The sequence below is a fragment of the Cibotium barometz genome, chromosome 18, assembly GCF_041138505.1.
Source record: "Cibotium barometz isolate CiBa-2024 chromosome 18, ASM4113850v1, whole genome shotgun sequence".
Classification (NCBI taxonomy): domain Eukaryota; kingdom Viridiplantae; phylum Streptophyta; class Polypodiopsida; order Cyatheales; family Cibotiaceae; genus Cibotium; species Cibotium barometz.
The window spans coordinates 14,197,916-14,270,004 of record NC_141063.1 but is presented as its reverse complement, the minus strand read 5'-3'; the positions used below and the strand labels follow the sequence as shown (position 1 = coordinate 14,270,004).

The 72,089-nt window shown below is 41.8% G+C and overlaps 1 protein-coding gene across 8 annotated transcripts; it reads left to right on the top strand.

The window, feature by feature from the left end:
- The first annotated feature begins 15,995 nt into the window (after nucleotides 1-15,995).
- LOC147628975 (single-stranded DNA-binding protein WHY1, chloroplastic-like) lies at nucleotides 15,996-43,907 on the top strand. Of its 8 annotated transcripts, XM_086812165.1 has the most exons (10): nucleotides 16,035-16,157; nucleotides 16,245-16,348; nucleotides 17,279-17,432; nucleotides 17,544-17,786; nucleotides 18,826-18,914; nucleotides 19,034-19,126; nucleotides 19,472-19,566; nucleotides 42,634-42,707; nucleotides 42,806-42,894; nucleotides 43,013-43,907. In XM_086812165.1, the coding sequence occupies exons 4-10, from the start codon at nucleotides 17,681-17,683 to the stop codon at nucleotides 43,118-43,120; spliced, it is 654 nt and encodes a 217-aa protein (XP_086668291.1). In that variant the 5' UTR covers nucleotides 16,035-16,157; nucleotides 16,245-16,348; nucleotides 17,279-17,432; nucleotides 17,544-17,680; the 3' UTR covers nucleotides 43,121-43,907. The 8 variants fall into 8 exon arrangements, with proteins under 8 accessions (XP_086668288.1, XP_086668287.1, XP_086668286.1 ...); XM_086812166.1 differs by having other exon boundaries at nucleotides 16,040-16,143; nucleotides 17,183-17,786; XM_086812163.1 differs by having other exon boundaries at nucleotides 16,094-16,143; nucleotides 16,248-16,348; nucleotides 17,279-17,786.
- Nucleotides 43,908-72,089: the final 28,182 nt, after the last annotated feature.

Genomic DNA, 72,089 nt, shown 5'->3' with positions numbered 1-72,089 from the left:
ATTGATGAGTGTGAGAAGAGCTTTTACGTTATTTTTTTAAAATTTGTGTATTCAAGCTCGTTATTTCGGAGTCTCATACAGTTCGCCAAATACAGTTCGCCAAAGATATCTAGCATTAGACCAATTTCCTAAATTTGGTATGCCCTTATTATTTCTTGAATAATAAACCTTAGCCAATCAAAGGTTAATGTTTCTTTACAAAATCTTATTATCACTAATTATATGTATTTTGAATTTTTAACTTATTCCTTTTTTTTAATCCCATTGGTGGCATTGTAATGTGTAGAGCATTAAGGCATAAGAACATGCACACATTTCATGGTATGATAGGCTATTATATGAAGGATCTTGATAAGCCTCATTATAAAAATGTGTCACATAATATTAGTGCTGAAGATATTTCTATGGGAATAGAAATTTACATATAATATGGTGCAGATGATTTGAAGAACAAAGTTTGTCTTACTCCAACAAACATTTTTTATAGAGCATTGATGTTTTGGAAGTTCTATTTAAAGCATCCTTTAGGCAATAATTTATGCACCACCATTCATAAAATGATCAAGACCAGAAAGTATTACCCATTTTCTAATTGGATAACACCATATCAAGGAAGAGGAATGGAGCTTCAAAAAGTTAATGCTTTATGGAGGACATTGGTATATCCATCCAACACAACAATGAAAGATATCTTTGACATTCTTATTAATAAACAGAATTTTGACGCTTCACATCCAAGATTAGATTGGTTCAAGAATAGATGGAAAAGAAATGAGAATGAAGTTAACGATTTGAGGTATGCCTTTAATGAGGATAAAATAGTAGAGAATTTATATAAGACAAATAAGCAAACAATTGAAATAATGGATGAAGAGCAAACACATAGACCGGGTAAAGAAATAGAAAAAGAGAAAGACATTCCTATTGATATTGAAGGTGATGATAGTGGCAATGAGGAGAACATCCACAAACTAGAATAACCAAATGTGAATCCATATGATTCGTGAAAAATAAAAAATATCTATGGTTTTATTATGGTTGTCGTCTTTCTTAAAGTAGAGTGAATATTTTTTCCCAAATAGTAGAGTGAATATTTTTTCCCAAATAGTAGAGTGAATATGTTTGTTTATAAAAAATATCTATGGTTTTATTATGGTTGTCGTCTTTCTTAAAGTAGAGTGAATATTTTTTCCCAAATAGTAGAGTGAATATGTTTGTTTATGATTTATATAACGTAATTGGAAAGTCTGTTTCTACTTTATATTAATGTGTATTAGCATATAGGATGTACAATTTTGTCAAGAATAGTAGAACAATAGTTTCCCCCACACACACACACGCACACATACCCACATGTCAAATGTCCTCATTCATGAGGAGTTGTACAAACACATCAAATATTAGGATATTAGCACAGTGTTAAAACTACTACATCTTCACAAAGGGATCCACAAGGGCATTCATAGAACCTACCCAAACACATTAATCCTAGTAGACATCATACTAGTGCACACAGCTTGATTAAACACATTAATCATGGTAGATGATATAAAAAAGCGCATCCAAAAAATAAAATATCTTAAAAAGAAATGGGCATCCCCATAGAGGTTATGACTAATATTCCCTCTTGATCGGGTTGCGATTGACCTCAATTGCATGGATGATATGAGTGGATGAGATTAGTGAAAAATTAACTAATATCTTAATGTAGGCATGGATACTCAAAAACCAGCAAATACTCATCAGGTCAATGCCTCAATTTATAGTGTTTATATCCATGATATGCTCCTTGATTTGTGCCACCTCCCCTACATCTGGGGGGACACCTCATCCTTGATTCACTCCACCTCTTTTGCTTGATTATCTCAACCTCTTCACTTTTCCCAGAATATCTCCACACATCCTCTCATGCTACCTTTTATTCTGTCCCAGTAGATACCTCTCACCTTTTCACTGCTACTCACTCATTTATAGACTCTCTTTTATAGCCTCTTGCTAAGGGCTTGTTCCCACACACCCATTCACTTGTATATTTCAACACCCTCTATCTCTCTTTTTCACATAAAGTGAAAAATTTGCATTAGTTATCTAAAATCTAATGGTAACAAAATACTCCTCGACCTTGTTTGACCATGCTTTGGGTGCTTGCTTCAAGCCATACAAGGCTTTACATAACCTGCACATAAAATCTGGGTGTGCATCATAACCTAGAGGTTTGCATCATCTATACTTCTTTCAAATCACCATGACAGAAAGCATTCTCTACATTAATTTGATGTAAAGACTAACCCTCTGTGCAGCCATAGCAATGATAGCTCTCAGGGTTTCCATTCTCGTACCAACTAGGCTGAATGTCCCCTCATATTCAATGCCATAAGCCTAGGTATAACCATTGGCAACCAATCCTACCTTCTTATACCTACTCATTGATCCATCCATGTTATACTTGACCTTGTACATCTAATTACTTTATTTTCTTTAAGCAAAGGCACTAATTCCCATGTTGCATTTACATCCTGCATTTACATCCAATGTTGCCATCTCCTCATCTATGACATTTTCCCATGTTTTTATTTTCAAGTGCTTATTCAAAACAAGTGGGCTCTATCTCCTATATTGCTTTAACCATGTAAGCATAATGATAGACTATACATCTATTCATATCTCAATTTATCAATGGCATATCTAACCCTCGTAGACTTACATACACATAGATCAGTGTGATAGGTGTCCTTAAAATATTATTGGTTCTCCTTACAATAGGAGTAACCATAAATAGAATGCTAAGCTCCTCATCAAGGCTCTACTCAGAGCCACTAGAGTCACTAGAGTCACCATCCACATATGAGTAGCCTGCAAATAGATCATCCACATATTTATGGTTACTCCTTACAATAGGAGTAACCATAAATAGAATGCTAAGCTCCTCATCAAGGCTCTACTCAGAGCCACTAGAGTCACCATCCACATATGAGTAGCCTGCAAATAGATCAGGCACAAAAGATTGATCTATCTTTTCCTTCCCTTTCCATGATACATGTGCATCTACACCTATCCTCAACCTACCTGGCCATGGACTAACACTAGATCCACTGCTAGAAGACTCTCTAGGTCCACTAAGCACCTATGAATTGCTGCTCTACATGTGGGGTAGCATCGTTACTTCTTACATCCACACCTTTTGTTGTTGCCTTCGTTGTGGTGCATACGAGCTACTCATCATCTCATAAAAAAACATACCAGTTGTTGCATATACCAACTACTCATCATCTCATTAAAAACATCTCTACTTTCTCGCATCCAATGACTGGTAGGGTTATAATATCAATACCATTTTTGCTCTAAAGCATAATCAATGAAGATGCATTTGTCTGCCTTTGGATCCAACTTTGTTCTCACTTTATTGGGAACATGCACATATGCAATACATCCAAACGATTTCAAGTAAGACGCGTCTGGTTTTATGCCTATAAACTTCTATTCAAGCATCATGCCAACTAGTGGGGGTCTTGTTCATAATATACACATCAATTGCCACTTCTTCTGCCAAAAAATAATTTAGCATATTCTTTTCAAACATCAAGGCACATGCCACTTCTGCAATGTGCCTATTTTTCCTTTATGTAACACCATTCTGTTATGAAGTGTAAACTGTCTATTGATTCCATGCTTTCTCAAGAAATCACTGAACTCATTGGAAAAATACTCTCCCTCACCATTTGATCTTAGGAATTTTATTTGCATAGGCTTTAACCAAGGCTTTAAATCTTTAAAATTAAGTAAACACCTCACTTTTCTCCTTCATGAAGTAGACCCACACTTTCCTAGTGTGATTCATCAATGAATGTAACATAATACCTATACAACATATAGCTGTTGCAGTCTTGGTCAGACCCCATACATCAAAATGTATAACACCTAATTACCTTGCACTGATGGGCTTTTCATGTGGGAAAGCATGTTTGTCCTACTTACCAAGTTGGCATATTGCACACACCATCAACCTTAAACTTCAGCAAACTTGTAACAATATGTTGGCTGCATAGATTTCACCCCCTCTATATATTCACATGACCAATGCACTTATGCCATATATCAATATCTACAATGAAACCTATCCTATGCATAAACATGGTTGCCTTCACCCCATCAGGGATAGTAATTTTCAAAGTAAATATCCTATCATTTCTATTACCCTTTGCAACCAAGCAGCAGTAATTTTTAAAGTCTTTCACAAAACACCCTTGAGGATTGAACCTCATTGTAGACTTTGCTGAACCGTCTGTCTAATAGAAATCAAATTTTGGAACATGAAGTACATCTACCAAGTACTTCATTTTTACCATCCTACATAGACAATGGCCTTTACCAACATGCACAATGGGGTGTGCAGTATCATCACATGTTTCTACATAACATGGCACCTATGTACCTATAGTTTGTAGCCTTTCTGTCAAATACCTGAGGTTCTCCTTAATGAAAGCTTAAGCTCAAATCGTAGCTTAACTGGAGCTTCAAGGGTAGCAACAATGTGTAGATGTGTGCAGAGAAACGACAACATCAAGGTGTCCATTCAATATGTATTTTTAGAGGTATGGAGTATCTCAATTTTTGGTGCTAAAACCAAGGAGGTTATTTCCCCCCTTTTTCTTCTCCACATTTGTATTATGCATAGATGTCTTCTCCATGTTTGTATTAATCACATAGCTCTATTAACACAAAGATCCTCCATGACTGTCATTTTTTGGTACTTGTGTATTTGTGGTTTTATAGCCTTTCTATTAGATCCTTGAGTAGTTCTCCTTGGTGGAAGCTCAAGGTCAAACCTCAACTCAACCAGAGCTTTAAAGGCAACAACAACAATGTGCAGATATACAACATCAAGCTGTCCGTTCAGTGTGCAGAGGCATGGAGCATCTTGTTTTTTGGTGCTAAAATCAAGGAGGGTATTTCCCCCCTTTTCTTCTCCTTTGAATAAAGGGAAGAATTTTTAAAGTGTTAACACCTTAATACTTTTCTTTGTGTAGGCATTTATTTATGTTGTGACATTTGTGTGATAGCATTCAACTTGGTGAAATTCTTACATTTGTGTGATAGCATTCAACTTGGTGAAATTCTTACATCTTAGTTGTAATGCCCTAATGTTATAAAAGGCCTCCATCCTCCTTTTGTGTGAGTCAAAATTCCTTTGTGTGAATGTTCCAACTCTCTGTGTGAGTGGTTTAAACCTTTGTATGATTCAATCCTTTGTGTAAGTGAGCAAGCCTTTGTGAACATCAAATCAAGCTCCTTGTAATCCTCATTTAGCCCTAGGATGAGCATGTTCGTGTGTATGCACATGACTTGCTGATGCACTTCTACTACCTACATGATGGCCCAAGCCCAAAAGAGGAAATAAATTCTACAAATGAAGCCTAAAGCTTATATAGGCCTTAATATGCGGATTGGCCAAATGTAGGGGCTTGCATGTTTATATGTCACACATGTGACCTTGATATTGTTCATGTTGTCAACAGTGCCCATGATGCTCTACAACTACTCATTAGACTTGCTAATGTGAGTAGTTTGTTGTCTAAACTAGGGAATACGTTGAGATTTATGCATGGCACAGGGATGCACGTGACATCCCCTCTTGCTAAACTCAATGACGGGGTGGAGACTCTGTCATCCTTCTATCCTCCCTAGACTATTTACTTTGACTTGCTACTTTGACTAAACACCGTCCACTTCTGAACTCCATTTCAAGTCTTGATGAAGAATTGAGCATCTGATCCACTATTGTTCCCATGCATGCTATCCCTTTCCCTTAACATAATGGCAGGTCACTTGCCATAACTTATCATGCTTGTTTCTAGGCTTTTGGAACTGATCTTAGAGCTAATCGATGTATTGGTTCTGAGTACATACTCCCAAAGAATGCTTTCCTCTAGCTTTGCCTATTGTGGACCACTCCATTTGCTACCCTGGCTGTATTCTTTGGAAGCATGTACTTAGAACCAGTATACATGTCTGTAAACAAAATGATTGAGGGCACACAGCTATCCAGCCAATGCAACCTTCTCACACTTCATGGCACTCTTAAGGGTCTCTAAAATGTCAAGCTTTTGCTTCTCTTTTTTGCTTCGCCATTTCTCTCTTCTACTATAATGCCTCTCTCCTTTCACTCTAAAAATCTAGATGAACAATAATATGAGCTCTTGATGACATGGTGGATACTCTGTCATCCTTCGATCCTCCATGGACTACTGACTTTGAGTTACTTCTCTGATTGAACACACCGTCCACTTATGAACTCCACTTCAAGTCTTAATGAAGAATTGAGCATTTGTTCCATTATTGTCCCCATGCATGTTATCCCTTTCCCATAACACAACGCAGGTGGGTCACCTGTCGGAACTGATCATGCCAGATGTAGGGGCTATTGGCTATTTATATATCCACGACCTGATAAATTCAGCATTAAATGTTCACATGTGTGACCTTAATATTGTGCATGCTGTCGACAATGCCCATGATGTTGTCGACTACTCATAAGACCATATCCTGGCCTTGCTAGTGCAATAAATGTATTCTAAGCCTAAATATGTTGAGATTTCTACCATGGCACGAGCGTCCACATGATATCCCCTCATGAGATAAACTTGATGATGGGGTGGATACTATGTCATCCTTCTGTCCTCCCTAGACTATTGACTTTAACTTATGACTCTAACTGAAGACCGTCCACTTCTAAACTCGACTTCAAGTCTTGAAAAAGAACTGAGCATCTGTTCCATTGTTGTCCCCACCATGCCTGCTATCCCTTTTCCTTAACACAATGCGGGCGGGTCACTTGTCACAAAACTAATCATGCCTATTGTGCTAAGGCTTTAGAACTGATCCGAGAGCTAATTGATGTACTGGTTCTGAGTACATACTCCCAAAGAATGCTTTCCTCCACATTCACCTGTTGCTGCAAACCACTCCATCTGCTACCCTAGCTACATTCTCATGTGATGGATCTACTTGTTGGGACAATTTACTTAGTGGTTGAGCCTGATGCTCTGATACTACTGTTGCATGCACGGAAGCCTTCTTCTTTTAGCCCTAAACACCTTTCATAGGAACACAAAGATGCAAAACGCAAAGAAGAGATGGAGAGAAGAAAGACATAGCTATATTTTTAGTATATTCATATAGTATAGAAAGGGTACATATTCTTGGCAGCTATATAGGCATGCCAAGAAAAGGTATTCTTGGACTCTAAAAGTCCTAATCTATGATCCAATCTCAAAAGGAATGATATGAACATTTATTGGTGGTGGCTGAGCCTTTATATAGGCCTTGAGACATCAATATATGCGTCAGTATCTATGGAAATAAAATCCATAAATGCTGCCAACAACCAGCCCAGAGTGGTCCTCACACCTGGACGACCATGTCTTGATCGAAAGGGACCCTTCCTAGTGTCTTCTGGTGCCCTGCTCATGCCCTGAATCTTCTATTTATTTGCTGCCTTTCAGAAATTAGCCCTAGGATGAGCATGTCCATGTGCATGCACATGACATCCCCTTCTACTAAACTTGATGATGGGATTCCAACTTCTAAGCTTAGATAACTATCATCATCCCCTCTCTCCACATATGGTCTCCCATACCTGACATCCTTCCCTTCTTGGTAACCTTTTGACTGAAAACATTGCACTGTCTCTAATTCCACTCCAAATCAAATGAAGATATCTACATCCGTTCCACTTTATCTCCTAGCCCTTTATGTCTTGTCCCTAAAACTCTTTCTTTGGTCATCTTTTCCTAAGTATTAAGTCTGGCATTCTCACTCCACCCCTTGGATGATCATCATCCCACTGTTTTCTTGAAAGCCTTTCCTAGTATGCCCCAAGTGGCATCTGACTTACAGGGCTACCATTCCCCTTGGTTCTTGTGGAACACCACCAACCAACCTCCTAGGAACACCACCAACCAACCTCCTAGGAACTTCTTCCATGTCTTGTGTTACTCTCCTTAGACTGTGCACCGTCATCTAGGACACCATAAGCATTGTTAAACCTTAAGCTCTGATACTAATATCACATGCCACTTTAAACTCCTACCCACATCACAGCCCGAGAGCAACACTAAAAAGAAGTCGGATGATTGCGTGTAGCTAAGGACGTGCTGCGGCATCACAATAGAAGATGCCGGTTGTGCGTGGATGATGGATGTTTCTGTGAAGCTATTGAGAGGCATGGTGCTCCGACTAGCTCAAGCGTACATTGCTAGCACATGGAAGAAGAAAGCCATGGTGCTCCTTGGGCTTCTCCATAGGAAAGGATGTCGAGTTCCTCGAATTTACATGTGTGTAGCTGAGGACGTGCTGCTGCATCACAATAGAATAGATAGAGCTGTTGCTATGGCCTCTTAGAGTAACAGAAAAGGGGGACTGTTAAAAGAGGCAAGAGAAAGAAGGGCATGGCATCGATTTTTTGATGCAGCAAACCTAATAGAGATAGAAGCATAAAATCAGGCACGCAGAAGCATAGTTTTATGTTTTTTTTAAACGAGTTGGGCAGAAGCACAATAGCTTGAATATGTCAATAGCTCAAAGCAACAAAAAATGAAGAGGTGAGAGAAGTGCATGGGGGGAAACATTGTTAGCAGTAAGTTGTTCCTTGGTAGAGCGCAAGACAGCAAACAAATGAGAGTAAAGAAACACACAACAGTGGGCGCACATGTGTGGGTTTTGCTGCACCAAATCCAAGTATGGGCAACATGTTGGTCATGAAGAGCCAAGTGTGGACAACAATAAATCGGATTTTGTTAAATCTTAAGACTCAAGGTGCCTAGCTTACGTGGCACCCCCCTTCTAGTTCAAATGTGTTTAACAAACACAAGTGTTTGAACACCTAGAGGCCCAAGCGTCGCCGCCCGCAAGGCTTGAACCCATGCAAGTGTGCTCAGAGGCACACCTTACATGAATCCTTTTCACTTAGATTTGCATAGATATCTCTATCTATCCACCTCCACACACACACACACACACATATCTTCTAATATTATATTAGGTACATGTGTAAGAGAGAGAACACACATACCGATACATACATAGATAAATACACACACACACACACATACCGATACATACATAGATAAATACACACACACACACACACACACACACACACACACACACACACACTTGCACACATGGACACACATGCACACACACAAGCTTGCACATACACATACATGCATACAAGCGCATACATATACACATATATACACTCACATACATAAGTACATGCATGCACACATGTATATGTAGACATAAACGCATACACATTTACATGTGGTACATGCACATACACACACACGTGCACGTGCACGTGCATACACATAGACACAAAGATATACACATGGACATATTCACATGCTCACACACATGTATATGCACACACTCGCACATGGATACACATAAACACAAACATTACACACACTTACACCATACACACACTAGCACATACACATAATCAAGACACTTGCACAATGCATGCATGCATGAAGTCGACATTACACAATCACACACGTGTGTATGTGAGAGAGAGAGTTTCGACATTTGAGAGAGTGTGTGTGCGAGAGAGAGAGAGGGAGATGATCATGTGCATGTGTGGGTGTGGGTGTGTGAGAGAGAGAGAGAGATGATCATGTGCATGTGTGGGTGTGCGCGTGAGAGAGAGAGAGAGAGAGAGAGAGAGAGAGAGAGAGAGAGAGATGATCATGTGCATGTGTGGGTGTGCACTTATTTTTGCGTTGTGGCCGCCGTCCTTCTTCCTTTTCTCTTCACTGCCTGCTCCCCTTTTCGTTTGCGTTGCCGCTCTCTTAGTTATGCGCTGCCAACTTTAAAGCTTTATTTCTTTTATTTTATTTTTTTTCTTTGTTGCTGGCGCAAAACTACCAGCCGTCTCCATTTTCCCTTTCCTTCCCTTACACAAACGGGAAGTCTTTTACCGGCGGCAAAATCTCCCAAACGTGACCACCAATTTGCTTGGTCCTACAATGCTCGTCTTCCTCATTGTCATTCCTATGGCCAACCTCGTATACTACATCACTCCACCTTCAAGTTTGGCCAACATTGCAATGAATCCGTTCCATGCACTCTTCTATCTTACGTTCATGCTCACCGCATTAGCACTCTTCTCAAAGACTTGGATTGAAGTCTAAGGTTCATGAGCATGCAATGTTGCGAAACAATTGAAGGAACTCAGTCATTATATTCCATTTAGGATACATTTCAGTGGGGTAATTTTGTCGTATTGCCATTGTAGGGGTGAGATCACTTTAAAAAATACCCCCTAGAGGTGGCTTGGTCTCACCCTATATTTGTCAAAAAGACAAATATGGCCAGTTGAAATGTATCCTTGGCTGTCATATTCCTATAGTGGTAGCATTTGGTGGCATGTGTATACGTGCCTTGATTATTGTTGCTGACTTTATGGGAGCTGTTGGCTCAGGAAGAGGAATACTTCTGGTAGTCACGATCATATACCAATATTTTGAGACTTTTGAGAAGGAGAGGGCCAGTGAACCTAGCTTCTTTGGGTTCTAACTTGTTCTTGGACCTAGACATAGCTGGACCTAGACACACAAATGTTGTCGAGTCAATGAGGGTTTTTTTTTGGGTGTATTCCCAACGTAGCTCGATTTGGCAGGTTAATGCTTGAGATTCTTTCCATCTTGTAAAATGAATAGAACTTGGGCAAATTCAAAATTCATTGTACACTAGAAAGTTTGATAGACTTCTAGTCATTAACGTTCTCTACCAGACAGACTTCTTTGATACTTCTTCCAAAGGGCTATATCCAAAGTGCTACATCTCTAGCAAATCAAGAACATCAAGAGCTAAATCAAAATTTTTTCTCGAAGGTTACTTCACACATTAAATCAAAGCTTCAAGGATCAAGATTTCACACCTCTTAGATATTTTATTCAACCATCAAGATGACAACTTTTCTCTCAAGCAAGAGGGTAATTCTATACATAAAGGTCTTTATGATGATCCAGGTATGCCTAATAAACCTATTGAAAATTAAGTTTCACCTCGTATGCTTCTTAAATTTTAATAATAATAATAATAATAAAATGATTTGATAAGCATAAAAGTACAAATTAAAGACAAAAAAATAAATAATAACATATGGTAAAATTACAAGAACATCTTATACCTAAGTCTATCATTGACCATGGGACCACCACTACACGCACGGGTAACACTTATGTCAAGTATCTTGTGACTTTCAAGAACCATCCTATTGAAGATGCTAAATGGACGTCAGAAAAGTTTTTCCATTCTTACCAAAATCTTATCCACTCATATCATCCATGCTCACACACGTATATGCACACACTCGCACATGGATACACATAAACACAAACATTACACACACTTACACCATACACACACTAGCACATACACATAATCAAGACACTTGCACAATGCATGCATGCATGAAGTCGACATTACACATAATCAAGACACTTGCACAATGCATGCATGCATGAAGTCGACATTACACAATCACACACGTGTGTATGTGAGAGAGAGAGAGTTTCGACATTTGAGAGAGTGTGTGTGCGAGAGAGAGAGAGAGAGGGAGATGATCATGTGCATGTGTGGGTGTGGGTGTGAGAGAGAGAGAGAGAGAGAGATGATCATGTGCATGTGTGGGTGTGCGCGTGAGAGAGAGAGAGAGAGAGAGAGAGAGAGAGAGATGATCATGTGCATGTGTGGGTGTGCACTTATTTTTGCGCTGTGGCCACCATCCTTCTTCCTTTTCTCTTCACTGCCTGCTCCCCTTTTCGTTTGCGTTGCCGCTCTCTTAGTTATGCGCTGCCAACTTTAAAGCTTTATTTCTTTTATTTTATTTTATTTTTCTTTGTTGCTGGCGCAAAACTACCAGCCGTCTCCATTTTCCCTTTCCTTCCCTTACACAAACGGGAAGTCTTTTACCGACGGCAAAACCTCCCAAACGTGACCACCAATTTGCTTGCTCCTATAATGCTCGTCTTCCTCATTGTCATTCCCATGGCCAACCTCGTATACTACATCACTCCACCTTCAAGTTTGGCCAACATTGCAATGAACCCTTTCCATGCACTCTTCTATCTTACGTTCATGCTCACCGCATTAGCACTCTTCTCAAAGACTTGGATTGAAGTCTAAGGTTCATGAGCATGCAATGTTGTGAAACAATTGAAGGAACTCAGTCATTATATTCCATTTAGGATACATTTCAGTGGGGTAAATTTGTCGTATTGCCATTGTAGGGGTGAGATCACTTTAAAAAATACCCCCTAGAGGTGGCTTGGTCTCACCCTATATTTGTCAAAAAGACAAATATGGCCGGCTGAAATGTATCCTTGGTTGTTATATTCCTATAGTGGTAGCATTTGGTGGCATGTGTATACGTGCCTTGATTATTGTTGCTGACTTTATGGGAGTTGTTGGCTCAGGAAGAGGAATACTTCTGGTAGTCACGATCGTATACCAATATTTTGAGACTTTTGAGAAGGAGAGGGCCAGTGAACCTAGCTTCTTTGGGTTCTAACTTGTTCTTGGACCTAGACATAGCTGGACCTAGACACACAAATGTTGTCGAGTCAATGAGGGTTTTTTTTTTTGGTGTATGCCCAACGTAGCTCGATTTGGTAGGTTAATGCTTGAGATTCTTTCCATCTTGTAAAATGAATAGAACTTGGGCAAATTCAAAATTCATTGTACACTAGAAAGTTTGATAGACTTCTAGTCATTAACGTTCTCTACCAGATAGACTTCTTTGATACTTCTTCCAAAGGGCTATATCCAAAGTGCTACATCTCTAACAAATCAAGAACATCAAGAGCTAAATCAAAATTTTTTCTCGAAGGTTACTTCACACATTAAATCAAAGCTTCAAGGATAAAGATTTCACACCTCTTAGATATTTTATTCAACCATCAGGATGACAACTTTTCTCTCGAGCAAGAGGGTAATTCTATACATAAAGGTCTTTATGATGATCCAGGTATGCCTAATAAACCTATTGAAAATTAAGTTTCACCTCGTATGCTTCTTAAATTTTAATAATAATAATAATAATAAAATGATTTGATAAGCATAAAAGTACAAATTAAAGACAAAAAAATAAATAATAACATATGGTAAAATTACAAGAACATCTTATACCTGAGTCTATCATTGACCATGGGACCACCACTACACGCACGGGTAACACTTATGTCAAGTATCTTGTGACTTTTAAGAACCATCCTATTGAAGATGCTAAATGGACGTCAGAAAAGTTTTTCCATTCTTACCAAAATCTTATCCACTCATATCATCCATGCAATTGAGGTCAATTGCAACCCGATCAAGAGGGAATGTTAGTCATAACCTCTATGGGGATGCCCATTTTGTTTTGAGATATTTTATTTTTTGGATGCGTTTTTTTATATCATCTACCATGATTAATGTGTTTAATCAAGCTGTGTGCACTAGTATGATGTCTACCAGGATTAATGTGTTTGGTCAGCTATGTGCGCTGGTATAATGTGGTCATAATTAATGTGTTTAATTAGATGTGTGCACTGACTAATATTATTTTGGATGAAGGCAATGGTTGAGTGGCAGATTATGTGTTAATCATGGGTGGAACATGTGTTGTCCAGACCACTATGGGATATTTTGAAAGACATGTGAACACCTTTTATGGTTTTATATTTAGGCATCCATACTTTTGTAAGGCTAAGGCCTCATAATTCTATACATACCAAATAGTAGGTAGTTCCCTATTCGGCTTGCATTTGGCATGACAATAAACAAATCACAAGGCCAAACAATGTCACTTTTAGGATTATACTTGGCAACACCAATGTTTAGTCATGGGCAATTGTATGTTGCTTCCTCACGTGTGCAATCATCGAATGTTGTCAAGATATTCCTTAAAGGCAATGCTTGTGAGACCAATGTGAGCGGTCCAAAAATGGTTTATACTACTAATGTTGAATATAAGGAAGTTTTGCATCTGGCAATAAGAACAACCTAGAAGCAATTTGTTACCTATAGCATGATTGCCATTCACCACCCCACTTCTAACCAATCACAGTAAACTTGAGCCCCATGCTAGCCAAAGTCATCGCTCTCGGCCCACCTCCATATCATTTGACGTGTCTAATCGGTGATTGGTACACCACCTAGGCCATATGCATTATTTGTGGTAACACCTGCTTTTGTCTTTGTCTTACTTGGGTGTAATGGTGGGGTTGAATGGGGTGTCTATGTAGGTTTGAGTCTATGTATGTGTATATCAATGTGTCTGTGTGTGGTTTTAGGTCCATTTCTTTTGTATTGGCATTTGCAACTAATTTGTGTTTGTATTAATGTGTGGTTTTAGGTCTATGTATGTGGATGTGTGTTGTGGGTGTATTTATTTTTTTATGTCAATGTTTACTAATTTGTTGTTTCAACTTAGGATGAATCATGTCTGATATTATATTCACGTTGGATATGCGAGAGCGTAACGTTCCATATTAACATTTCTATATTAACATTTTCTATTTATTTAAAGCTAAAATTACTTTTGAAACATGTGTTATATAACTTGTTTTTCTACAGAGCCACTACTTTGGTGTGCACTTGTAGCTCACACACATGTTGTTGGAATCATGATTCACGTCCATAAAGACGGGTAAGCAAACTATACATAAATCATGTGAGTATATGAATGTTTATACATTTTGTTATATAGCTTCATTGTTTCTATTTTATTTTAGGATTTTACCATTGGTTGATACCTTTACAGTGAAAGTCATTGATGAGGCCGTTCAGCTGTATGGGGTCGTTTCTCCTGAGGTTGAGTATGGTGTCTACTTATTAAGAAAGGAGTTCATTTTTGGGATTATTGGTGACTATGAGATCTATGTCACCTCTTTTTAGGGGTACTCAATTCCATATGAGTGGATTCGACATAGATTATATACGAGCTTTAGGTTTTGTTATGCATTTTACATAGCATCTCTATCACACCTTTGACAAAGTCTTCCTTCTTATGTGGTAAGGTTAATCATCATATGTATTCCTTAATGTCTTTTTATTAATACTTATGTATTTGTGTGTAGGTCCACAAAAGAAATTTTAAGAAAGAAAAAGATAGCTACATTACCCGTTGAATGTGATGGAGATGCATCACCATCGTATGTTGTTGGACGTGATACATTACCCTTAGTTGAGTACTTTTGAAAGCACAAACTAGATTATGCTTCTTGCACTTATACTAATACTTTAATGACTTAAAACATTGACTATTTACCTTTTTCTATTGATTTTTTCTTTTTGGGCTTCGAAGTATGTATTGTCCACACTGGAGTGCTCTCAAGAGTGCAAACTACATTATGCTATTGGCAATTATATTGATCCTTTCATAAGTTAGATCATTGACTACTTAGCTCTTTTGTTTATAAGGCAAAGATCACGTCATGAGCTTGGTTTTAAAGATGATGTTTATCATTATTTTTGCTAGAAGATGTTGTTGACACATACATGTTTTTGTGTTGCGTATGGAGAGAGAGAGAGAGAGAGAGAGAGAGAGAGAGAGAGAGAGAGAGAGAGAGAGAGACCAAGAGAAGGAAGGGGTGTGTCTGTGTGTTTGCGTGTGATGAGTTCATAATAATTTTATTCCTTAAAGGTGCAAAAAATAAGAAGTAAGAGTTGAAAATATGTCATACACAATCATACTGGGATTTCTATTCGAAACATGTGGTGTTTAATATGCTATCTTGTATGATGGATACAAGTTTTTGTCCAATGTAACATAAAACATTTGATGCATCTATAATGTGGCAACTCTTCGTATACATGTGAAAGACCCCCAAAAAATGGTATGTGAGTATGGACTCACTCACCCATTGTGCATGAATGTGTGCATGCATGCGTTTATGTATGTGAGCATATGTGTGTGCATGCATATTCTATGTATACAATGTGTGTGTGTTGTATATATGTATGTTTGTATACAATGTGTGTCTATGTTGTATATATGTGTGTTGTACGTGTGTGTAGTATATGAATAATAATGCAGCACTATTTATATTCCTTGTGCACACAGCAGTCACAAACATGTCGATGGCCTTAAAGGTTACCGTCTTGAGGTATGCAAGAAGGTTGTTTCTTAATTTGCAGAAAGAAATAAGCGCATGTGTGCAGTTCTGATATCCAAACATGTTCCTGCATTTCAGTAGATGGCTTGGTGGCTCGCTTCGTATACAGAACTTGTCTCCTGCGAGAAGTCTGAAGGTTCAGAGGTCCTTCTGCACAGTGAATGCCTCCAGCCAGATTAACGGTAAGCATACCCCCCAAAAAAAATAAAAATCTCTTTTTTTCATCGCTGTGCTTTCTGATGAGTTAAGAAACTCTTATGATGTTGATAGTTTTATTTTTTTGGGGTTCATTTTGTTGATGGCACATTGTGTTTTCTGCTGAGTTAAACGAGTGACGTTTCAGTAAATGTGTTTTCTGAACCTTGATGATGTTTAGAGGGTTTTCTCTTTCATTTTAAGCATGCGTTTTACCCATGCTGCATTCTTCTGTGTTTTGATTTGTGTTTTTTCTACTTAGTCAAAATAACCCTAATGGTGTTGATAGTTTTTTTTTTTTTTTGGCTCATTTTAGTGATGGTAAAACAGACACCCCGCCCTCCCACACACACACACACACACACACACACACACACACACACACACACAGACACACTGGATTCTTTAATGTTTTGACCACTGTTTTTCCTGTTTAGTTTAAAAAACCTAATAGCGTTGATAGAGTTTCTTTTTCATTCCTGTAATAAGCATGCCCTCTAGTATCTACACATGATGGATTCTTTAACTGGTTGACAACCTTAATTGCTTTGATGCCTCTGTATATACTGAGGTTTTCTGTCAGTGATGGTAAGCTGCACCCTACACACGATGGAGTCTTCTGTATCGTGAGCAGTATGTAAAAAAAAAAAACCTATTAGTGCTGATGCTATTACATGCACTGTGGAAGCTTGAATGGTAAGGCCTGCTGCAGAGTGTTACTTAATTTAGTTTGAAGAAGAGAGAGAGAGAGAGAGAGAGAGAGAGAGAGAGAGAGAGAGAGAGAGAGAGCGCACCGATAAAGTATTGGCCTCACCTTTCAGTGTATTTACTTTATTACTGAGGCGGAAACGAGTACAATGAATAGGACTAGACCGGTCCAAAATATATAGACTGCTCTTTTGTTGAATCGACTGCAGGCTGAATTCCTGGCTGGATTCTAGGCTGAACAAGAGGTGGGACTTGCACACTCGAGCAAGATCTGTGAATGAGTGGGCTGTCTTGTGAGTTGTGGAGATTCGTATCACTAAATGAGCCCTGAACAACAATGATCTGAGTAGGCTGGTTGCAAAGGCAGGCTCCTTGCTGTTGTTTTGGTTGATTTGCGTTGACAACTAGCTGCTCTTGCAACAAGTACTTGATGCCAGATGCTAGATGCCAGATGCTTGATTTGATTGATTGCAGATGATTCAAATGGGGAGAGGGAAAGCAATCTTATTCCTTGCTTGTGGTCAGCCTGCCGGCCTCAAGCTGTTGCCCAACCTGCTGCTGTTGTCATCCAATCTGTCTAGACCTACTCAAATCTATTCAAGCTGGACCAAATGTGTCCAATGATTACCGAGTTTGGTTGTAGCCTGCCACTCACTTGTTCGATGCCCAGCACTCGGCCTAATACTTCGTGGACAAATGTGCACACTTCAACATCAAGTGAGTTATAAAACGGTGCCAAACTTTGCATTGATTGATAGTGCAAGACTTCGCACGTTCTTGCTGATTGACCTATCCTAGCCTACCCTGATGGGAAATGTCCTTAGACAATGGGTCACAAAATTGATTGGTGCACATCTCTATTCCAAAGATTGTTACATGTTACAAATCATGTAACTTGACATTTACTATTTAGTATTAAAAAGGCATTATTTACAAGTAAAAGTTTGCTCTTGAGTACTTTAACGTGTTAACCATAAGTAATAAAGTAAACTATGATTAGGGGTTATCATTAGCTTTTAACTTACACATTAAGCTGGTGCCTTTAGTGGGACATTAATTAAACATTAAATTATATGATGCATGAAATGGCTATCAAATGTGTACTTGCAAGTCTGGTAGGACACAAGATCTAGGGATGCATCCAAGGATCATTAAGCTGGTGCCTTTAGTGGGACATTAATTAAACATTAAATTATATGATGCATGAAATGGCTATCAAATGTGTACTTGCAAGTCTGGTAGGACACAAGATCTAGGGATGCATCCAAGGATCATAAGTATCCAGAGGATATAAAAACATACAAGATGTGCACCTTAGTACACTCGCCAAATATTTGTTCACCCAAGATCATTTACAAGTCACATGAAAGCATCGCTCTCTTGCTCCAAGAACTTGTACTCAAGACTTCTCCAAGGAGTTTTATCTAATATAACTTGCGCACGTGCCGGAGGGGGGGGGGGGGGGTTCGGCCCAAGGCTATTTCGACCCCTAGTGTGGTGTCTTCTCTCTCTACTCTCTCTGTTTTGTTTCTCAAGGTTTTACACGTTTTCTTGAAGATAAGCTAAGTACACGTGCCACAGCCCTTATGAAGGCTTGTTTCATTTGGACCCTAAAATATGCTATATTCTTCTTTATATTATTATATATTGTGCCACACGCCTATTTTACTTTTTTGAATGTAAATGGATCCTTTGTTTGCACATGCTTGTCTCTCCTGTATTGTCTTTACTCCTCTGACTTGGGTTACTTGTATAGCCATGAAAATATTTGCGCAACATACTTTTTATAAAGGCAAGTCTGCACTGTCCCTTGTGCCTGGAAGGCCAGTTTTCAAGACCAATGAGGTAAATAGACTAAAAGCTTCACTACAGCCTTTGTATATCAATATTTTGTAAGCTGAAGATTTTTCCTTGACTGCTTTTATGGAGCTGAAGTCCATTCTATTTTTTTTGTCGTCTAACAGGCTGGTGCTATCATCTTAGAAAGAGAGGGTTCTGTGTTTATGGAGTTTTCGCCATCCACAGGCCCACGTCAGTATGATTGGAGTCGGAAACAGGTGTTATGTTAACAGCTGTTGCGGTTATGTATGCAGAGTTCGATACTAAGGTGGCATGTCTTCATACATAACCTGCCTCTACTAAGGTTGATCACTTTGCAACAACTGTTGAAGTCTGGCACACAGGCAGGACCAGCCTAAACATAATGGTCAGCTTAGCCATCCAGCAATGAGTTGACCAGCCATGTGGGACCTGCCCTACTTATAGTTGTCACAGATGATGCATGGGTGCCATGGTTGCTTTGGTTTTGTGCTTGAATAAATCATGGAGATTTTGGCGAGTTGAAAGTTCATGCTTGAAGTAAGCAATCAATTTTATCTTTTTTTTGGGGGGGTTTGTGGCAGATCTTTGCTCTCTCAGTTGTTGAGTTGGGAGGGCTACTGGGGCTTACAACCTCTGAAAGTTGTGAGTTTTTCCATGATCCACACATGGGCTCAAGGTGCGTGACATTTGCAAGTATCTTTTTGGTTGTAGCTCTGTGACGGATGGGCATCCTTTAGTGGAGTTCAGTCTAAGATAATGTCTTTGCTGCTTAGTATTCATATTACGTCTTTTAGAAAATTTACAGGTGTTTTGATGCTTTGCATGCCAGTCAAGTATGGACACTTTAAGATGCTTGGTTTGAATATGGTTGCTCGAGCATTGACTTACATTTCTTTTGAGAAACATGCCCACTGGTTTTTCTTACAGGGTTGCTATGTCTCCAGAGAAGACATAACTAAGTTGGCAATTAAGGGCGAGGTTAGACTAATCCCTCATTTAAGGACTTAACATATCTCAAGGGTTATTAATTAAGGAGTCAATGCAAGGTCAGCTAAAGTCTATCCGTCAGGCTGCGCTGCTGTACGGACCAGTACAGGGGCTGTACAACACTGTTGTAGGTATTGAAGGCTGATATGAGGCTGTGTGGAGGGCAGAGTTGAAGTGGGCTGGGGCTGTATACAGGACAGCACGTGTAGTGTCCTAGAGTGAGCATGTAGGAAGAGAGCTGAGGTGAGTTTTGGCTTCATTAACATCAAATGCAGTGTCATCAACACCTTGAAAACTTGACTTTTGTTTAAAATTTTAAGGACCTGAGTGATGAGTTTCACTAGGATTTTGTAAGTGTTGTAACAAGGGAACTGGCTACATTTGGTCCCTAGTGCAGAGTATTAGTGTTGTAAAAAGGAAACTGGCTACATTTGGTACCTAGTGCAGATTATTTACTGTGCACACTTATCCTCTGCATGCACTTTAATACAATTATGCACACATTCTCTGTGCATTAAATTATTAAGATTCAAGTGTAGTACCACTAGGGCTATGAATGTGCCCTTCCGCCTCTTACTTCCCTCCCCCGAAGCCCAGTGCCCCCCTCTCCATTTCCCCTTCGGCTTCGTCTCAGGCAGTTTCTCTTGTTCTTGGGTAATTTTCATTTGGCAAGCCTCGGCCTCTTGTAGTATTCACCCCTCAAGAGGACTCCATGGCAGCCGCTCCGTCATCCCCGACCGAGGCCGCCGTCCCTTGCCTATCCTTCTCAGAAGCAGACCTCCAGTTCCTTGCTACGACAGTTGCATCTCTAGAGGCCTCCACTCGAGTGTGCAAGATTGTTGGTAGCCATTTGGCATGCAGACAACTCGAGATCTTCTACAGGCTAGCCTCCTTGGAGTGACTGTCGAGATCACAGACATTCATCTTTTGGGGCTTGGCTACTAGCAGATTGAGTTTGACTCGCCAGCGGCGTCAGCTAGACTAAGTAGCTGTGCCCTGTCACATTGTGTACAGCCTAGGCATTCTTTGTGAGGTGGCAGCACGGCTTCGACCCTGCATCTGACCCACTGGCTGGCGTTTTAGGCTTTCTCGTGACAGTCTGTTTCCTAGGTCTCACCTTCCTCTTGTCCTGGTGATTGGTGAAGCCATTGGGAGAGTGATGGAACAACCCCCCCCCCCTCCCCCCCCGCACTACCGCTTTGTGCCTCGCACGGGCGGCAGGGATTCCATCCCTTCACATCTGTATTGCCTTGCTGGAGACAGTGCCTCACGTCATATCCCTTGCTTGTCTCCGAGGAGATCCCATCTTGTAGAGAGTGGAGTACTCGGGCCTCCCTGGCCAATGCTTCATTTGAAGGCAGATGGGACACCTCGCTAGAGCTTGCCCTGGACGCCAGTCTAGGAGACCTCCTCCGATGGTCCCCCTCCCCCCCCCCCCCCCCCCCCCCCGCGGCGGTCTCAGCTTAGATCATCATTAGGGGGTAGGGAGAGAGGAAGGCCCTTAGGCAGCAGAGCACTAGGACCTGACTGTGGACGACTCTGTTGCCAGAGCGTGGCGGACCGTTGGCTCGTGCCAAGGCCGCCAACTGACGTCCAGAGCTGAGCGGCACCGTCGTGCGCGCCAGGTTGGCAGAGTACAAGAGGATTTGGTTACGTCAGAGAACCGTTTCGAGCATTTATTGCAGCACCTACCCGTCGGCGATGCCCCCCCCCCGCCCCTTCGCGTCACTGCGAGGGTCCCCCCTCTGGCCTAGCGGCCATTACCACGTCGAGACGACTCCTTAGGTTCTCAGATTCCAGTGAGGCCAATTGGCCCCACTGAGCTCCCCGGTGAGCCCTTCCTTGCACCCTCCCTCTCCGGTGGATCACTTACAACCGCTTCCATCTTCCATCTTCCTCTTCCCCGCCTCCCTCCCCCCCCTCATCCTCCATCTTTGCCTCCAACTCTTCCTGTAGCAGTTCCCCTTGCCCTGTCCTCTTCTTCTGAGCCTGCACACACCCCCCCTCCCTTCGCCTCTCTTCAGCATTCTTGCTGCCCTCAGCCAGCGCTTGATCCAGAGTAGAGGCAGTTGGCGAGCTCCATCCGCCGTTTGATTTGTCGCTTCTTGGAGCCGGTAGAGATGACCATCGTTGCTTCCCTAGTGAGGGCTCTCCTGCCAGAGTCCCAAGGTGGCCCCCCCAAGATCCTAGGGCTACCAGTGGATTATAGTTTCTTCCGATGTCTTCCGGTGGAAGGAATCGATTATTTTGAGGAGACAGTGGCTCCCATTCGGATCTGTTTGGTGTTTTATCATTCTAGGCCGTCCATGCTAGAGAGCGGTGTGATGATCTTCTCCTATCCCTTGAGTGTAGCCCCAAGGACGGAGTGGGATTTGGAGTTGGTGGCCGTCGCCATCGAGGGGCGTGCATAGAGCGGAAGCAAATAAGCACGAGTGCTGAGTGGAGAGAGAGAGAGAGAGAGAGAGAGAGAGAGAGAGAGAGAGAGAGAGAGAGAGAGAGAGAGAGAGAGAGATGGAGCAACTATGCTGAATATACTGAAGTGATACAATCCCAAGCAAGAGACAAAAGTAGTCTCATAAGTGAGGGAGCAAAAGATAGACTAGGCAAGATACAAAAGTGAGAGGCCAGCCCACCTATTATAGGTGGGGAGAGCTGGCCGACTGGACATGCTAGAACTGGCTGACTGGGCATGATAAAGTTGGCCGATTGGGAAAATGCATCCGGGTTGGGAAAAATCCCAGAAAAATATGTAAATAAGGGGTGGCCAGCCCACAATCAGGGGCCTTGCAAAAGGGACCAAAAGGACACCAAACATGGGCAGAAACTGGGGATGAATGTGCTAACACCCCCTCTCAGCACCAGATGTTGAACATACTCCGAGAAGCCGAAGAAGTCGTCCTTTGTCAAAGACAAAAGAATGCAGCAACAACAGGTACCAGGAAAGCTTCACAAGAAATCTCCACAGCAACTCAGCTACAAAAGCAACAGAACAAGTTGCCAGGTACACTGCTCCTCTAGAAGAAAACAACCATGTAGGCTGCATCGTGCTGCTCCAAATATCGATGCTAAACCCAAATGTAAACACAGTGCCACAGAAATCCCTAGAAGCCTGTAGCTTAAAGAAGATAATACCCTCAAAAGAAATAGAGTCCATCTGGTCCAACTCTGTACCAAGAGTAGCCAAATGCTGTACAATAGCATCCTCCTCGAAGGTTGGCATTGCTAGATGTAAGAACTCAACTGTCCCCTCTGAAAACTGATGTCGGGACTCCACAAGCCCAACCAAATCCAAATCCCAATCCTTCAAGCCCCGGAAGTACCACTGGGTCCCAGGTACGGTCACGGACACACCTGACCACAATCCAGAATCCTCACACAGAGTAAGGAAAAGAGGAACATTCACAGTAGTGGTAACTGAAGTAGTAGTAGCCTCCTCAATAGCATCATACAACGTAGAAGCAGGCTCCTCCATAGAAGGCAAAGGGACCAACAACACATCCTGGTCACTGGTTGACGAAGAAAGAGTCAGAGGCGAAGCAATAGGAGACAAATCCCCCTCAGAAGCTGTGAGCAAAGATAGCCCACTGTCTTCCTCAAAAACATTACCAGAGATATCATCGTGGCAAGGAGACGTATGCACAGAAACTGAAGGCAAGGCAACAAGAGAAAAAGACTCCTCAGATGCAATGAGCAAAACTAGCCCACTATCCTTTGCTGCAGGAACATCTCCAAAAGAAGTATCCACAAGTTCATTGGCTGCATAGCACCCAGAAGTAGAAACCATCTGCCGATCACTTGCGTTACCATACAGGTCACAAAGCAACTGCCACACAAAGAAAGAAGAAGCATAATTAGGAGCATAGATGAAGTGTTGAAGAACTGAATCGTGACAATTCAGGAGGAGAAAGCCATAGATCTGTCCGTCAGTCTCCCTCCACCGACACACATCCTCCGTAGGAGGCAAGGTCCGGCAAGCACCGATTCTTGTACGAGAGAAACTCCATCAAACCAGAAGTAACCTGCAACTTCCATGACTGAAAGTTACCACCATCCAACCTGTCTGCCTCATCTAGGAAATAACAAGAAAGTGGTACGAGAGCCAAATCTGAAGCTGTCATCATTGATCCAACCAATAGGACCAAACCTCATAAAAAAAACTGTCCAAATTAGAAAACGCTGATGTAGGTCCCTTCCTCCCACCAAAACGCAGCCTAAGAGGTTGGATAGCACCCGAAAATCCTCGTGTAACAAAAAGCGCAGAAGCTTCTGTTGACTGTACCTCCAACCTTGAGGCCACCAGAAGAGGGAAGCAAAAAATGTAGATTTGATATAGAGAGAAAAGGCAGCCACACAGGGCTTGGGAATATGCTGTAAGAGGGTGCAAGAGAGAAAGGCATCAACTAGGACTGTATCTTGGGCTCTCCTCAAGAAAAAAACGCACAATCTCAGAAGAAGAAGTGTCCACCACCCACAGGTACCAAGGTTGCCACCAAAGCCCGAACCACCACAATACACCCTCTGCAAAAGGGAATGTCCACTGGAGAGGAAAACGCAGTCAAAGAGGGGCTGCTGTCCTGAAAAAACAGGCCGCCTAGATCCAAACTCCAAGTAGAAGAAAAACGCTGATGAGAAATTACCTTCTGGCTGTAAGCGATGAAACCAAACTGAAGGGAAAGCAATCAGCAGAAGCTGTCCAGAAAACGCAGCAACCAGAGGGCTGCAAATCTGAGAAAAGTGCAGAGGTAAAGGGCTGTAGATAGGGCTGAATCTGGGGCAGCAGAGGGAATCGCTAAACCGGGAGCGATGATACCATGAAAGAGTGCTCAGAGCGGAAGCAAATAAGCACTAGAGTGTGTTGAGTAGAGAGTGCAAGAGAGAGAGAGAGATATGGAGCAACTATGCTGAATATACTGAAGTGATACAGTCCCAAGTAAGAGACAGAAGTAGTCTCATAAGTGAGGGAGCAAAAGATAGACTAGGCAAGATACAAAAGTGAGAGGCCAGCCCACCTATTTATAGGTGGGGAGAGCTGGCCGACTGGACATGCTAGAACTGGCTGATTGGGCATGATAAAGTTGGCCGACTAGGAACATGCATCCGGGCTGGGAAAAATCCCAGAAAAATATGTAAACAAGGGGTGGCCAGCCCACAATCAAGGGCCATGCAAAAGGGACCAAAAGGACACCAAACATGGGCAGAAACTGTGGATGAATGTGCTAATAGGATGGAGCTGGGAGGCTTAGGCCATAGAGATCAGGATGGGGAGGTGGGAGGTGGTGTCCTACAGCTTGGAGGTGCTGCTCTTTGGTTTCCTTCATATCTCAGTTACAGTACCCCTTCCCCCCTCTTATAGATACCTTCATTGTGATCGATGGCGTTCAGAGTATGTCTACTCGCGCTCGGACAAAGTGGTGACACATGGAGGATAGGATCTACGCCCACCTAGCACGCGTTTGCCCCAGGACCGATTGTGATTACCCATGCCTAGGATCCGCGCCCACCTAGCACGCGTTTGCTCCATAACCGATTGTGATTACCCACGCCCAAGACTCTTCGAGAGTGAAGTGCAGTTTTGATAGTTCCGCCTCCCACAGAGATTGATATGTGGATAGCCTCATGGAACATTTAGGGTTTGGGGGGGCCTCTGTCAAATCCCCACCGGATCTCCTCGTGGAGCGCTCCTGATACATGACTCAAAACTTGCAACAAATAAACAAACAAGAAGGGGGTGTAGGCATGACTCACCTCCCAACCATGATAGCCGTGGGCAAGCCCACAAGACTTGGCTGTCCCCACCGAGCCACAAGCTGAGCTAACTAGATGGACGTACCGACCAATCCCTTCCTCGTGACGTCCCATACCGCCATGAAGCTACCCTTGCGGGCCTCGATATTGCTGCCGGCCTCGGTTGCATGAAGCAGGTGCACGTCTGCACTAGATCCAGGTTCCTGACCATAGAGCTCTCACAAATCACACGAGACTCTATATGACTAATGACTAACCTTGGCCACCTTTTATAGGCTCTTGGCCGGTCATCGGGCGTCCACACTTGGGCGCCCGCCCGTCCGTACTTGGGTGCCCGCCGGTTAGTCTATCCCTAACTCAGCTCGCCAATCAGCCTGCCTAGCTCCAAGCTTCCTCAAAACTCGAAACTAGTCTTGTTTGCGTATAGCACATAGTAGATACACACTGTGCACATGACATACTCCCCTTCCTCTAAGAGCTCACTCCTGAGTTCACTAAAAAGCCAGGGTAATCTCTCTGAAGAGAAGTCAATGTCTCCCATGTAGCGTCCTCCTCAACACGATCCTTCCACTTGATCTTGTATGCCGTGATAAGCGTATTTCGTAATCTTCTTTCACGAAATCCAAGAATCTTTTCAAGTTCGTGTGGAACAAATGTCATGTACTCGACATCTATGATTTCTTGAGGAGTAACTAACTGGTCTATTCCACCCAGTACTTCCTTAAGTCTACTGACATGAAATACAGGATGAACTTTCACATGAGAAGGCAAATCCAATTCATATTTAATTGAACCAATCCGTCGTGTAATACGAAATGGTCTACAGTATCTAGGGAATAATTTCGAAGATCGACCTGTCCGTAAAGTCTTGGAATCTTTTGGAACTCGCAAATACACCATCGTTCCTTCAGAGAACCCTTTGGGTGAACAATGTCTATTAGAATAAAATCTATCTCGGTCTTGAGCACTTCTAATAGATTCCTTCGCAACTTGTAACATTTCTTGCATAGCTTGCAAAAAATTACGTGTTGCATCATGCTGAAGTCCTGAGAATCCCACTGTAACAGGTGATCTAGGTTGAAACCTATACATAAGCACGAAAGGACTAAAACCTGTACTCGTATGCTTAGTACTATTATAAGCAAATTCTAACATAGGAAGATAATCCTCCCATGAACTCTGTCTTTTGGATACATATGCTCGAAGCATATCCTCCAAAATCTGATTCACTCTTTCAGTCTGGCCATCAGATTGAGGATGATCTGAGAAACTCAAATTCAAAGTTGTTTCCAACTTCTCAAAAACAAGTTTCCAAAAATCACTCGTAAACTTAGAGTCCCTATCACTGACTATGTCCTGTGGGCGGTAACCCGTGCAGCCTAAACAATTGCTCGATAAACTGCCGTGCTAATTGTGTAGTTGTAATGGTCTTCCGGGTCGGTAAAAATCTAGCCATTTTTGTCAAGCGATCTACCACAACCCAAATAGAATCGTGGCCTTAATGTGTTCTTGGCAATCCGGTAATAAAATCCATGGAAATACTTTCCCATTTATTACCTGGGATTTGCAAAGGATGCAACAACCTAGCCTGTCTAAAGCGTTCAGCTTTATTTGCTTGACAAACTTGACACTTGAGAACATAATCTTCTACATATCCTTTCATCTTTGGCCAATAAAAAGTGTGTTTCACTAACGATATTGTCATGTGTACCCCAGGGTGTCCAACAGAAGGGGCATCGTGACACTCCTTAAGAATCTTGGACCTGTCCGGGATCTGTGGTACACAAATTTTTTCATTACGGAATAGTAAACCATTCCGAATCATTCACTGGCCTCCTGAAGCCTGAATGGTAGGCTGCTCTGCCACCATCGAGTCTTGGTCAATCAATGAGCTTCCGTCCTGGATCTTCTGCCAAAATGGACCAAAATAACTATCAGTCCGGCAAAGCCCTCTTAATGACTGAAATAAGTTAGTAGAAATCTCGGTGAACGACAAAGTATTCACCTCTCTAATTCGACTAAGCGCATCTGCAACACTATTCATGGATCCTTTTCGATAACGAATCTCAAAATAAGTCAGTAGAAATCTCGGTGAACGACAAAGTATTCACCTCTCTAATTCGACTAAGCACATCTGCAACACTATTCATGGATCCTTTTCGATAATGAATCTCAAAATCAAAATCTTGCATTAACTCAGCCCAACGAGCTTTCCTTCCTCTCAAATCATCCGCATCACACACATACTTGATTGACTGATGATCAGTCATTACCACAAACTTGGAGCCATATAAATAATGTCTCTAAACCTTGAGAGCGTAAATCACAACATAAAGCTCCTTCTCAAGGGTTGGCCAACGAGATTGAGTGTCGTCTAGCTTTTTACTTTCAAAAGCATCAGGTCTACCATTTGAAATACAGTAGTCCTGATGGCATAGTCACTGGCATCAGTTTCAAGAACATAAGGCCGACTAGGATCGGGTAATGCTAAGATAGGTGCTTCCTTGACTTTATCTTTCAAAAGTCTGAAGGCTATATCCAGATCGTTATTCCAAGTGATAGCTGATTTGACTTACGTCCATGACCTTTCAACAAGTCGGTCATTGGTAGTGTGAGCTGAGAGTACTCCCGCACAGATTTCCGAAGAAAAACAACAAAACCGAGAAAAGAACGAAGTTGTTTCACTGTTCGTGGTATAGGCCAGTCCAGAACCTTTTGAACTCGGTCATAGTCAATGCTCAATCCATCTCTAGTGATCTTGTGTCCCAAGTAAATGATGTCTGTCATAAAAAACTCACATTTACTTAACTTAGCATATAGTCGATTCTATCTTAAAATAGATAAGACAATCGTGAGGTGTCTAACATGATCCTCAAGAGTACGATTATATATTAAAATATCATCCAGGAACACAACCACAAATTTTTCCAAATGTTCACGTCGAAAGGTAGTAGTTCGAAAGGTAGTTCTTTCGACATGCCTTTCATGAATACGTATGTAGTGATAGCCAGTACGTAAATCTATCTTCGTGAAATATTTCGCTCTTGCTAACCGGTCAATCAGGTCATCTGATCTAGGGAGAGGATAACGGTTCTTAATTGTCAACTTGTTCAATCTCTTGTAATCTATATACATTCTCTAGGTGTTGTCCTTCTTTCTCCTAAGCAACACAGGTGCATCCCAAGGTGATTTACCTGGACGGATCTGGTCCATCCTCAGATAATCTTCGAGTTGTTTAGCCAACTCATCTTTCTCAGCTTGGCTCATCCTGTAAGGTGGAATACTTACAGGATGAGCACCAGGGATCAGGTCAATACGATGATCTACTGCCCTTTCAGGTGGTAAGCTCGATGGCAGTTCCTTAGGAAATACATCTTGAAATGAATCAAGTATCTTCTGTAATTCTTTGCTTTCAAATACACTTAATTCATTGACATCCATAGAAGGTATGAGAAATGAAGAAAGTGGAATCAATACACAATGGAAAGCGATATACAAAGAAGAATCCATTATATTTCCAAAATCAACTGTATTTACAAGAGGTCCCTGAGAGGGATGTATACAATCACCTAAGATACTATACTGGGTGTTCCTATGTTGAAAAGAAAAAATATGACTAGACCAATCTATCTGGACTTGAAGAGTCTTAAACCACTCAATCTCTAATAACAAGTCTACATGTTCTAGGTGCATAATATAGCATTCCAGAGTATCTTTGTAGTTCTGAATCCGGATTGGTAGCATCTCCACCTTTTGATCCCATACTTGCCGACCCGCAGGTAGGCGTACATCATAGGTATGATTGCTGGGTGTCGTATCAAGACCCAATTTCTGCAGAAGTTTGTAGTTAACAAAGTTGTGTGAGCTGCCAGGGTCTAGAAGAATGTGGATTCTATGGCCATTCACTTCTCCATAAACTCAGAGAAGATCATGCAAGCCAAAAACTTTAGAGTTGAACCAACAATCAGAACATGTACTAGGGCGAGAAAGTACAGTAACTGATGTACCTGTTAAAAGACAACTGGTTAGCTGTCTTTGGCTTGGGTCTTGCGTTGGTCTTTGCACCCTTTTGCTTAGGGCACTCGTTACGTATGTGTCCTTTTTCTTCGCAGATGAAACAACTATCCTCCTTCTTGAGCTTCAAAGCTTTAAGGAGACATTTCTTCTTCGTTGGTGTCGAACTTGAATTCTTCAAAGGTTGGTCCGAAGACTTTCCTTCAGTCGAGTTAGCCATTGGTGCGGAGAACTTTCTTTTGTGCTTGTTCCCCTGCTTGGTAACAGGTTTAAACTTGGAAGAGACCATTGTATCATCATAGATATGAGCGGAATGAATGGCCTCGTCCAAAGTTTTGTATTTGTTATTTTTAACCTGTAAACGGTATGAGTCGGGTAAACCGGCTACGAAGAACCCCAAAAGAGTTGTGGGATCCATCTTCGTAGCTTTCATATGCAAGTCCCTAAATTTCTGGAGGTAGACCTCATAAGTGAGGTGGTGCAAGCCTGCAAGGTCATGGTCAAAGCTGTAAACCGGGCAACAACATCATAATCATCCTCTTTCTTGAGGAATTCTTTCTTGAAGACATCTTCGAATTGTGTCCAAGTCGTTGGCTTAGGGTTGAGTTCCTTCCACCAAAGCAAAGCTTTGCCTGAGAGGAAACATGCTTCTAGCTGGATCTTTTTCCCATCGTCATATGGATGGAACTGAAAATAGACTTGCCACTTATGTAGCCAAGTGTCCACTATCTCATTGGTACGTTGCTTTTGCTTGCCCCCGAACTGTTCCGGAGTAATGTTGGGGCCTAAAGCAAAGGCCAAGGTATCCATACCCGAAAGAGTAGATAGAGTAGTGGTCAAAAGAGAGATGGAGTTTTGCAAAGCCTGCATCTGCGCGGCGATTTGTGCTTGACGTTCCGAAGAAGAAGCTTCGAGAGCAACTTTAAACTCATGGAAATCTGATTTTGACACATAATCGTTGAAACGGTCGGCATTGGTATCTTCCGTAGCCGGTAGGCCTTCACGTTCGATAAGGAGCTCCAACTCGGATTCTTGGGTTGACATCTTGAAGAGGGCAAGGGGAGAGAAAATTCGATCTTGCACAAGAAAAGTGCTAGAGAACTTGAGAGCTTGAGAGCTTGAAAACTTGAGAGATGTGTGGCAAGAAGCCCGCTTAAGGGGAATATATAGGCTTCCCCAAAAGCAATCTTGAGCTTTTGCTTTTGTGTTATATACATACATACATGCATATACATACATACATACATGCATATACATACATACATACATACATTTTATATATATATATATATATATATATATATATTCTGTTTTCTAAAAAAACACCTTTAAGCATAAAGTATGTTTTTTAAACCTTTTACTAAGGTTTAGGAAAAAAACGAAAGCATGAGAAAAAAAAAAACTCCACGCTACGTTGCTTTTCACTAAATCCATCGCCTCCTTCCTGTCACCCGTCGGACTTGGAGTATACGCTTGTAATCTGCCGTCGCCTGCGCACGTGCTTGGTCGCTTGCACATAGGCTTGGCCGCCTGCATACGGCTGAACTGCCTGTCCAAGCTACCGACTGCACACCTGTGCGCCTGCGCCGCCTACGCATCTGGTGATGCCCGCCTATACAGATTGCGTCCACTGCCTATGTGCAAGACTCGGCGAGCGTCTGCAGATGAGCACCCGCCTTGCGCATACCAGCGTTGCACAACAACAGTCGGCGACCTTCTCTCTCTCTCTCTCTCTCTCTTTCTCTTACAAACAAAAGCCGACATGCTTTTTGTTCTCTCTCTCTCTCAACTGTTCATACGGCTGCTGCAAAAAGCGCATCTAGCCTTCTTCTTGCTAAACAAATCAACCCTACTAGACCACCATCTCCATCATCACGGGTTTCTTCGATGAAAAAGCAACATACTAGTCTGAAAAAACAGCAGTATGCATAGAAAAAACAGCAAGCTTGTTGAACTCATACCTTTTATTCGACCTCATCTTCTCTACCTACCGACTTGCTCGTTCACGAGGCATGCTCTGATACCACTGTCAAATCCCCACCGGATCTCCTCGTGGAACGCTCCTGATACATGACTCAAAACCTGCAACAAACAAACAAACAAGAAGGGGGTGCAGGCATGACTCACCTCCCAACCACGACAGCCGTGGGCAAGCCCACAAGACTTGGCTGTCCCCACCGAGCCACGAGCTAAGCTAACTAGATGGACATACCGACCAATCCCTTCCTCATGACGTCCCATACCGCCACGAAGCTACCCTCGCAGGCCTCGAGACTGCTGTCGGCCTCGACTGCACGTCTGTACTAGATCCAGGCTCCTGACCATAGAGCTCTCACAAATCACGCGAGACTCTTTATGACTAATGACTAACCTTGGTCACCCTTTTATAGGCTCTTGGCCGGTCATCGGGCGTCCACACTTGGGCGTCCGCCTGTCCATACTTGGGTGCCCGCCGGTTAGTCTATCCCTTACTCAGCTTGCCAATCAGCCTACCTAGCTCCAAGCTTCCCCAAACTTCGAAGCTAGTCTTGTGTGCGTATAGCACATGGTAGATACACACTGTGCACATGACAGCCTCAGTGATTTCAGAGGCGAGGCGTTCTTAGAGGAGAGCTTCATATGTCAGAATATGCAGCGGAAATGATAACCAAACTTGGGTAGACAGGAGCAAGTAGACTGCAGAAAATAAACAGCACAAGAAACACAGAGAGAGAGAGGTGTGTAAACTCTTCTCTATACACAAGATCTCGAGAAAACTGAATGAATGAGTGGTGGGGGCAAGGGGCCTATATATATGCCCCTGGGAGAGCAGTCGGCTAGCATAAAAAGTGCCCACGACTGCTGAAAAAGGTGCCCACGATTGCATAAATGCAGTCGGCCAGCAGAGAAGTGCCCACGACTGAGAAAATGCAGTCGGCCAACAGTCCAATAGCCCACGACTCATCTGTATGCAGTCGGCCAGCACTGGAGTGCTCCTGCCACTCTCTGGCAACCCTCCCCACCACTAGAAAAAATGGAAAAAAATAGGGAAAAATACGGGGAGTGTGGAAAAATGATAAAACACCTTACACAGGGCGGGCACACCCACAACAAAGGCCCTGGTGTATGAATATAGACAGGAGATGACTTCTAACACCCCCTCTCAGCTCCTGGCTGTGAAACCAACCCGAGGGAGCTGGAGTGCCGCCTGAGCGTAGCCTGAGGTAGAGACTTTGTGAAGAGGTCCGGCGCATTGTCCTCCGTCGAACAATAAAGTAGCAAGATGTCACCAGCCAAGATCTTCTCACGTACAAAGTGATACTGTATCTCTATATGCTTGGTCCGAGCATGGAAAACCGGGTTCCGAGCAATAGCTATACAACTCTGGTTATCGCACTGGATGACTGTGGGCTCCCTCTGTGGAAACCCAATCTCGCCTAGCAGCCTCCGTAGCCATACAACCTCACAAGCAGCACCACAAGCAGCCCGATACTCTGCCTCTGTCGAAGAAAGGGCAATAGTTGGCTGCCTCTTGCTGCTCCAAGAAACTGCTCCTGAGCCGAGGGTAAAACTGTATCCTGAAGTAGATCTCCTCGTGTTTGGATCTCCTCCCCAATCTGAGTCACTCCAACCTTGGAGCTTGACTCCATTCCCTCCTGTGTAAAAGAGTCCCAGATCCTTCGTACTCTGCAGATACCGCAAGATCCACAATCCTGCATCCCAATGAGACTTCAGTGGCGTCTGCATAAAAGAGCTCAACAGCCCCACGGAGAAGCTCAAGTCCAATCTGGTGTTCAGCAACCAGATCAATGAACCAACCAACTTCCGGTACTGCGAGGTATCAACTAACTCACAAGGATCTGTAACGGGCGGTTAACTTTGTGTTCGGGTCCATCGGTGAAGTAATAGGCTTGCAGTTCTCCATCCCAAAGGCCTCAAGCAACTCATGAACATACCGCTGCTGAGAGACGAAAAACCCCCTCTGGGTCTGCCAGATCTCCAATCCCAAAAAGAAGTGGAGTAAGAATAAGTCGGTCATCTCAAACTCCTTTGAAAAGTCAGCCTTCGTCACTCCAATGTGCTCCACATGACCGCCGGTGAGAATGAGATCATCCACATAAAGGATGATAAGTGTGACCATGCCGCGTTCTCGAAAGAGATACAGGTTCGGATCTGCAACCGATCTTTGAAATCCAGTCCGAATAAAGAAGGAATCAATCTTCTGATTCCAAGCCGTGGGAGCCTGCTTAAGACCATACAAGGCCTTACGTAACCTTTAAACCATCCCTTCCGATCCTGGAACAATAAAGCCTGGAGGCTGCTCAACGTACACCTCCTCCTGCAGGTCACCATTAAGGAACATAGATTTTACATCCATTTGATACACGGGCCACCTCTGAGAAGAAGCAAGGGCAAGAACGGTCCGAATCGTGGACATCCGCGCTGTCGGTGCAAAGGTATCCTCGTAGTCGATGCCTGGCCGCGCTGAGCATAACCTTTAGCCACAAGCCTGGCTTTGTGTTTGTCCACTGACCCATCAGACGCGTATTTGGTCTTAAAGACCCATTTGACACCAATGATTGACCGCTTCGACGGCCTCGGCACCAACTCCCAAGTGTTGTTCTTCTCGATGGCATCGAGTTCCACCTGCATGGCTTTCCTCCAAGTATCCTGTGAAAGGGCTTCCTTTACGGAAGTGAGCTCTTTATCCCGCATGATACGAGACATCAAAGCATAGTTCACCTGAAGAAGCTCCGCCGTGTTGCTTTTATCTCGGACTCGATGTGATCTTCGAGGGCCGTCCTCTGTGGTCCACTCGGAGGGTAGCTCCATGACACCTGACTCCTGAAGGGTGTCTAACAACCACCTAGGTACTCGAACAGATCGTGGAGCCTCCTGTGGGGTCGCGGGGGCTCTACTCCAGCTGCGGGCTCAACCTCCTGTGATGACTGAGGTGGATCAACTGGAATGATAGACTGGGAATCATCATCAGACTCCTCTGGATCTCCAAGAAGTGGCGACTCCTCGACAGTGGATGCTGGAACATACTCGTCAAAGACCACATCCCGGCTGACAACAATCTCGTTCCTATTTGGATCATACAACCTGTATCCCTTGGAAAGAGAGTTATACCCCACAAATACCAGCTTGCGGGACTTGGAGTCAAGCTTCCCCCTTTGCTTCTTCGGAATATGTACATACGCATCACTTCCAAAGACACGGAAGTGCGAGACATCGGGTTTCCTGCCAAAGTATGCCTCAAATGGAGTCATATGGGGTACAAAAGTCGTCGGAGAGCGGTTAATGGTATGGACAGCCGTTGCCACAGCCTCACCCCAAACTAGACGAGGAAGATCACGATGCTCTAGCATGGTCCTCGCCATCTCCACCATAGTCCTGTTCTTGTGTTCAACAACTCCATTCTCCGAAGGCGATCCAGTATTGGCCAGTTCCCTTTTGATGCCATGATCTGCACAAAATCTGAAAAATACAGTCGAGGAGAATTCACCTCCTTTGTCAGCCCTGAGAGTCTTGACCTGAAATCCAGACTCTTTCTCCACCATCACGTGCCAATCCTTGAACCGAGCAAAAGCCTGGTCCTTCTGGGAAAGAAAGTAGACCCACGTGAATCTGGTACAATCATCAAGAAGCAGCATAAAGTAGAGAGATCCTCCCAAAGATGGTATCTGCTGAGGTCCACACAAGTTAGTGTGAATCAACTCCAATGGTTTCGAAGCCCACCTGGAAGCCTGCTTCGGAAAGGATTCCCTGTGCTGCTTACCACGTATGCAAGAACTGCAACGTCCTTGCCTACTATCAACATCTGGCAAGCCAACCACCATCTGGTCCCGGAAGGCGCGCCTCAAAGCATCCACATTTAAGTGGCCAAAACGAAAGTGCCACAAATCTCCGATCTGAGAACCAGTCAATGTGGAGAGTGCAGAGAGCTTGTAGATACCATTCTCCACACCGCCTTCCCAAACAACTTGGCCAGTCTCACGGTCCCTTAGAGCAACTGAATGCTCCTCAAATTCCACCCGAAAGCCAGTCTTGCATACCTCATGCACTGACAGAAGATGAAAACCGAGAGCAGGGACATAAAGAACACGGGAAGCATGCTTGCTCCCCTTGCCGTAGGGAATAATCTCCATCCGGCCCTCACTATGTATCGGAATAGTGGAGTTATCGCCAATAAAGATACGACCTGACTGCCATTTCAGATCTAGAAAGAAGTCACGGGATGGAGTCATGTGCCTGGAAGCACCACTGTCGAGAATCCATTCCCGGGTATCCTTCGCGGTGAAGCCAACTGCCTCCTCGCTCGAAGATGATGAAGCATCGGAGTCCACCGTCTCTAAGTGCACAAATGCCGGAGTCTTTGCAGCTGAGGTTGAGGAATCAGCACTCTTCCCTGTCCGCTTAGGGCACTTCCTCCAGTAGTGGCCTTTCTCGCCACAATCATTACAAGATCTTTCGGCCTTCAGCTTCTCCAGTTCTGGATCAGGCTTCTTCTCAGAAGACTTCTCCGGTGAAGCCTTCCCTTTGCCCTTGTTATTCCGGCCTTTCGACCGTTGGCCAGTTAAGGCCTCCGAACCTCCGTCGTGAGGAGGGTTCGTGAAACGTTTCTCCTAGCCCAAGACCATTGGCACAAGCTCCTCCCAAGTAATGGTGCTGAGCATGCCACTCGTGATCAACTAGGAATAGAAAGCAGAATATTGACCAGGCAAGTGGGAAAGCAAAGTAATGGCCATATCTTCAGATGATATCTCTTTCCCAGCTTGTAGGACTTCCTGCTGAAGGGCCTGCAGCTTGTTGATGTGTTCCCGCATCGTCGAGGACTTTGCAGGGTTCATAACCCGCATTTGCACTTCCAAGGAGATCCGTTTCATGGGTGATACCCTGTTATACAAAGAAGCCAAATGCTCCCAGATGCCTCTCACCAGCGTCATGTGCTTCACATGATTGATCACTTGTGGTGTGCAATTGAGGAAAATAAACGACCGGACCCTGGCGTTGACATGATCCCACATGTGTGCCTGTGCCTCATGGTCCTTCCTCGTCGACAGTAACTCCCCTTCCTCAGCTTCCAGCCGTGGAACCCCGATGGTGATAAAATCAGCAAGGCCATATGACTCCAGCACCGACTCCATCATGACCTTCCAGATGCCGTAATTGGACCCGTCTAACTGACGATCCACTGGGAACGTGGGGAGAGTCGGAATCTTCACGTGCTTCTCAGCCATCTCTAGTAAATCTGCCATCGCGGAGAGTAACCTGAAAGGGTGGGTGGGTGGGAAAAAAAAATCTGAAAACCTGCAAGTGGCTGTCCAGCACCTTAGCCCGCCTTCCTCTTGCACCTTCTCTTCCCGTTCAGCCCAAAACAGTCCACCAATCAGCAGCCTAACGCTCCCCCTCTTGCTCAGAAAAACTCCCAAGATCTATCTCGAGCCTAGGGCTCTGATACCATGTCAGAATATGCAGCGAAAATGATAACCAAACTTGGGTAGACAAGAGCAAGTAGACTGCAGAAAATAAACAGCACAAGAAACACAGAGAGATAGGTGTGTAAACTCTTCTCTATACACAAGATCCCGAGAAAACTGAATGAATGAGTGGTGGGGGCAAGGGGCCTATATATATGCCCTTGGGAGAGCAGTCGGCCAGCATAAAAAGTGCCCACGACTGCTGGAAAAGGTGCCCACGATTGCATAAATGCAGTCGGCCAGCAGAGAAGTGCCCACGAAGACTGAGAAAATTCAGTTGGCCGGCAGTCCAGTAGCCCACGACTCATCTGTATGCAGTCGGCCAGCACTGGAGTGCTCCTGCCACTCTCTGGCAACCCTCCCCACCACTAGAAAAAATGGGAAAAAATAGGGAAAAATACGGGGAGTGTGGAAAAATGATAAAACACCTTATACAGGGCGGGCACACCCATAACAGAGGCCCTGGTGTATGAATATAGACAGGAGATGACTTCTAACATCATAGAGCTACAGTTGGGGGACCCATCAACATTCTCTTTCTCTAGGTGCACCATTTTTCCGAGGGGTGTACCCGTCGTGGGAAGATTTTACCAGGCAAGAGCCACACTTTTTGGTCTACCTCTATCGGTCCCTTATGGATGCAAGGAGGAGTTTGTGTTTCTATCAGTGAGGAGCTCTCGCCGGTAGTGGCTGGCTCAGGTGTCATAGTCATTGGGCGAGCGCAGTGGGTTACCGTTAGGATTGGAGAGCATTGTTTGGGCTTTCTCAATGTTTATGCCTCGAACGTCGCAGTAGATAGAGCCACCTTCTGGGGTACAGTCAGTCTATCAAGCCCTTCCTCAGGCTGACTTTTGGTGCATTGTGTCACCATTTGGTACCTTCACCAGTCTTGAGCAGTGTTTCACACACTGTCTGAAACCAAAGTGTGAACGGGGATTTTCCACAGAAGAAAGCTGAAGCATTCACTGGCAAAGTTTGGCTTGAAAGATGGCTATAGAACATGAGCAATATGGGATTTTTATCAATAAAGTGACTTATAACGTTTACAAGTTGGTGTGTCTGGGGCAGTTTTGAGAGCTCTTTTGGGACTGATTTGAGGCTCCGTTTTGGGGGCTGTTTTGGCACGGAGATCGGGGTTGTATTTGGCACCATACCGGTCTGTTGTTTTTGAGGCTGATTTGTACTGGTTTATGGTCTGATTGGTACTCAGATCTTTGAGCAAGTGTTTGCTGAGCTTTGTGGAAAATCCGGTGCTGGATTGCACCCGCACCTTGGTCTGTTTGTAACAGTTTATTCATTGGAATAAAGAAGTTTCTACAGGGGCCGGCCATTCCGGCTCAACGCGGTGTTATTATATTGTTTATGGTAATTTTGTTGTGTTTTCATGCTTTGTTTGGTATTTGAAGTGTTGGTCTTTTGCTCCGGGTTCCCCTTCTAGTTACACATGGGTGGAGACTTTAACATGATCGAGTCAACAGAGGACAGACTCGGAGGAGACACGGCTACAGTCGTAGGCGCATAGTACTCTGCTTGAGAGGAGTTGATCTTGGAATGCAAGGGACAGGACCCTTGGCATTTGCCAGAGTTTGGGTGTAGCCCCTGGAGCCTGCGCTTCTCGCTGTCTAACCTCCCTCAAGTTGATAGATTCTATGTGGATGAGTGGGATTGTGGTTGCGGGGGCATGATTGGCATCTTGGCGGGCACCACTTTCTCTGATCATGCTCTGGTTATTCAATCCTTGGAGGACCCGTGGAGGGAGGACAAGCATGTGAGCACTAGGATTCTGGACAGCCTTATACAGGACCCTAAGATCTATAGCAAGATAGAGCAGATATGGGTGGGACTAGATTTTATCTCAGGTTCTGCCGCCTGCACCTTGGATGTGGGTCTTGGCGAGATCAACAGTTTTTTGTAGGAGGCAGCACAAAGCATATTGGAGGGGTTCGTGAGAAGAGGAGGAGCATTTGGAGGGGTCTTACTTCTCTCCAGCGTCTTCAGGAGAGTTTCCCCGATAGCCCGTGGATTGAGAGTCAGCTTACTGCGGCCAGTACAGAGATTAGATTCATGGAGGAGAGGAGGGTGGAGTACAGATAGCATGTCAGAGCCTCCTTCTCGACCCAGGCTGGAGATAGAGTCATGGGGGACTTCTTTGAGATTGTAGGCCCTCATAGGTGGAGAGATGGTTGTCACATGCAGAAGCTTTGGGAGTCTTCTTTCAGCCCTAAACACCATCTTTGAACATGCTTGATGCAAAACGCATACAGAAGATAGAGAAGAGAGAGAGAGATAGCTGAGTATTCAGTATATTTTATAGTACAAAAAGGTACATCTTGGCTAGCCGCCCCATCAAAATGTGGTGAAACACCTAATCTAATCCTAAGTCTATGACCCAGTCCAAGGAAGGACTGAATGAATCACAAGTGCTCAGCCAAATGCTATTTATAAGCCTTTGAAGACCACTTGGATTGGCCGACTATCTGTTTGCCTTGCTTTTGGGAAAGAGTCTCTGATTGTTTCGTTAATCCATGGGAGTAAATTCCTCCAGAATTGTGTGATGGCAATCATGCCGGTTCTCCACTGCATAGTGTTCTAGGTAGTCTTCCCACCAAAGTAGCACAGTTCCAGTCAACACTGTCTGCACAAGATACTGCAGAAAAGCATTCAGGCGCGAGAGTAGCGGACATTTCTTTGGTCCATTTTGTGACCACTTTGCCATCCACCTTCCCAGTGGTGAACTTTTATGGTTTAACCAGCTTCAATAATTGCTTTGGCTCCTTTCATGGCATGTGAGTTGGGACGGAATTCCTATAATGTGGCCGCGATGAATTGGGGATGGAGAACAGGCACATTGTTTTATGGCGGGGCTGGGGGTTGTGAAGGGGATCCTCAGTGATGCTCCATCAAATGGCAGCTCCCTTGTTGGCTCTCTTGAATCTTAGAATGCTCTCGGGACTGGGAGTGGCGCTCTAGCTGCAATCTGGAGGGAACTGGCTTGCTGCCCTGGGCCATCATCCTCTTGCTGCGGGTGATGGGTAGCAATGGATGACAATTTGGGAGCGTCCAAAGGTAGTTGTTCTTTTTGACCCATAGCAATCTCCTGCTTGTAGGCTGGCCATGGCTTTGCATGGGAGCGGGCCATAGATGCGATCTTCGCTGCCAGCATATAGATGGAAGCCGCCATCCGTTTTTTGGAAGACATGACGAAGAACTTGAAAACTGTGGATGAGCAAGATATTCAAAACCGACTCTTCCCAAATCCTAATGTTCCCGTGATTCTTCGCTAGTCAGACACGCAGCACCCATGGGATTTTTTTTTTGCCATTACCTTAGGCTCTTTTACCAAATGTAAAGGCTACCAGTGCCTTCAGAGTGCTAAGAGAGAGAGAGAAAGAAAGAAAGATATATTAACATCTCCTAAAGGCCGAAATGGCCCATGAGACCAAAACAAGGTACAGCTGATGATGATGATGTCTCATCATAACAAATCTGAAAGAAAGAATGAAAATAGTAACATCCTAAGAGAGCTAAGAGCTGAAAGCTGAACCGCTGAATCGTCGTGGTAAACTCCTCCAGTGGTGGGCAATGATGGCTCGAATGTGCCGATGGTGAGGGAGTCGTGGATGCAATCCTCGTGGTCGTGGGTGTCTCCTCTACAAATGGCAATGGCTATGTCTAGGGTGACTCCTCTTGAGGGTGGTCTGCCAGGTAGGCCTGTAGATGGGGGAGTAGAGGCTGGTGGGGTTTCAGTGCTGGCTCTGAAAAAATCTGTGAGGGCTCTTTGTCTAGGCGGCTCTGGTCCCACTGCCCTCCTGTCCCTCAATAGGCTCTCTCTGTGGCGTCTAAGCTCAAGTATCAAGAGCCCTAAGCACCTTTGGTCCTCAAAGTCCATGATCCGACGCAAAGGTCCAAAGCCTTTTCACGGAACAGGTAGTGGTACCTCCCTCGGATCTCATAGTAGACAGTACAATGACGTATATAGTGTTCCTCCGACTTCACCTCCTGGTGGCAAAGCTGGCATATGCGGTCCTCTAGTGATATATCGTGTCTCCCTCATCTGCAAGCTGTTTGGAGGAAGCGACTGCTAGGCGAGGGTATTTCTGCTGAGGGAGCTCCCATATTCTATGGATAAAAGTAACTGCACGGAACAAAGCCTCAGTAACCACTGGGGCAGCCCCCATCCCCCATCTCTGCCCTGACGATCTCATGTGGTATAGATGACTTGCTCCGAATGATGCGTGCAATCATCATCACTAATGGCCTCTCCATATGCTGCCATCCATCGTAACAGTCTCTCTCTGGTCCGTCCTGTCCTGCCAATGGCTCCCTCCTCTTATGGAGAAGACTAGGCCCCCGTATCTCCGCTCCGTAAAGAAGTGTCGATGTAACCAGAGTGTCAAAAAGCCGTAGTTTCGTGCGTGGCTCCTGAAACTGTATGTCTGCGCACTCTCTCAAGTGACCCCAAAGCTGCAAACCCTCGTGCTAGTCTAGCCTCTGCTGCCTCCCTCATAGAAAACCGCGGCCCTCTGAAGGTCACCCCCAGGTACACAGGATCTGACATACTCAACTGGCTCTCCTCTAAACGTAAACTGCGTCTGTGTTCTAGTCACCCATGCTTGTGTGGTATTAAATGTCATAACCTTTGTTTTACATGTGCAATGGAAAAGACTTGCAAGCACAATCATACACAATAATCTCAACCTAATCCTTGTATCATATACAATGAAAGAATGTGGGGTTTCCCAGTCACAATTCACCTGAAAATGGATTTTCAAGATAACCCAATAAACAATTCCAAACAGAATACTATTCTCAAACAGCTGGATGGAGATTATCTTTTAAGATTTGAGAACCGGCCATACAGTGATTAGGGCTTCGGTAGAGAGGCTGGCCAAGTTGTGGGCTATCTTGTTCTCCTACAAGTTGGCACCTTTTCTTCTCCCAAGCTAGTCGAACTTCTCTAAGGATTGTGCCTGAACACTTGTTCCCAACTTTTAGTCATGGCCACTTTGGTGTCTACACCTGAGAACACAGAATAATAAAAAATAATAAAGTAAGAGCTCAATTTCATACTCACCACTTGTGAAACCCATAAAACACATACGAGTGCATAGATTGAACCATAATGCTAGATTCACTCCATCCTTGAGATTTTCAGGCGTCCTCAAAACTTGTGGACATTTCACATGCATTAAATCTTGTTCCGGGATGGTGGAGGCCACAGAAGTGCTGTCCCACTTCCTGTCTGGGATTATGGGAAGAACTGCTGTGCCAACATCGCAGGAGGTGGGCTGGCCTGTAGTCCAGCTCCTATATGCCCACAGTTTCTTTAATAACTTTCATTTTGTTTTTCTAATGAAGATGTCTCTTTCTGGTATTTATTTTAGAGGAACCTAAGGTTTAGTGCCTTGTCTGCCTGCATCTCTCATCCAAGGTGCCTTGCATCACCTTATGTGTGATGAGAGAGAGAGAGAGGGGGAGAGAGAGGGAGGAAGAGGGGTCAAAAACTAACTGCCATGATGCCATGTCTCTTGCAGTAATGCTGGGATGGTGAGGAAAACTTTGAAAGTGGAAGGCATGCCTGATAGAGCAGGCTTCTTCTTCAACATGAGTAAGATGGACTACAATGCCTGTTTCATGTTTTGTTAGTGTCACTGGATTCTCCATGATTGATTTTAATCAATGACATGTGATTTGTGTACTTTTTAGTGGTTGTGAACAAGCTTGAGAACGTGGAGGAGCACTTCACGGTGCCTGTGACAAAGGCAGAATTTGCTGTAATGAGATCATCTTTCAATGTGGGTCTACTTAAGTGTGTTCTACTTGAGTGTTTCTTTAATTTGATTGCTTGGCTGATCATTTACTATGATTAATTGTCACCTTACAACAAACTAAGGTGCTTCTCGTCCTTGACAGTTCATCATACCATACTTAATGGGTTGGCATGCATATGCCAATCCCTCTCTAATCCAACTTGGTACTTCCGATGGTAAAGTCAGTCCGGAGCTAGAGCGGGAAAAGTAGCTCACTGTGGAGATCTAGCAGTGTTACAAGTCAATCCAGAGCAGGAGTCGTCAAAGTAGTGTATTGTGGAGATCTAGCAATATTGTCCAGGTCAATCCAGAGCAGAGTGGTCAAAGCAGCTTACTGTGGAGATCTAGCGGTGTTCCGTCTGTAAATACAAGAGCTTAATTTGATCATATTGATAGTTCCGTGTGCACGTAAATATCACTACGGTGTGTCACAACCAGATGGTGTACACATCAAATTTTTGTTTGGGTACACAAGAAGTCCCACCTACTGTGGGTTTTCTTCTATTATTGAGGTTGCCATTTAATATCCAGACAGCTATGATTTTGATGTTTACAAAAGTGAATTTGTACAGATAAGTTTGTTCCTAGAAATGAAGGCTTAACTTGCTTATATTAACAGGCCTTAATTATCAGCAAGGCCATGCCTTTGCTGCTTGAGCTAGTTTTCTCTCTACATTGTCTAACATTGTTAATTAAGTCTGCCCCTAGGTGGATATAGTCATAGGGAAAAACCTATATGAAAGTTTAGGATGAGCTCTGAGATCGATTGGCTATGTGATTTATGTGATGCTGAGACAACCCCCTACTCTCTCCTTTGGAAACTACCCTCATACAAGAAAGGGAGGGGGGAACAAACCTCTGCTTTCTTCAATGAGAAGGTACCATTTTTGAAGATAAAAATGTCCTTAAATGGAACTCGGACTTGGTGTATAGCTAGTGTGACTGGTTGCTTCGTGATGGTAATTGTGCAAAATATCAAATGACCATTTACTTTGAGACTCAAGTCGCTCGATAATGGCAATTTTGTGCCTCCTTATTCTTTCTGAGAAAAGTCCTTTAACAGCACCTTGCTTTCTTTCTAGAAACATACAACCTTCCTCTAAAAGAGAACCTATGCTTAGTTAGGTCTAGCCGCGGTAAGGCCGGCTCCTCATTCTCACTCCTTTCTCCAGCTTGAACAGAAGAAATCGGCCTCTCCATTCCCGTCAAATGACCCTGCCTTCCTGGCTTGCCCGCTTGCCTGGTTACGCTTCCGTAGCTTCGTCGGTTCCTGTCTTGGGTTGCTTTTCTTGTACGCTTTCGGTTCTTACACTATTGCGAAACTCTCCTTTTACACTCGAAGGCAAAACCTTGAGGCATCAAAAAGAAATCTGGAGTGCATGAAGATTATGAAAATTGGGCACTGCAGCAGCCATGGATTGAACCTGAGGCCACCTTTTGGGTCCAATGCTTCAACCACCACTAAATGCCATCTTGTCAAAGAACAAACTAAGAGGCTTACCAAAAGAACACATAATATACTTTTTTTTCCTCCTGCTTTAGTGAAGAGTTTGATGGCTTGGGCAATCAATAGCATCTTCATTTAATGATTAGGTGGGAGTCCATTTGCAAATGCATTTTTCAACTTGTTTTTTGGATGCTACTCTGATTGGCTACTATGATTGTTGGTCAACCTGATTTGAGCCTTGCAATCTGCAGGTCATGTACAATTAGACGACTTTCTGCACATTCTGACCAAGATGCCCTTTCAAAATTTGGGGAGTACATACATTTGATTGATCATTGACATGGCTCCTCTATTGCACTTCATAAACCGTGCATTTTTCTTGCTGATGCGATGTGTTCTGGTGACCCATGATGGGTGTGAAGGCCATATTTCAAGAAACAACTTTTGGTTGTGGCCAGTCAGTGTCCCGTTTAAAATGCCTCCCCAAGAACCATAAAGCACTCTATACTAAGAAAACACTATCGTTTCTCCCTAAGGTTGATTAGCCTTATGTTTCATCAGCACATTAATTGAACAAGCTAAGATCTTAAGGCAATATTAAGAAAAGTATAACAATCATTATTGCATATGCACTCCCAAACAAACATTTAGTTTATGAGTTTTGTGCTTGACTTATGCTTGTGTAGAAGGGCTTCATACAAAACTCACCACCAGATGATGCCGTTTGTTCCTTGAACTGCAAATGGAACCTTCCCTAAGAGTCGTCTGGATCTTAAGAAGCAGAAACACAAAAAGAACAGAAGGTGGGTGCTATTGTTGGTGAGGCTCTCGAAGGCTTATTGTGGCCGAGGATAGGTTCTATGAATGCCCTTGTGGATCCCTTTGTGAAGATGTAGTAGTTTTAACACTGTGCTAATATCCTAATATTTGATGTGTTTGTACAACTCCTCATGAATGAGGACATTTGACATGTGGGTATGTGTGTGTGTGTGGGGGGGGGGGGGGGGGAGGGGTGGACGGGGGGTAAACTATTGTTCTACTATTCTTGACAAAATAGTACATCCTATATGCTAATATACGTTAATATAAAGTAGAAACAGACTTTCCAATTACGTTATATAAATCATAAACAAACATATTCACTCTACTATCTGGGAAAAAATACACTCTACTTTAAGAAAGATGACAACCATAATAAAACCATAGATATTTTTTATTTTTCATGACAAAAATTCATATGGATTCACATTTGGTAGAAACATATTTACAAAGTCATTTATTGATCTTTCATGTGATTACAATACCAATTTTTCTTTTTTGGCATAAAGGAATATATTCTAGCTTATGGATGTTCTCCTCATTGTCACTATCATCACCTTCAATATCAATAGGAATGTCTCTCTTTTTCTATTTCTTTACCCGGTCTATGTGTTTGCTCTTCATCCATTATTTCAATTGTTTGCTTTTTTGTCTTATATAAATTCTCTACTATTTCATCCTCATTAAAGGCATACCTCAAATTGTCAACTTCATTCTCATTTCTTTTCCATCTATTCTTGAACCAATCTAATCTTGGATGTGAAGCCTCAAAATTATGTTTATTAATAAGAATGTCAAAGATATCTTTCATTGTTGTGTTGGATGGATATATCATTGTCCTTCTCATAAAGCATCAACTTTTTGAAGCTCCATTCCTTTTCCTTGATATGGTGTTATCCAATTAAAAGATAGATAGTACTTTCTTGTCTTGATCATTTTATGAATGGTGGTGCATAAATTATTGCCTAAAGGATGCTTTAAATAGAACTTCCAAAACATCAATGCTCTATAAAAAATGTTTGTTGGAGTAAGACAAACTTTGTTTTTCAAATCATCTGCACCATATTGCATGTAAATTTCTATTCCCATAGAAATATCTTCAGCACTAATATTATGTGACATTTTTATAATGAGGCTTATCAAGATCCTTCATACAATAGCCTATCATACCATGAAATGTGTGCATGTTCTTCTGCCTTAATGCTCTACACATTACAATGCCACCAATGGGATTAAAAAAAAGGATGGAGTTGAGCTCGAGGGGGAGTGTTGAGATATCGAGCTCATCTAGTGAGGTGGTGGACACTGATGAGATAAGTTAAAATTTTAAAATACATATAGTCAAATTAGTGATAATAAGATTTTGTAAAGAAACATTAACATTTGATTGGCCAAGGTTTATTATTCAAGAAATAATAGGAGCATACCAAATTTAGGAAATTGGTCTAATGCTAGATATCTTTGGCGAACTGTATGAGACTCCGAAATAACGAGCTTGAATACACAAATTTTAAAAAATAACGTAAACGCTCTTCTCACACTCATCAACGTAGGTCCCTATTCCAACCATTTAAATTTAAAATTATTAAATTAATATATAATTTTTAAGAGAAAAAGCGCTAACAACGTTAGCGAAGATACTATTGAGCACGCGTTCCTTGGCCGAAGGGGAAGGACATGGCGGGGCACTAGCTATAGTCTAGATCGTCATCAAACGTGCTCCGATAAGGCGGGGACACCTCCACCCCGAGGTCATTGAAGCCGCCATTACTCTGCTACAATCTTCCTTGGGGGCATTGTACTCATCTTTTTCATTGGCGATCGCGCAGGCGACGGTGCCACATCGTCGCTTACTACTCCCACCCCGCCAACACCTCCCTCTATTACGCCCCCTTGATCGGCCTTACTGTGTCCGATCAGTTCCTTGACATACCTCTTTGGCCTTCAACATTGCTCCTGATAGTGACGGGGGAACCATCATGGACTTTGGAACCCTCATATCGCGCCTCGCCATAGCGGCTTACGAGGAGCTTCGCGATGTTTTTCGCACGCCAATGGTGCACTACAGCTGTAGCTTGCGCCCCAGCACCGCCTTCTTAGACACTCGCTACGACCTGCACACCACCCTCGAGAACGCCATTGTGCCTCCTTGCAAGAATATGGGGAGTATCTTTCGAAAACGAGCAGGATACTACACTGTCTAAGAAGGCGGTGCTGTAGCTTGCGCCCCAGCACCGCCTTCTTAGACACTCGCTACGACCTGCACACCACCCTCGAGAACGCCATTGTGCCTCCTTGCAAGAATATGGGGAGTATCTTTCGAAAACGAGCAGGATACTACACTGTTAAGATTTGTCGCCTCGCCTCCTCATCTTCATGGCAGTTGGTGTCGCCTCCTCATCTTCCTAGCATTTGGTGGAAATGGGGCATGTATACACGCGTGTGTCAGGGGGGGAGAGAGAGAGAGAGAGAGAGAGAGAGAGAGAGAGAGAGAGAGAGAGAGAGAGAGAGAGAGAGAGAGAGAGAGAGAGAGAGAGAGAGAGAGAGAGAGAGAGAAGGTGGCGGACGCGAACGACGTGTCGTTTGGCTTTTTCTTGTAGACGAGAGAGATGAGAGACGATTTGATAACCGTTTAACTCCCTCTCTCGTATAAATCAAATTCAAATTAAGGTTTTAGAAAACCTTCAACAATAATGATAATCCATCATCCCACCTATTTAATTGAATTCCTTTTTTTCACACATTGTATGCCCCTATTATGTAGACTTTTGCAATGTGCAGCCTTCCAATTACACATTGTGTCATCAAGGCAAATGGCTGTTCAAGCTTCCAGGTAAGCAAAATGGCTTCAATTTCCTTGCCAACCTTTTAGTGAGCTTCCGTTGCCTGCATGTTGATCTGGCAATCTTAAATATGGTTGAATTAACCTATCATTAATCCTCCTTCGGTGGAATTTTATGTTACCATGATCTGCATTGCCACTAAGAATAGAGGCATTGTGCTTGTATAATCCTCTTTGCCAAAATCCCTTAGCAATCATTCTTTAAGAGTTGTTTATCGCCACTAATCTAATGTCTCTCACCCGAAACTCTTAACCCTTTGCTATATAGAAAATTGCCTTGTAGTAGTGGTAAATTGTAGTTAGAATTAGCAAATTTTGGTTCTCTCTCCTTTTTTTTGGGGGGGGGGGGTTGGAGTGGGGTGTTATGTTTCAGCTTGTCTAGAAATTTAAAAGTGCACTACTCACAAACACTAGATGCCAAGACTTGAACCCTCTCAAACTCCTTCCTTACCACTGCACTAATGTGTGATTGGGGATTCTCTAATTTTTCCTACATGCCCTTTCACTTCTAAGTGGCAAAATTTAATGAAGTAGTAAAATAATGTTTTTTTTTGCTATATAGTAATGCTCTTCTATATAGCAAATCACATGCATGTATTGCTCAATGTAGGACCACAACGTATGCCTTTATCTATAGTATAATTGTAGAAGCAATAATGTAATTCCAAACTACTAAGTGGTCACCATGTGTGCGGTATGGGTCACATCTGGTAGTCATACATAGGCAAAATGGTAGAAGGTCTAGAAGCCTTGTGATTAAATATATTCACCTTACACAACTATGTAGGCATGAATTGATATAGATTGATATAGATAAATGTGGAGGAGTTTCTATTCTTGAGACGCTACAATTTGAGGGAGAAAGAGCTGATAAATACTTATATCACTTGGGGTAGCTTCTCATTTTTACTATTCTTGGAGTTAAAGAGAGACACAATAGAAGCCATTGTTTTTTTTTTTTGTAACTTGTTCTCAAAAGTGATTTATCTCCTTCATCATGACTCCTAAAGCTTTGTTAACCACTTTGAAGGTTAACATGGTTTTACTCGATTGACCTACCATGAGGCGCTTTGCCATCTTACTTGCTCAAAACAAGCACTTATCTTTTGTAAGACGGCACTGGAACATATAAAGCAGCCTTACCTTGTGCTTAATGTCAAATAGGAAAAATATTAGGACTTCACGTACATACTTGCTTAAGACTAGTAATAGTGGTTGAACCATATTTAAGTTTGGTCGGTTTAGTGTAAAAACTACTCACTTGTATATAAGTCATTTTTTAGATTAAGGAATACCCTTGCAATCGAGTACTTGTGAGCTCTCCTCTTCCCTCTTCTAGCTTGCACATATGCTATTGAATCTTGCTTTCTTGATGGATGCATGCCTGATAGGATTGTTCGTAGGTTTTCTTCTTGTTGCATTAGTTTTTCCTTATTTCCCCCCCCTTTTGTGAAAGAGAGAACTATCGTGAAGGAAAATATCCTTTTGTCTCTATCTAGACATAGAGATCTCTACCTTTACCTCATTGGTAAGGAGCATTTTAGTGTGGCAATGGAGTAAGGATGCACTGGACGAACTAGCGCATCCACACATGGACATTGTAGTTGTGGCTCTAAGGTAAAGCCCAACGACACATGATTTGACAGTGCTAAGGTAAGCTCATGACTTGAATATATTCGGGGCCACCAATGGGGACTAGTCTAAGGCTTAGCTTCGTTTATCTACACATTCCAACTATTGGGATTAATTATCGTAGGCTGAGAAACATATGGTTTGGAGCCTTCGATGTGTTTAGGTTGTTGTTTTTGTTTTAGTTTTGAAGCTTGTTATATTAGGGCATTCTATGTTCACCTCCTCTTACAAGAAAAAACTCTAGTTCTTGGTGATTTGCAAAGTTTTGGAGCCCAAAAGTCTTAGATTTCATTGCATTGAGCCAAGGAATAGCTTAGCAATTGTGATTAGGAGTGAAATTCACCCAAAAATAAGCATTAAGCTCTATTATGTGTGAATTAGAGTGGGATAAGTAATTTTTGTTCATGCATTTCATATTATTTCATGCATTATTTGAATTGGTAACTTAAAACCATGCATAACTAATAAAAACAATGAATAAATACGCAAACACTAATATAATCATAATTAACTAGAATTAGGATTCTTAATCATCTCTAATCAAGTCCAAAAAAATTTAGAAACTCTAAAAGCCAGGCCAAATGGGCTCTCAGGTTACGAGAAGTGAGCCCAACGTCCCACGAAAATAGATGTGAGTCAAATACATGAGTCAATAATACATGTGCCTATAGAGGTGAGCCGTGATCTTGGAGGTGCGAGCCGTGAGTTTGGACACATGAGTTGAGATCCTGGAGATGTGAGTCAACCATACATGGGTCTAGAGGTAGATATACCTAATATATTAGCTAATTAGAACTTCCACAAAGACTTGTAAGGACATATTAGGTATATCTACCTAATATTAGGTAAATATACCTAATATTATACCAACTAATTAAAACTGCCTCAAAGACTTGTAAGGACATATCTACTTAAGTATTTTCTTGTCATTCAATTTGGACTAACTATAAATTCTAAAGAAAATACTAGTTTGGTTTTTTGGGGTCTTCTTGGAAGAGCACTGCTACCAATTTATCAAATGTAAGAACATTAGGATTACCTTTTATCATAAGCCAAAGTGTGGATGCAAAACCTTGGTATGAATACGAGATAAAGCTCTAAGAAAAATTAGATACTAATGAATTATTTAAATAGGTCTCATTAATACATGCAAGTTACTCTCTAAGATCTTTAATGCTTGTGAGAAAAAGCTGTTGAGAAATGTGGTTCCACTAAGCACAAGAAAGGTAGGAAGTGAGTATGAGTAAGCCTGAACATGCACTAGACCTAGCAAGAAGCCACATGAGCAAGCTAGAATGATCCCACATGAGCTATCAAAGCCAAGATATACTCACCTTATATAAAAGGGGTCACTTTCAAGCAATCAAGTGAGGCAAGCTCTCAAGCCGCTTTATGAGTACAAGTCTTAATCTTGTAACCTAACTGTGCTTGAGTCTAGAGATCAATTAGTTTAGTTTATTCATAATTATGATTGCACTTAGGCATCATCCACCTTAGCTTAGGGAATTTCATCAACTCTCTAGGTCATAGCTTCCATAGCCATAGCTTAAGATGCTGTGTTTTTTAAACTTGGTATCAGAGCTTGGCTGGGCCAGCTCATAAGTAAGTTCTTAGTGTGTTTTGTTAGATCTTCACGTCAAAAAAGTCGTCAGAAGCTGGAGGCAATCCAAGAATTGGTCCAAAATGACTGCCAAGCTCAGCTAGAAGACGAGATTCCAATAGCTTACCTAGAGCCATGCCCCTCGATTTCCAACATGCAACCTACCAAAGAGGCTCAGGTATATAACAGAGAGCTTCCAGAACAAGCACCCCCTAATAGGCCAATGTAAGCAGTAGCACCTAGTGCAACAGCTACACCCCACTAGGGAAACCAGGTAGTTGAATATCTCAAAAATCTAGGGGATGACCACCTCAAAAGGATAGATAGAGAGGTCCAAATCCCAATACCTTATACGAATAAGAGCTTGAGGACAAGATAAGGTGACCTTCCTCAAGGAACATCATCTGCTCCCAGAGACATTGTAGGTCTCTCTTCCTTCCTCTCTTCTCAAATCTATATCCCCATTGGCACCTTGCTTCAAGGTAGCCCAAGCTTATGTAAGGATCTAAAAGACGGGATGGAGGGACACCTCGGAGCAGGGATGCAGGAATCCGCAGAGCTAGATAGCTTAACAAGATCGAGGAGGAGGAACTCATTGAACCCCATGAGATCACTGGCACCCCCACGGTTTGAGTCAACAAACTTGGACAATATTTTGAAGGTGATGAACTCAATACAACATTACTCCGATAACCTTCAATGGTCTCTAGGTCACTGCCATCTTGGATGGGGGGGTAGGAGTAAGCATTGTCACCAAACAATGCTAGGAGAAATGGGGGGCTCAAGCCATGGATGACACGACCTTGTTGGTAAAACTTGTTGATGGAGCCACCTCCAAGGATTTGAAAATCAAGATCCTTGGACCCACCTTCCGCCACACCTTTGTGGTGATGAGCTTCGGCCGATAGCTACTTTCGTACGATTACATCCTTGGACGATCCTTTATGAGGGAGACAAAAATGATCCATGACTGGGATACCAACCACATCTACATTTGGAGAAAGGACCAAACAGTCAAGATCAACCTCTCACCCACCATCACAAGCACCCAAGCACCCCCACCCCCACCTGGCACCACCACACTCCCTCTCTTCCTCTCAGAATCCTCTACACCCCCTCACCTCTCCACGCCGCCTCCATCACCCACTCCTCCCTCACCTACCACTTTAACTCTCCACTTAGGCCTACCCAAATCCATAGACATTTTTCACTCCAAGAGCATATGGTAGTGAGCTAGGATATTCTCCCTAGTGTTGTAATGCATCAATAGAGAATGTTTGTAAATAATAAAGAATGTTAGTAGAAAATAAAAACCTCTCTAATCTTCTCTCTAACGCATGCTAGTGAGAATGTGTGAGTGATTTGAGGTGAGAGGAGAGAGCAACAATGCCCATAGTGTAGCAATGCTCATGGGAGAAGGTGAATGGAAGTTATCCATGGTGGTGTGGAGCTTAGGTATCTCAAAGGTTACGAGCTTAGGTATCTCAAAGGTTACGAGCTTGTCCATCAGAAAGATCCCCATGACATGTTGAGGTGAGTGATTCCCTCGAAGCTATGTCTTAGCCTTAACATTTTTGGTGCTGCTATCAGGGAGCAATCCCTTGGCTTTATCATTTGTTTTTCTCTAATATATGGTCTACCCATTGCTCAAACTCTTGAATAGTGGAGTGCCACAAATGAGAGTGGGATTTGTGTGAAAATAGTGTGGTTTTTACTTTCTTTTATGTGTTAACACATAGAGCTTAAATGGTTAATTTTGTAATGTTAACGAGGTTTTTTGTTGCAGTTAATGATGACAGTAACATGCTAGCATTCATATTAGGTAGATTAATCATCCAAAAAATTAATTAAAAAATAAAAGTATTGATTTTTGCTAATTTTCACTAATGCACTGGTTTTTTGATTAGTGAAGTCATGAGAAGAAAAATGATAAAAATTTAGTTTTTAGAGGGTTGATTAGGATCCATTGAACACATATTCATAATTTGCACATTTAGAAGACCCATACTAGACAACTTGGTTAATGGAAAACATCAATAACTTTCCAAAAATCAAAATTTAAATTTCTTACAAAATCACGTTTTTGGGTAAAACCTGTAAAATCATGGCAGTGACTATCTTCCTAATATTCTCACCATAATTTTCAAGATTATGAGGTCAAAAATAGTAAACCTTATCTTGCCTTGATCGGCATGATTCTACAGTCCATGACAAAAATCATCGTGACTCTACAGTCACGGCATACTGATAAATCACAGCATAGGGATGCGATTCTATAGTCACAACAAAAGTCATGACGTATGGAAAAATCACGACATGGGATATGTGATTTTGTAGTCAGGTTAAAAAACACGGCGTATGGATAAATCACGATGTGTATAGGCAATGTGATTTTGAAGTCATGACAAAAATCATGCCGTATGATCAGAATCTTGATGTTCAAGCAAACCTGTAGAATCACAATTGTGAAGACTCAAACTTATAAAATCACAGTGTAAGAACACGATCAAAAGAAGGCAGATGTAGCCTAAAATAACAAAAGGGAGTGGGGAGAACCTTTTGAGAAGTTGGGAGCTTGCACTTTGGCTCAAGAATCCCAACCTATCTTTGAAAGCTTCCAGAGTCCTTGTTTTGCACCTAGAGTCCAATTTTTGTTACTTAGGGGTCCAAAATGACTGCCTCAACGTGACGACTGCTACACTTCTAAATTACAGGCACCAAAAACTAAAAATCTTTTAATTACATTTTCTATGAAATATTAATGCAAGTTTAAGCTTGAACTCTATCACTTGAAGGTATCTCAAAGTCATGCGTGACCTTCAAACTAAGAGTTCCCATATGCTAGAAATCTGAGAGAAAATAGTGTTCCTTAGCCAAGAGGCTTACAAGAACAAGATCAAAAGAGGAAAGAATGGCTAGTCTAGGAGATCAAAGCTTTCTCCTACACATGTGGATGTCTGATTTAGACCTTGAAGCTGGCCTTAGGTGCAACCATTGAGGCCTCACACTACTTAGGGACTTCATATCTGCATTAGACTAACACCATACACATGAGTGCTCCATTAGGTTTCATCAAACCTGGTAGTAACCCCAATTTTGCCAATCTCAAGTTCCTTTAATAACACTAATTCAAACCCAATCACTTCTCAACCCCTTTATCCTTTAGTGAACAAAATCTTTCTATGTTAAAAAATTTAGGAAGCAGGGTCATCATGGGTTAAAAGATGTCCTAAGCTAAGAAGGAGCTACACATAGCTCAAGAGATGTCCTTAAACCTGTGGCCTTGAAAATATCCAAATACATAAATAAATTTGATGGGACCAAGGACCCGTATGAGTTTGTGCAAGTGTTTGGAACAACATTGTGATGCATTTGGAGCTATTGATTACCTATATAAGGTCTAAGCTTTCACATTATGCTTAATGGGAAAAGCGATCGATGGTTTACCACACTACGACCCAAAATCAAAGTGAAATTTAGAACTTTGAAGACAACTTTTGTCTATGGGTTCTTGAGGCAGGGTCACTGCCTGGTGGTGTGTGCCATGTGAACTTTACTCAATTGAGTGGAAAATTGATGAAACCATATGAGATTTTATCCTCGGGATAAAAATTCTAGATTCATAGTGTGAATTATGGGAAAATTTGAATGATGCTCACTTAAAATGATGCTTTATTGTAAGGCTAAAGAAAAATGGCTTGCTGAATTTGATCCTTGTATCAAATCTTGAGACCTTTGACCAATGTTGCAAAGAGGGTATCCGATTGGATGACAACATGTTGGATGATGACCTAGACATGGAAAATCCCTCAACCAAACAAGGACTTGTAAACAAACTGATTTCAGAGCTCACCACTCAACAACTTTACACTCCTCTGATGGTGGGTAGAGAAATCCGGAATGAAATAAGAGCTAAACATTAACAAAATCTGAAACCTCTTCCATGTGGGAACATAAAGCCAATGCTTTTATATTGTAATCATTGTAAACAAGGCTATAAACCACACCTTGTCCTAAAGTTTGTGCAACTAAACCAAATCAATCACAAACACAAGTGGTGTACCAACCTTGTTTGATTAGTACATCATCTTTAGCTCAACAAAATATGGCACAAATGATTTAACTTGTGAAAGATCCATGCCCCCTCTGTGCAACAAATTCTGGGGTGCGAAGAGCGGAAGTAGCACTTCTTGTGCAGGGTAGACTTGTTGGAATTAGGGTTGCAGGAATGCACACACAACTTCAAGAAGATGAGGAAGCTTGAGCACAACACAGTAGTGTATTATGAGTGCCAAAAATGAAAGATAACAAGCCCTAGAAGATAATGGGCGTATATACAATGCACGGGGGAAAAAACCTCCTAGTGAGGGAAAAAGTGCCCCGGCGGTCCTAAGTGTGTTCACACACATCACTACTATAATATGGTAACAAATCCCCCCTGGAGTGATGCGGTGAACAAGAGCTAGCACTCATGTATAGGGAAGTGTCTAGCTATGTGGACGAATCCACAAAAGGGAGTAAGCCCAAAGCTTTGCGAAAAGCTTCGAACTTCTCACGAGGCAGAGCCTTTGTGAAAAGGTCTGCAAGGTTATCCTGTGTTGGCACATAAGCCAAACTGATCTCTCCTGCAGAGAGTCTCTCCCTGACATAATGGTAGTGCACCTCAATGTGCTTCGTACGAGCATGGAACACTGGGTTCCGCGCAACTGCCAATGCGCTCTGACTGTCAGTGAAGATGGTGGTGGCAGATGGCTGCCCAACACCCAAATCAGCCATAAGGCGTCTGAGCCACACACACTCAACCGTAGCTGTGAAAGCTGCCCTGTACTCAGCTTCACAACTAGAAGTGGCCACAGTAGGCTGCTTCTTGCTCAACCATGATATGCATGAGCTTCCAAGCATGAAGCAAAAACCACTCGTGGACACGCGTGTGTCATAACAACCAGCCCAGTCAGAATCTGAAAAAGCATGTAAATCTGGCGGCAATGATCCCCCCTTGGGATAAAACAACCCAAGATGCCGAGTACCACTCAAATAGCGAAAGATACGCTTCACTGCCTGCCAATGCTTAATGCCTGGGCTATGCATAAATCTGCTCATCTGAGAGACTGCAAACTGAATGTCAGGCCTCGAAATGCAAACATAGATCAAACATCCAACAGCCTGCTGATAGAGAACAACATCGAATGCATCTCCAGCATCATGAAGACTCAAACGCAAACCTGTCTCCATAGGAGTGGCAATAGGCTTGCAGTCCTCAAGTCCAAAGCGCTGCAACAATGTCTCAATATACTTTGTTTGACACAAAGCAGTACCTCCATCACATTGCATAAACTGAATGCCCAAATAATGATGTAATAGGCCCAAATCTGACATCTCAAAGGCTGCATTCAAATCAGCCTTGAAATCAGCAATATGCACCTCTTTTGGACCAGTGAGCAGCATGTCATCGACATAAACAACAATGACCAAAAGTACATCACCCTCACGTTTTACATATAGGGTGCTCTCAGTTGGACTGTTTTGAAAGCCATGTGCTAACAAGTAAGCATGTATCTTCTCATACCAAGCACGTGGTGCTTGTTTTAGACCATACAATGCTTTGATCAACCTGCACACTTTCTTTTCCTTGCCTTTCTGCACAAAACCACGGGGCTGAAATACATAAACTTCTTCATGCAAATCCCCATTCAGAAACGCAGTTTTAATGTCCAACTGGTGTACATTCCAACCATTATGCGCTGCTAATGCACAGATGCTACGAACAGTGGTCATACGACATGTGGGAGCAAAAGTCTCATCAAAATCAATGCCCTTCTCTTGAGCATAACCTTTTGCAACAAGCCTAGCCTTATGGCGATCCACTGTGCCATCAGGCTTACGCTTCAATTTGTATACCCACTTAGTGCCAATGGCCTTCTTGCCAGGGGGCAAGTCACATAAAGACCATGTACCATTCTTCATAATAGCATCGTATTCTGCTTGCATAGCAGCCATCCAATTTTCTGAACTTTGTGCCTCATCAAATGAAACAGGCTCACTTTCATCGCACATACTAGAAACAGCCAATGCATAACAATCTGACGCATAAGAGGCACCATGAGAGCCAGAACGAGTGCGACTAGACAAAGGGGCATCCAACTTGCTGTCACGCAAAGTCTGCACCAGCCATCTAGGCATATTCCTAGAGCCCTCAATCTCTTGTCTCTCATCCTCAAGTGCATCATGCACATCTGCATCAGATATAGGCTGATCTGTGCCATCATTTAAAACCTGCATAGGCTGAAAAACTGCCTCATGAGGTATTGCACTTGACTGTGCACCACTGAAAAGAGGCAACAATGTATCATAGACATCACGTGAGCTGATATCTGTCTCCTTAGTACATGAAACCAAGGGCTGAACTGCATCTTCCACAAATACAACATCACGGCTAACCAAAATGCGCTTTGTCTGTGGATGATACAAACGATAGCCTTTGCTCTCAGCACTATATCCAACAAAAATACATTTGACAGCTTTGTCATCCAATTTTCTGCGATGTTGCACAGGCACTAATGCATATGCCAGACAACCAAAAACACGTAAATGGCCAACAGATGGCTTGCGGCTATGCCAAGCCTCATATGGAGTGACAACCTGTAATGCTTTGGTGGGACACCTGTTTAGTACATAAGTGGCACACATGACAGCCTCAAGCCAAAAACCATGTGGTAGACTTTGACTCTTAACCATACATCTTGCCATTTCCATGAGAGACCTGTTTTTTCTCTCAGCCACACCATTTTGCTGTGGTGTATACGGCACTGTACATTGGTGTTTTATCCCACGCTCAGCCAGAAATGCATTAAATTCTGAAGACATATACTCCCCCCCTCGATCTGAACGGAGGGTGCCCATCTTACTTTCTGACACATTTTCAGCCATAACCAAAAACTGTTTGAAGCACAAAAACACTTCGGACTTTGCCTTCAAAGGATATACCCATGCATGCCTGGTAAAATCATCAATGAAAGTCACGAAGTAAAGGTAGTTTCCAAATGATGGAGTTTGCATGGGACCACAAACATCACTGTGAACAAGCTGCAATCTGCGTTCAGCTCTCACTGATCCATCTTTGGGAAAGGAAGCACGCTGCATTTTACCCAATATGCAGCCCTCACAAACATGCTTGACAGGTGCCTCAAGCTTAGGCAAAGAAGACACCATTTCAGATTTCTGCAGGCGCAGCAAACTTGCAAAATTCAGATGACCAAAACGTGCATGCCACAGTTTTGCATCTGAAATAGCCTGCGTATCCATAATAGCACATGCTGAATCCTCTACACATTTGCCATCCATATTGAGCTTATACAGCTCTCGACATAGTGAACCAGATGCTACAATGATGTCACCACAAGAGAGATCATGAACAGTACATCTGTCATCCACAAATTTTACAACCAAACCTGTTTTGGCAAATGCGGAGACTGACAGCAGATTCTTTTTGATCCCTGGCACATACAATGCATCAAAAAGTGTAAAGGTGTTGCCATTTGCAACATTCAGCACAATCTGTCCAACTCCTTCAACGGGATAAGAGGAGTTATTGGCACAAGTGACAGTATTCCCTGTGGGAGCAGACTCAAGGAAAGTGAATAAACTGCGCTGCGATGTGATATGCTTAGTGGCACCACTGTCAAAGTACCATACATATGAATCTACTGCAGACATACATGTGTCATGCAAAGATGGGTCATAACTGCACTGCGCATTGAATGCCCATTCTGTATCTTGCACAACATTAGCAGATTCATTGTTAGAAGGAGAGGCATCTGCAACAGCCATACCAGCCTCTTTCTTCTTAGCCTCTTTCGCAGCCAGCTTAGGACACGCTTTGATGACATGATCATTTCCCTTACAGTACTTGCAAAATGTCTTCTGTTTGTCACCCTTCTTCTCATCTTTGTCTTCCTTCTTTGGTTGCGCAGCATTTGCAGATTTATGCTTACTAGAAGAAAAGCCAGCTTTACCTTTCCCGCTTCTCTGACTAGCAACGAAAGCTTGATCTGCGACACGCATAATATTCCTGTTTTGCCTTGACTGGTCTTCTTGCAGCAAAACAGAAACTAACTCCTCAAATGATAAGGCATTGGGATTGCCTTTCATCATCAAGCGAAGAGTGGAAGCAAAACCCTGATAAGAATCTGGTAGACCATTTAAAACAGTCTGCACAAGTGAACTGTCTGACAAGATTTCATCTGTAGAAATGAGCTGCTCTTTGAAATCCTTGATCTTTGTCAAAAAGCTATCCATAGAATCACCTTCGTTCATATGCTCACTCTCCAATTGTTTTCGGAGATAAGCAACACGAGCCTCATTTCTTGCCTGATACAATGTGGCAAGTACATCCCAAGCATCCTTAGAAGTCCTGCAGGAGCGAATATGTGGGATAATGGTACGTTTGACAGACAGCGCAATCAAGGCATGAGCCTGCGCATCTCTACCATCCCAACGAATCTGCTCTGCTGAAAGTGGTGGTTCTCGAACAGCTGCTACAGCACTTGTGCCTGCACCATCATCAACAGTACCTGTTTCTGATGTGTTTGCAGCATTCCCAGCCACAATAGGACGTGCATCAATACCCTGCACAATGTTCCATAACCCCTTTGCTACCAATACATGTCGCATCATATATGCCCACAATGGATAGTTGGTGCCATCCAACTTATCCTCAGCAGCCAACATGCGGAATACATCATTGTTGTCAGCCATGGCCAATGACTGTACTACTAGATGTAAATGCTGTCTGTAAGAGGTAAACCTGTATAAAATCGACCTGTGCTATGTAGCACAGCCCAAAACAGACGAATGGGCACCTGTCCTGCAGATTTTAATCTTGACAGAAAATCTGCACAGTAGGACGATTTTGCCTGCGCAGTACTTGGAATGCAAAAACGGAGGGCGAAATGACTTCAGATCAAAATTCTGAAACGAACAAGCCCTACGGGCTTATCCCACGGCATATACTAACCTGCAGACGCTCGTGAAACCTCGTCGCAATCGGAGGAGATGAAGCGGCAGGTGCCGGTGATGCTGCCCGGGAGGAGGAAGCCTGCTCTGATACCAATTGTTGGAATTAGGGTTGCAGGAATGCACACACAACTTCAAGAAGATGAGGAAGCTTGAGCACAACACAGTAGTGTATTATGAGTGCCAAAAATGAAAGATAACAAGCCCTAGAAGATAATGGGCGTATATACAATGCACGGGGGAAAAAACCTCCTAGTGAGGGAAAAAGTGCCCCGGCGGTCCTAAGTGTGTTCACACACATCACTACTATAATATGGTAACAAGACTCTCACTCGGGGCCTCACCCCCACGGATATCTGGACAAGAGACTAATTCATCGGTTCTCCCAAAACCGAACCCGGAAAAACTTCCCACACCCAAAAGGCATAGGCAATTCCTCCGGAAAAATTTATTCTAACGTAGTTAAGAGCCTTAATTTACCCTTTTTCATTCCAACTGAACCCATAGGTCACATGGCTGGATCAAGGGAGGAACTTGCACTTGGATCATAGATATCAACGTTTTTTTTCTTGTTAAGAGGCACAGCCATTGATTCTTTTCCATAGAACAAGGATTATCCGTGATTTATTTCAACTATCGTAACTTAACATAATTGAATTTTATTTTAGGAATCCATCAGTAGTCCAGCCTAACCCCATCCAATCCCATGGGTTAGCCAACCGCCCAACCACTGTATTGATAGGATCCATTTTGAAATTTGGTTATGTTTTGTCCCGGGTACTGGGGAAAAGAGTTCCGAGGCCCCTTAGCCGGATTCATGCAAATACAATTTAGACACAACACTTACGCACCCAATATGAAATTGCCTTTTCATAGATTCAGCTGTCTTTAAAGCAAACTTGAAATGAAACCATAGTATCACTAATCATAATCCTCCAAAATATCTAGCTTGAAGTCCAATTTCCAATCATTCCTTTTCATCGGTGTACCTATGGCATCATTGGAAACCAGAACGCTCACCACCTGCTGACTCAGGGACCTTTTCAATAGTTCCTAGCTCATAGTACCTGGAAATATAATCACATAAAAATCCAGATGGGCTCTCCGTTGAAGATCAGCTAGATCAATCAACAAGATCCATATAAGAGGGTCATGAACTCATCCGTTTGGAGACCAGCAAGGTCAATCAACCAGATCCATGCCTGTGTTCAGAAAACAACTCCAACTCATTTTCTTCCTCGACGCATGCGTGGGTATCTTCGGTGACCCCCAAAGCCTGAGCACCATATAGTCAGCACCCTCTAGGCTCCTTCTTCATAGGTCACCTAGCGCTTCACTCATAGGTTGCTTCCTTGGTCCCTCATTCACCGTACAACCGGAAGCTCACCATTTTAATTAAATTGAGGCTGGTCAAGACCTCGGCGGCTGACCTTGCCACGCGAGACATCCTTCATTGACTCTTCATCAGCTGTTGCAACCTTTTCACTTAGGTCCTTACTCACGACCTCAATCGACAAGATAGCCAAAATGCTTCCCAGCATTCTTGACATAAAACAATCTTTTAAAAATAGGTGTCTTATACAATTACAGTTTTTCAACAACTCCCATCGTTCCATGTCATTTCTCATTATTCCAAATTCTTCTACATTAATTCACATTGCACATTCCACATCCATTCATATCCATTCCCATCGTCCTACATCCATTCTCATCAATTTACATCCACTCATATCATATCACATCCATTCACATCACATCACATCTATTCACATCCATTTAGATTCATTCACCTCACATTCATATCCATTCCCATCGTCCTACATCCATTCTCATCCATTTACATCAACTCATATCATATCACATCCATTCACATCACATCACATCCATTCACATCCATTTATTCACATCCATTTAGATTCATTCACCTCACATCACATTATTCAGATCCATTCAGATCCATCACATCAGATCCATTCAGATCCATTCAGATCCATTCACCTCACATCACATCTATTCACATCCATTCAGATCCATTCAGATCCATTCACCTCACATCACATCTATTCACATCCATTCAAATCCATTCACATCTCATTGCATCCATTCAGATCACATCAGATCCATTCACATCACATCACATCTATTCAGATCCATTCAACTCACATCACATCTATTCACATCCATTCATATCCATTCACCTCACATCACATCTATTCACATCCATTCAGATCCATTCACATCCATTCATATCCATTCACCTCACATCACATCTATTCACATCCATTCAGATCCATTCACATCTCATTGCATCCATTCACATCCATCCACATCTCATTGCATCCATCCACATCACATCACATCCATTCACATATCCATCCACATCTCATCACATCCATTCACATCCATCCACATCTCATCGCATCCATTCACATCCATCCACATCACATCATATCCATTCACATATCCATCCACATCCATTCACATCTCATTGCATCCATCCACATATCCATTCCATCCACATTACTATGTTGATGATGAGATCAAAGATGTGATGTTGATTACAGTAGAAGTGGCGATGATGACGACCATGTAACACTTATAGCATATACACACAATGTTTGCGTACCATAATTTTACTTTTAGATTGTAGAAAACTTAAAATTATATGCCTATATTATAAGAAAGTTTATAAATTATCATATATTATTAATCATAATTTTTAAATAGTAATTCATTCTCACTTTTATTAGTTCATATGTGTTGCACATGAAAAATTACTTCATCATGAGTAAAACGCATTACTTAAATCCAATTTACTTATGAATGTAAAATTTCTTCAACACATATAAGCAAATTATTTCACTTCTTGAGGTTTACATCTCATCTCAATGGAGAGAAAAAAGAATGCACGGTAAAAGACTAAAAACACTACTATATATAGTCATCCCTAGATTTTATTGTATGATAGAATCTATCATATGTCGAAAATAAAAATTTTTAAAATGCTTACGTATATACAAATGATACGTTCGCATAAGTAAGGAATTAATATGATTTGTATGATTAATGAGATTAAATCTCAAATTTTAAAATCGAATGAATGCAACCTAGGCTAGGCTCATGTTTGGTGGCTCATCTATAAAAAAAACTACTCGCACACATCAAATGAGCTTCTCAACTCACAACTCATATCTTCACGTGTGTGGACTCATGTATTGTGACCTCATAACTTTTTTTTGGGTATGGAATATGTTCACGTGAGTCTGGTGAGCATATGTGGTAGGCTTACGTCTTGTAGATTCACATCTGTCGGCTCACACTTGTGGGATCATGCCTCATACCATGTGGGCTACGACTTATGCCTAGTTGGGCTATGACTCATGCTAATTTTAAGCTATAAGTTTAGGGATACCCCCATGCCTAGAGAGAGAAATTAGAGTTAAAGATATAGAGAGAGAAAGATGGTACAAAGATAAGATATTACCCTCAATGTGTTTACCAAAAGGGTAATACTAAAGATAAGAGATTACCCTCAATATATAAGCCATGAGTCTAGAGATGTAAGCCATGAGTCTAATGAGTCTAGAGGTAGGTGAAACCAATATTGTACCAACAACCAATCAAAACTATGAGTAAGCCACAAGTCTAGAGATGTAAGCCATGAGTCTAGAGGTAGGTGAAACTAATGTTGTACCAACTAATTAAAACTGCCTTGAAGACTTATAAGGACACATCTACTCATTTCCTATAAAGATTTTTGTGTCATGAAATCTATACTAGTAAATAAATTCCAAGTAAAATTAATTATTATGCTCACTAATCCTCATCGGCGGGCCGTAGCCTTATGCACTACTTTGGAATTTGTCCCAACAAGTAGGCTAATTTCATAAAAAAATAAAATTTGTGAGCTTATTTTATAAAACCATGTGAGACATCTTTTAGTGTATTATATTTGATTTATTGGTTTATTTAGCATCCACATAGGTTAATCTATGCTTAAAATACATCATTCTCTTTTGTATTTTAACATCATAGAGTTTAGATGCTATTTTTTACATGTGAGACATCTTTTAGTGTATTATATTTGATTTATTGGTTTATTTAGCATCCACATAGGTTAATCTATGCTTAAAATACATCATTCACCATCATACTAAGCATTAGGAAGCATTCTAGTGAATGTTTAGCTCTCTTTTGTATTTTAATATCATAGAGTTTAGATGCTATTTTTTACATTTTTAATGAAGATATTTTAGTGATCTCTTGGCTTTATAATAAATATGTTTAGGAGTGCATAGAGTGCATTTTGATGTAATAATGCACCGAATTAATCCAAGAAACTCATGAAATTAAGGAATTTAGCTCTCTTTTACATAATTTTGTAAAGAGATGAGCTAAGAACTAATCTTAATTATTTTTTGATTTACACATTAGGTAATTCACATGGCTTAGCAATTTAATGTGCGAAATCTAATGATGTGCTTAATTGTGTAAATTAAATATTCATTAGTGTCTTTATCATTCCAAAAGGAGAAAAAAATAGTGAAAGGATTAATCTTAAATTAAGTCCTAATCATTATTTTCCACAACTCATTAGTGAGACTAATGTGCATTCAATGAGAAGATGCCTAGTGGATTAGGTTGTATCCCCATTGGGGGCCATTTATGACATGTGTAAGAGTTGTCACAAAGTGTTGACTTTTTAGCCTCCCACTTTTCTTTTTGGGAAAACTTTATCTTCACACTAATTTGAAATTCAAAACCACCCCTCTCCACACAAACCGGATTCAAAACCACTTTCATAAAACTCTCTCTCTCTAGAATTCACGCATGATTTTCTTTCTCTAGAAAGTTAATCATGCATGAAAAAATCTACATTTGTTATGTTGTGAAAAACGTGAAAGAAAAATAGAGATATTCATGCTGTGAAAAACCGTAAATAATCACATTGCCATGTAATACTTGGGAAAAAAAGAAAGATATTCACATCGTGAAAAACCCAAAATAATCACGCCACCGTGTAAAACAAAAAAGAAAAGAAATAGGAAAAAAGATATTCAAGTCATGAAAAACTAGCATTTTTTAAGAAGTGAAAAATTAGAAATAATCACACTACCGTGAAAATTTTAAAAAAGAAGAAGAAGAAAAAAAGAAAAAACTAGAGATATTCACACCCTAAAAACTAGAGATAATCATGTTGTCATGCAAATCTTAAAAAAAAGAGATATACACGCTGTGAAAAACTCGAGTAAAACTTGAGATAAACACGTTGTCGTGAAAAAAAGTAGAGCTATTCACGCCATGAAAAATCTTAAGTTTTTAATGCCATGAAAAACTAGAGATAATCACGCTACCTTGAAAAGCCGAAAAAAAACTAGAGATACACGTCATATGAAAAACTCAAGTTTTTCATGCCATGAAAAGTCATAAATAATCACGTCACCTCAAAAACTTAAAAAAGGAAAAATAAAATAGAGGGAAAAAATAAAGAGCTATTCATGCCATGAAAAACTCAAGTTTTTTACGCGTTGAAAACCATGGATTATCACCTCATCGAAAAAAACCCTCCAAGATAGTCACGTTCTGAAAACTCCCCAAGGAATTCACTTTCCATAGAAAGGGGATGTCACATACGTACATGAAACTCATAAAAACTTCCTATTTAAGTTTCTCTAAAAAAAAACTATACCCCTTTCTAAGCACATGAGTGTCAATTATGAAATTCAAGTATCCCTATTTAAGCTTTAAAGTCATAGATAATCATGTCACCTAAAAAACAAAAAAAAGGAAAAATAAAACAGAGGGAAAAAATAAAGAGCTATTCACGCCATGAAAAACTTAAGTTTTTTTTTTGTGTTAAAAACCATAGATAATCACTTTATTGAAAAAAACCCTCCGATATAGTCACATTATGAAAACTCCTCGAGGAATTCACTTTTCATAGAAAGGGGATGTCACTTTTCATAGAAAGGGGATGTCACTATGTAAGATTCCTCCCTCTAGCTTTTGAGGTGTACAAGAGTAAGAACCTCCCCTTCTGATCTTATAATTATTTCCCTCTGAAATAAAAGAAAGATCCAGTTTTACCCTGTTTTGGCTTGGAGAGAGAAAATGTCTAGAGGGAGGTAATCCAAAATTGAGATATTTTTGGATATAAAAATCCTCCTAGTATCTGAAATGGTTTCCCTTGAAACAAAAATTCAAAAAGAACTTTCCAATGTGCAATTGGAATTAATTGAAAATAGGTATAAAGGACCTTAGCCTAAGGATCTAGATTTTCAGAAATTTTTGGATTATGGTCCAATTAAGGTTCCTATGGACCAATAGGATCAATCCAAGTGTGGGGAGGATATAAATCCAATTTATAAAAGAAAAATATCCAAAAATGAGTAAATTCCCACATAAGATAAAGAGTTGACTAAGTACAAAGTTTATTAGTAAAAAACTATGAGATATTACTAAAAAAAATGAGATATTTTTGGGTATAATGATACATTTTTGACACCTTGGTAAGAAGAAGGGGACACTTCAAGGAGGCGCCTATTTCACACATGTGGTGGAGTTTTTAACCCCAAAAAAATTGTGATATTTTTATCTCTCCTCTCTATTGGATCAAACCAAATCAAAAGGGAGCCAAACTAGGTCCAAATCTTGTCCAAATTCTGCCAAACTGAACCTGGAAAATTCTAGAACCTAGTTGGACTTGGTTAGAGGCCTCCCTCACCTATAAATAGATCCTTAGTCCTTTGTAAAAAAATCTGTGAACTATACCATGCCAATATTATACTAAAATAATGATATTTTCTATTATCCTCTAAAAATCCTCTACAATTTGTAGAGATTGGAGCTTGTCTCTCTCTTCAACCTTCTTTGGAGCCTTCCTCAACATACTAACCAATTGATTGGTTGGGGACCTCTCCTAAGACTAAAGAATCAAGCAAAACAAGAGGTACAGTGTGATTTTATGGTCTTTTTCTTAATCTTCTAAATGTTTTTCACTTCCCAACCCCTCTCAAGCTTGAGAAGTATTCAATTGAATGGTTCTTCAATGCAAATGAAGTTCTCTAATGAATTTTAGTAATTATTCACATAAAGTTCACATTTATGCTTAAATTAGAATGCTTTTATGTTTATCGCTCTCTCCCCCAAGGAATGGTCATTCCTATGACCAATTCTCTATTCAATTAGTGGTTCTTATGGAGAAATTCTCAATTCACAAATCAGACTCTAGGCTTGTGAAGTTATAGGTTTAAGAAAATGATTTTTATACTTATATGCTTGAAAATTATGGTAATATTATGAGATAAATCCATAAATTAGATTTAAGGCTAAAAGATACTTATACTATCATAATTATATGCTTGAAAATTATGATAATATTATGAGATAAATCCATAAATTAGATTTAAGGCTAAAAGATAGTTATACTATCATAATTACATTACTATGTCTTATTCTTTTCATAAAAATTAAAAATTACCAGTAATAAGAACGGAGCTATGGTAAAATTTTTAAGAAATTGATACATAATTCATTCTTATACATAACGTGAAAAGAGGACTTCCTACCATATTCTAGGATTGAATATCCTAGGAGGCTAAAAGAATGGTTTTTGTCACATTCAATGGAAAACTAATTTTTAAGTTTATGTATAATTAAATAATTAAAAAAAGAAAAAAATATGATAATTTTATTTAAATGATAAAAGAGAAATTCACATGACATTTGAAATTCAATCATTTAAATAGGAAGAGTGAAATTCTTAGCATATTGGAATTAATGGATATTTTATCTAAATTTAAAAGAAGAATTTTAGATAAATTTATTTTATGAATGAGAAATATTTAGATGATAAAAGAGGAATTCCCATGACATTGAAATTTTATCATTTAAATGGAAAAAGTGAAATTCTTGGTATATTGGAATTAATGGATATTTTATCTAAATTTAAAAGAAAAAATTTAGATAAATTTATTTTATGATAAAAGAGAAATTTCCATGACATTTGGAATGCAATTAATTAAATGCAAAAAGAGGAAAGTTGTATTGGCATGCACTAGGAGCTCCCAATGCACGTGGGTAGCTATGGGTATATGATCTATGACATTAAAATCATAAAAAAAATGGCTGTTTGTAAACTATAGCCCCCATACTCTACTGCCACCTAGACCATGGCTATAGACGGGCCTAAAAACCCTAGTTTTTTCTAGGGTTTGATGTGGTGATAGTCTAATATATCTTCTAGACCCTCGTGATGTCATCTTGCCAATAATGCTCCTTTTCTGGTTGTGCGACCCTAGTTAAAATGACAACTTTGTGTGTTGTACACTATTTTTAGCTTACCCTGTTGCTCACTTTTTTTAGCTATCCCAGTGAGACCCACATGTCCAAACTCTTCAAAACTTGATGGGTCACCTGAATACACATTGGGTGTACTCATCCCAATATCAAAAATTATGTGGATGTCACCTGTAACATCAAAAATATCAAAAATAGGGTTGCTGTAAACTGCAAACCCATGGCTCTATTGTCACCTAGACCATGGTTGTAGATGCATCCAGACACCTTGGTTTTACCTAGGGTTTGACATGGTAATATTCCAATATATATACTAGACTCTCGTGATGTCATCTTTCCAATAGCACTCCTATTCTGGCTGTGCGGCTTGTTTCATGGGTGGATTGTCATCCACTCTTCTTAATATATGAAGGATAAACCGTCCTCCAACCTTCCATTCACTTTCACATTTGTCTGGAAGCCCACGAGGTATGTCAAGAATCAATCTAAACATAAGCGATTTTTAGACCTTATATTCTCAAGAAAAATTACAGAGTATAGAGGTTCTTGTCAAGCCGGCATTCTGGCCCTTGCGCTTGTTGCCCGTGCTCTTGCTCCATGGTGATGCCTCAGTTGGAGAGGGGCAAGCTGCGCCACATTCCGTGATAGGAATGTTGCTGAGAAGCTTGATAAGAACAACTTCCATGCTTGGAGGTTCAGGTTGACAAATTTCCTGATAGGAAAGGGTTACTGGGACTACATAGAAGGTGAGCATGAAGAGGCATCGGAGATACCGGAGATCAATCTGACTGCTGCAGATGTGAAAGAGTTCAAGGATTGGAACCAAGGAGCCAGAAAAGTTATGTATTGGCTCTCTCTATCAGTATACAGGACACCATGATTGGGCACATACAGGATGCCAAGTCTCCCAAGGAGACGTGGGATACCTTGGTAAAACTCTATGAAACGAATACCAAGGCATGAAAGATACAGTTGAAGAATGAACTTCATACTGTGGAGAAAAAGAGTATGTCTGTGAATGACTATGCATTGAAGATCAAGGGTATTGTGGAATCCCTTGCATCTATTGGCATTTCAGTAGATGATGATGATAAGTTGGAAGTCTGTCTACGTGGTCTCGGGCCACAATTCCCAATTTCACAGATTTGGTGTCTATGTTGATTATAGAAGAGAAGAGCTTGCGTGAAGACCAACAGTCTTCACAAAACAAAAACAGTTCAGAGCAACAGGCCTTCTACACAAGTTTAGGAAGAGGACGAGGTAGAGGAGGCTATGGACGCAGCCAAGGAGGTGGCCGAACAGGTAATCAGAATTATGGCCAGTAGCAGCAACAACAACAATAGTCCCAGAATTCACAACAACAACAACACGCAGGTGGAAGAGGCCAATTCAGAGACAGGGAGAGTCAAAGAGGTCATGGAAATTGGCAAAGGCAGTATAATGATACACGTGGATGCTTTTATTGTAGTAAGCCTGGACATGTGTAGGCAGATTGTTATAAGAAGCAAGTTGACATGTGCAGGCAGATTGTTATAAGAAGCAAGCTGACATGCAAAATGGAAAATTGCAGCAAAACAACTATGCATCCTCGAGCAGAAACAATAAGGATAATGAAAGGTTGTTTGTTATGCAGCATGTCATTAATGCCATGTCTGAAAATGTTGAAGCAGCACATAAAGATGATGTATGGTACGTTGATTTAGGTGCTTAGAACCACATGACAAGTCATGGGGAGTGGTTCAAGGAGATGAAAAACCTTGAAAGACCAGGTTTTGTGGAAACAGGGGATGACACTGCTCATCCACTTGCCCATGTTGGAGATGTAATAGCAGGATAGCAAAGTGAAGTACTTTGCAGATGTACTTCATGTTCCGAACATAACAAAGAATCTGGTTTCAGTTGGCCAGATGATTGAGCAGGGTTCGCAGGTTCAGTTTAACCTTGATGGTTGTTATGTTGAAGACTTTATAGACAAGTGCAGGTTGGTTGGCAAAAGGCAACAGAGTGGGCATAATGTTTATATTGAATGGAAACATGCCTAAAGTGAGTGCTGCGATGTTTGCAAATGGTTCAGAAATTGTTATAGACACAAACATTTGTTGGTTCAGAAATTGTTGTAGACACAAACATTTGGCATAAAAGAATTGGACATGTGAATGTGCACAGAATGAAGTCTATGCAGACTAAAGGAATTGTGACAGGGCTGCCAAAGTTTAAAGTTGAAGGTATGCAGAAAATATGTGAAGCATGCCAATTTGGAAAGCAAACAAAGCATGTATTTCCACGTGACAGAAATGTGAGCAGAAATACACTAGATGTTGTGCATTCATATGTATGGGGTCCTACGAAGACCATGTCTATGGGAGGCTGCAGGTATTATGTGACATTTATTGATGACCACACAAGGAAAGTGTGGGTATACTTCATGAAGGAGAAGGGTGAGGTGTTCACTCATTTTCAGAATTTCAGAGTTATGGTTAAAAAGCAAACAGGGAAATATGTAAAGTGCCTAAGGTCAGATGGAGGGGGAGAGTACTTCTCCAATGAGTTCTCTGAATTTTTTAAGAAGAATGGTATTCGGAGACAGTTTACATGCAGATACACTCCGCAGCAAAATGGAGTTGCTGAGCGGAAAAACGGGCACATTGCTGAGATTGCGCGAGCATTGATGGGAGAGAAGAATATGCCGCATAGCTATTGGGCTGAGGCTGTTTCTACAGCAGTTTACATCATGAATAGGACTCCAACTGCAGCCATACATGATGTAACTCCAGAGGAGAGGTTTATTGGTGGCAGAAAACCTGATTTGTCTCATCTGAAAGTCTTTGGATGCATTGCATATGTGCATGTGCCAGATGAGCTGAGAACTAAGCTGGATCCAACAGCTGAAAAATGTGTGTTTATTGAGTATTCCCTTGAGCAAAAGGGATACAGGTGCTATAACCCTGCTACACATGAGTTGAGGGTAAGCAAGGATGTTGTTTTTGATGAGATGAGCAGCTGGTATGCTATTGAAAAAGAAGCTATTGGGGTTGATGTGAGTGGAAATGTGGTTGCACAGAATGCAAGTCAGCAACAATCATAGTCTTTGAGTGGACCAGGAGAGTCCTTATCCAGTGGTTCAGTTGATAGACCATGGAGTGGCAGGCTGCGTCATAATACCAGTCCTGCAAATGTGATTAGTACATCCTATAAAGGCAAAGAGAAAGTGATTGAGCCCCTTAGTATGCCTGACATTTCTGCAGGGCATTCTCATGTTGATGGAGAGTCTAGTGGCTCAGAGATGAGCCTTGATGAGGATCTTGGGATACCAGCTATGAGAATACGTGGTGTAAAGAAGGCTATGGAAGTCATGAATGCAAAGCTGCGAAGATCTGGGAGAGTGAAGAATCCTGTGCAAAGGTTTACCTATGATGGTTATGTGGCACATCACTATGCATACATGGCAAAAGTTGTACAGGTTGTAGAGCCCACATGCATTGATGAGGCGGTTGGAAATGTGTGTTGGGAGAAAGCTATGGATGAGGAGA

What these genes read in the sequence shown, in the direction of transcription:
- LOC147628975 (XM_086812159.1), top strand. Translation starts at nt 16,072, where the DNA reads ATGAATAATAATGCAGCACTATTTATATTCCTTGTGCACACAGCAGTC. An exon ending in TGCCTCCAGCCAGATTAACG is followed by an intron (nt 16,349 to 18,825) that starts GTAAGCATACCC and finishes TTACTTGTATAG; the next exon opens with CCATGAAAATATTTGCGCAA. An exon ending in CAGTTTTCAAGACCAATGAG is followed by an intron (nt 18,915 to 19,033) that starts GTAAATAGACTA and finishes GTCGTCTAACAG; the next exon opens with GCTGGTGCTATCATCTTAGA.